The sequence below is a fragment of the Jaculus jaculus genome, chromosome 4 (genome assembly GCF_020740685.1).
Source record: "Jaculus jaculus isolate mJacJac1 chromosome 4, mJacJac1.mat.Y.cur, whole genome shotgun sequence".
Taxonomy (NCBI): domain Eukaryota; kingdom Metazoa; phylum Chordata; class Mammalia; order Rodentia; family Dipodidae; genus Jaculus; species Jaculus jaculus.
Window position 1 is genome coordinate 40138075 of NC_059105.1, and position 72089 is coordinate 40210163.

Here is a 72089-nt window from a genome sequence, read left to right on the forward strand (position 1 = left end):
GGCCAACATCCACTTTCTTCTGTCTGCTTATGCCCCCAGAGCTCAGTGGGCTTACAGCTTCACTCCCCACGGCAGCTTCGAATGACTGTTTTATTTTTAGCCAAGAAAAATTTGGAGGTTGTTTTTGTGTTGTGTCTTTTAAATGGTCTTTGCATATGTTATTTCTCTGCTGCAGGCCTGGGCAGGTCTCAAGCCCATCTCACAATGCCATCCTGTCTGAATTGCATTCATAGCACGAAAGCTCATCAGGCATGTGGCCAACTCAGGCTTCAGCATCATAATTACACCTAACTCTTTCATTTATTTGAAATGTTGCTTAGCACCTACTGCATACACGTGCTGTTCTAGGTACACTGAAGGATATCAGGAGGGATTAGATAGGATTCATACTGTGAAACAGCTTCCAGTCTGGTAGAGGGTGAGGTGTAGTGTATGCAGATAACAGTGGTATTACATAAAGTCATAAATGATGTAAAAGATGGACATGCAGAACAATTACTATGACTCAAAGAACACAAATAGACCAAAATAAGACAAGAGAGCAGCTGTCGAGCCAGGCTTGGTAGTCCCATGCAGTGTGACTCTTGCTCCCATGTAGCTCTGTTCCATTCATGCCATCACTGCCATGGTGTCTATTACCAGTGATCAGGTGACTAAATTGCTATCTCTGGTCTGGGCTCCATGAGAGTCACTCTTTTTCCCAACCTCCTGCCTCTGCTCAAAGCCCCCACTGTTCTCCCAGGCATGCGGATATGGAATCTTGATGCTTTTCACATTCCCTCTTGCTTTGGACTTCACATCTAGGAATTTCTCACTGTTTCCTGTATGCATTTATCTACGTATCCCATGGCCCCTATCAGCTCACACATGTATCTCTAACTTGGCTTTCCCATTTCCTGGAGGTTGGGCTGGATTCTTTTCTTTAAGTGCCCTTTTTATTCTGCCCCTCCCTGACTTCAAAACGTTTACAACCGTCTGCCATGTGCTATATCTCATTTCAGCTCCTTATTCAGACCTCAAGCTCATCGTGCTCAGTGGGGCATGATATTTCCTTAGCAATATTGGGGCCATTTCCTCTTTGTTCCATCTACAACCTTTTCTCTGCTGCCCATTGTCTGAAAAGCCTTTGCTTGTTATTACAATCTTCTGGTCATTTTTTCTCCAGTAGTTCTTGCTACACAATATTTTGTTGTCCTTTAAAACTTTCAAGTGAAAAGGGCTGAGAGGGTGTTTTGATGTGGGGGAAGACTGAAAGACAGCCAGCAGGGAGGGACACAGAGTGACCAGTGCATGCCCATAAGAGCCCCTGGACGGAGGCTGGCAGGAGTTAGTGTTCTTGCTTCCTGGTAGGGCAACTCAAGTAAGCCAGTTTCTTAAACCTACATAGATTATATGCAAGAGGGTGACATTGTATATGCAGTCAATGGACAGAAGCTTCCTGAAGATAGATTTCTGTTTAAAATGATTTTTTTTTAACATTTAAAGTTCTATAAGAGCAGAATGAATAACCTTATCTGTAAAATGTTAGGTATCTGAGAAGTAAAGATGGCATGATGAAGTGAGTGTTCCTGTTAGGAAAGGAGGAGTAGATGTGACCTTTATGATCCTTTTGAAGGGTACAATTCTGTGTTTCCCTGCCTGCTTATAAGAACTGCCTTTACCTGAGCATGAGAGCTCAATGAAGTGGAGCAGGGATGTGAGGCAGCTAATGTTTATTTAATAAGTGGTATAGGTGATGCCCTAAGGGATTTACATTTTTATTTAGTCATTACAGCAGCCTAGTGGAATAGGATTTTTACTATCATCCAAATTTTGAAAAAAAAAGTATTCAAGGTTAAGAGAGGCTAATAAATTTTCCCAAGACCACATACTTGATAATTAGATAAAATGGAATTCAAGCCAATGATAGAGAGAAAGGAGAATGGAGTTCATTTATTCTACCAACTGCCTCTGTGTGGGGCCTCTGAGGATGGCTACTTGTCCAGACCAAAGGCGTTATGTCAGATAGGCCAACGATGCAATATCACACTCCTAAAGATTTCTTTGTTTTTCCCTCCCTTTTGACCTCCTTTCTTCCTTCCTTTCCTCCCTCTTCCTTTTCTTCTTCTTCCTTCTCTTTTGCCTCCTTCCCTCTTCCTCATTCCTTCTTTTTTTCCTACCCTCTTTTGTTTCTTCGTTTTCTTTTTTTTTAAATTTATTTATTTATTAGAAACAGAGAGGGATAGTGTCTGAGAATGGATGCACCAGGGCTTCTAGCCACTGCAAACGAACTCCAGATTCATATGCTACCATGTGCATCTGGATTATGTGGGACCTGGAGAATTGAACCAGGGCCCTTAGGCTTCGCAGGAATGCATCTTAACCACTAAGCCATCTCTTCAGCCCTGGTTTTGGTTTTTTAAAGACATGGTCTCACTTACGTAGCCAAGACTGACCTTGCACTGTAGATCCTCTTGCTTCAGCCTCCTGAAAATTGGGATTATGAAGTTTTTACAAAATCGTGCTGTATTGGATGCGATTTTTTAATCTGATTGTCTAATGAACAGAGAATTTCAATAAATAGAAAAAAGGCCTGAGAATTAATGCAGACAGAATTTCATTGCCTCTGACCCGGTTGTTGCATGACTTTCAGAGTATAAGTGTTAACATAGCAACATGATTCTACAAGAAAGAATTTATAACCATAGGAAACATTCAGAGTCACTATCATAAAAGCATTTCTAACTAAACATAGAGGTGTCTAAAATAGCTTTAATTCTAAGTGAAATCCTAACTGGAGCTGCCTCAGATAAGTTACATCTGTCTTAAAGCACCAGCAACTCACTTCTCCAGATATTACTGTGGACTAGATAGTTCTAAAATTACTTTCAAGGAACTCTGGTTTGAGTATAGATATGTGGAGTACATTAAGCGATAGTATCAAGCGTCTGCTCTTGGAGTCGCTCAGCGTGTTTACAGCACTTGTCTTGAGGCATCCACTGGCATCTGCCTTCAATCATGGTGGCTGCTCTGGAGAGGTGTGCTTGGCCAGGTGACTTGATCTACCCTGATTGCTTTTCCATTTAGAAAATAGAGCATCCAGGACAGCCAGCCTCAGGGATATGGTGCTTTGATTGAAAACCTATTCATATAAACTGATGCATGCTTGAAAAATAACCCATGTGAGATTTGAAGCAATTTTGTATTTTAAAACCAGCCCTTATGATTCTTTGGCTGAGTCCCATTAGCTGATGGTTCTCATAGGAAACCCAAGCAAAAAAAGGAATTTTTTTATGGTCATGTGAGGATGAGAGATCATGTGGCAGGGCCGGGGAGTGGATTTTATTTTATTTTTTTGCCCTGTTATGGCGTTGGAGCAACAAAGAAGTGGCCAATGTAAAAAAAAATTTTCAAATAAAATGTTCTTTATGGTTTCCGTGTTTAAATTCCACATGCCATTTGGGATCCAGGCCCCATTGCATAATGAACATAAGCTTCCGTGGATGGATTTGAGCTCAGGATTGATTATGTGGTCAACTTTAACTGAACTAATGTTTTGGTCTGGCTTTTTACTGAGTGATTTTAGTCTTAACTCTTTTAGTTGGAGCTCCAAGAAAAACGTGTGCTAGTGTGTGTTAAAATAAACAGTTGATATTTTTAAATCATTTTCTGTGTGATAGCAAATACCAGACTGTTTTTATAAACTATTACTTTGGATCGCAACTTTTGAAATAGTCATGGAGTTTGGAAACTGGTCAATAAAGATCTGTGAAATTAAAACATGCCACATAGTTAGCAGACAGAAGAGCAGAAAAGTTTGAAATCCAGACAAGGGAGCAAAAGAATAATCTCAAGGACATCTTGGTTTCTTCATGAAGCTAGAGGCCGATTGCAGAAACTGAGGGACCAGTAGCCATCTTCTGTGTGCCACCCGCTACCTGTGTACCTCTGCTCTGGGCCCCTGGAGTCAGGCCTGTACTGAACACATTGGCCATTTCTCTTTGCTTTCTGACCATCCCTGGCTTGGGATGAGTGAGAAGTGCTAGAAGGAGACTCAAGGAGGTGTTTATTCTACTGGCTCCCTTCCTGTGGGATGGCTGAAAACTAATGACTGGCTTCAGCTATTCTCAGGCTGCCCTTCCCACTTAGACCACCCTGTCTTACCCCTTTCACTATCCTCACCTCAGCTTCCTGGGTAGTTTTAGCTTTTGAGCCATCAATGTAAAAAGGGAGGAAGGAAAGGAGAGTGGGAAGGAAGGAAAGAGAACGAAACCAGGAACCTGTGTTTTGTGGTGATGTGTTGAATTGTTGGCATACTAGAAGACATCTACCTGAGAGTTTCTGAGAGCAGAATCCAAGTCCAAGGCGGGTCCTGAGGAATCACCACAGCAGTTAAATGAACTGCTACCCTTGACTGCATTGAATAGCAGAGGTAAGTATTGGCTACATGGTAATTGTCCTTTTTGGAGATTAACTTGTTCTGGAGGTTGAGATCACTGGATTTCTCTCAGGCTCTGGTGCTTGTTCAATACACATTTGTCACACATCCTGGAGCTTTATTATATAGTAGGTGGCCCGATTGTTTTTTTTTTTTATCTGTTTGAGCATTGAAACAATAATTTTTCTTCTCTGGCTAAAGTGAGGTGTTGAGTGTTTGAAGTCAACAGAATAGAGGCTTACTTAATAATGCTGGATGCATGTATCTTTCTGGAGGGCCTGCTTTGAGGAAAGGATCTTTTTCTTTCCTGTTGATATTTACAATCTGTGAGGTATATTGGTTGTAGTCATTAAAACATGGACAAAGCCATGGGAGAAATTTCATTTAATAAGATATCTATTTGATGGTCAAATTGTAGTAATTACTTATTTAATAAAGGTGGTTTGGACAACCATCTCACAGGCCATTTATAGAATAGTTTAGACTACATAGCTTTTAAGGTATTCAACAAATAATTTAAGGTCTAATTATACTAGGTAAAGGGACCCAATGTTGATGAAAAGAGTCTAGATTCATGGTCTCAGAGGACATGTATGCTGTATAGCACATGCATGGTGGAGCAAATTTCATTGCACTTACATGAAATGGGCAGCAAATCACAGACACTTTATTTTATTTTATCCTGAAGTTCAACTACTCACACAGAGTTGACCAAATACAGATTTTTGTCATTATTCCTTAATGTGGGTGGCCTCAACATTTCCCTTCTTGCTTCCTGAGCTTTATAACTTTTCCTACTAAATACCTTCATCTTATACATGGTTGCTATATCCAAAGTGACTTTCCAGAGATCCAGCTCTTCAGTTTGCATGAACTACTGTTTATTCTTGCAGGGTTAGTGAATAGGATGTTTGCTCCTCCTTTTCTCCCGGTGAACGATTGATTTGTGAATACTACCTAATTACCATCCGGCAGCTAAGGATCTGGGGAAGACAATGAGTTTCCATGTTTTGAAAAATATAAGATGAGGCCCCAAGCAATTTCTGGTAGGAATCTTCCCATATAGCTTTCTTCTGTTATCTTTCTCTAACTAGTGAAGCTTTCTGTTTTTTCTTCAAAAGAATTTTATGAGCCAGATGTTCAACTTATATCAAAGTTTGTGACTTTGGAAGGGAGTCTGAGCACCTGGACAAGTGCTGGGAGGAGGGGAGTGTTTTAAGAACTGTAAGAAGCTGCCCAACTCTCACAGTCATTGTGGGCACATGCGGCACCCATGTGTGATGAGTCCTCATTGTCACATCAAACAAAGCAGAAAAAAGTCCTTTGTTTTTGTCACTAATGAGATATTTCTATACAGCTGGAGTCTTTTAAAAACTCTCAAAGAAACCACACTTTATGAAAAGTGCTATGTTATGTGAAATATCTGTGATTTAAAAAACCTCCAAGATGCCATCATCTTTAAGACACTGAGAATGCACTCATTCTAAAAGTCTTCTAACTCAGCAACAAATCACAGGCAAGATTAAATCCTACAGTTGTTCTGCACAGTTTATTCTCACTGTTCTGTAAATACAACTCACTAAGTATGCCAAAGGCTGGAAGCCAAGTTTTTTTGTCTCCTTTATGCTTTTCTTTTCCCTTTATGACCACATTCTTTGTAACTCTACTTATTAACAACTGAATTCAGGAAAATCTTAAGGAGGGATGGAGGAACTGTCAGAGCAGCTAAGGGCTCCGATTGGGCATGTACACTTTAACTGGATGCAAAGAGTAAACCTCCACCAGGAATTCAGGGCATCCGGGGCACTGGGGCAGATGAGTGGGGACAATGATCCTTCCTTACTGTCCTGTAACCTCTCTAGACTGACAGGAGCTTACCTGTCAGTACTGCCCATGTAGTGGATATGATAACTCCCACAGAAGCAAGTATGTTCCTCCAAGTCTTAGCGACTGACCCAAGTATTCGAGAACAAAGAAAAATGGGGTTGAAAACCTCCTAACTCTGCTTCCTGTTTCTGGGCTATGTTTGCACATGTACCTATCATAACTCAACATTTCTGGGTCATTTGCTTCTCCCACTGAGTAGACAAAAATGCCTGTCCATCTATGTCAAAGAAAAATGCCAAAAGACAAAGGAGGTCAACAGGTCATGTATGATTACAACATGAGCTTTAGACCTGACTTCTTGGGTCCAAATTCTCACTCTAGTCACCAGCCATGTTACTTGCATGTAGCAGGTTCATTGTTTTCTGCTTTGGTTTAGTCACCTGCAAAATGAAGAAAAATACTAGGACCAGCATCATACACTTACTATGAACTGTTTATGTGAGGAACTTAGAACAGTGTCTGATGCATATAGAAGCTGTTGTATGAATGTTAATAAGAAGCATAGTTTCAGCCGGGCGTGGTGGTGCATGCCTTTAATCCCAGCACTCAGGAGGCAGAGGTAGGAGAATCACTGTGAGTTCGAGGCCACCCTGAGACTATAGGTCAGTCTGGACCAGAGTGAGAGACCCTATCTTGAGAAAACAAAACAAAAAGCATAGCTTCATATTATTTAAATACTATTATTAATGGGGACATCCTAGATTCTAGTGTTCGCTGTTTTAACAGTTCTTTTGGTAGAATTCTGATATGCCTCATATACCCTCCTTCTGTTATATTCCCCTGGTCATGGGTCATGTCCCAGCCCTGGAAGAACACAAGAACACTGCTGTTCCTCTCCTCATGTCTAGTGCAGAATCTGGGGTACTAAACTCAGCTAAAGAAGGGCAGATAAGCATAACCACATGCTTCTTGATATCCATCTCAACAGGGCTCGTAACCCCTCCAGAAATTTTACTTTTATTCCTCATACTCCACAAGAAATCTTTCCAACCTTGCCAAGTCTCTTCTAGTCACCGGGCTCACATCTCCTTCCCTAGCTCTCAAATGATAATTTTGCTTTCATTTTTCAGGAAAAGTGCCATGAGACTGAAATCAGTTTATTCTGCCTCCAAATCAGTGAGTGTATGACACACCTCCCCTGGGAGGAAATACATGGACGTTTTTTATTCTCTTCCCTGTCCTTCCCAGGAACATACTTCATCTCTTATCTTCTTTTCTTCTATCTTCAGTATATCATTCCCCACTGGTCCCTTCTCCTGCCCATATCTAGGTAAGCATGGGTTTCTTTGCACATGAGCACACACACACACACACACACACACACACACACACACACACACTTTTCCTTAATTCCATGGCCCCTTTCAGTCACAGCCCAAGAAAAGTCACCCTTCCTGTTTAGAACCATACATCTTTTGTTTTTTATTGGAGTTTACTTTCTCAGGAAATGGCTCAATCTTTCACACAGTGCCCTAACCCGAACCGTGGAAACTTTCTAAGCTTATCTCCTTCATTGTACACATCTTATTTGTTGCCTTGGATCCTCCTTCGGTCCCCGAAATAACTTTTTATTTTTCTCAATTTTTATTAACATTTTCCATGATTATAAAAAATATCCCATGGTAATACCCTCCCCCTCCCCCCCCCCAACTTTCCCCTTTGAAATTCCATTCTCCATCATATCCCCTCCCCATTTCAATCAGTCTCTCTTTTATTTTGATGTCATGATCTTTTCCTCCTCTTATGATGGTCTTGTGTAGGTTGTGTCAGGAATCCACTCTCTTTTCTTTGCTCTATGCTGTTTGTTTTATTTCTCACCTAAATTACAGTCACTAATCTCATTTTTGGTCTTCTGTGTTCCATCTGTCCACCTTGAGTGATATTGAGTATTAAGACTTGATCATGGGACTCTTGATAGACATTCTGCATGAAGTTTCCATTGCCTTTGAAATTCATACAGACTCCTCTGCAGGCCCTCTGCTTGGAACTGTAGAAGCTCTGGTCCTGCTGGCTCCCTGGTCTCTTCACTTTTTAAGCTTTTAAAGTTTAATTTAATTGTATTATTGTTTAATTTTTATTTGTTATTGACAACTTGCATAATTGTAAACAATCTCCCATGGTAATTCCCTCCCTCCCCCTACTTTCCCCTTTGAAACTCCACTTTCCATCGTATCCCCTCCCCCTCTCAGTCAGACTCTCTTTTGTTTTGATGTCATCATCTTTTCCTCCTGTTATGATGGTCTTGTGTAGGTAGTGCTTCACTATGTCCCTCTGATGGCTACCTTGGGTTTTGCCAAGACACCATCTTGTTATGCCCATCGCTAGACCTTCCTGAAGGTTGTTCTTTCTGTGTTAGAAGCCTGGAATCCTCCCTTAGGCTCAGACATTTTTTTCTGGTACATATTTTTATTCTTCGGGTGTCTGACCACTAGACCAAGTTTTTTTTTTTTTTTTTAGTACAGGGGATATTTTCTCCCCTATACCTATAGCTAGAACAGGGCCTGACATATAGGGATTAATAAATTCCCTATATTTACTGAAAAGTGAATTAAAAAACTTACACATTTGGCTGCTTCTTTTTTTCCCATTGTCTCTGACATTTTTTCAGGTATTCCATCATATCACTAATCTTATGTCAAAATCCAGTTTAGTTACCCACTACTTCCCACACTTTTAATATTACTTTTCATTTTCCTAATCCGTGATTGCTGTGTTGGGGTGTTTCTGGACAAATGGGGTCAATAATTTCATACTGCCCAGCAAGAGTGCTCTGTTGTTTGTGGTTTGGTGCCCTACTGTGTGGTGAGAGGGGTGGCCTAGGAGATATGTTTCACAGTGGTGCATCCATAGAGGACAGATTGATGATGAAGACCCTGGCCCTAGCACTTCAGTTTCCAGCTCCCCAAAGCTGCCTCATCATCTGGGGTGATTGGTATTTCTGGCTCCTGCATGTCAGTAGTATAATCTTTTCCACGCTTCACTTTGAGGAAAGACATCTCCTTGTTTTACACCAGGTATGTACTTTAATCTGGAAAACCAGCCACATTTCTTTCATTGTAAGTACAACCCCTTTCACTCCATCCTAGAACACAAGGGATGTTTCTTTCTCCCATGGATGGTCAAGAAAGAAAATTAAGCCTTTCAAATACATATCACTGACACTCTTTCCTAATGTGTTAGTTACCTTTCTCATCACTCTGACAAAAATAACTGACAAAAGTGACTTAAGGAGGGTTTATTCCAGCTTACAGTTCAAGGTTACTGTCAATCATGCAGTGAAAGCATTGTGGCAGAAGCATGAAGCCAATGATCACATTATATCTGCAGTTAGGAAATAGAGACCAGTGACTACTGGTGCTTAGCTGGCTTTCTCCTTTTTATGCACCCAGGACTCCCAGCCTATGGGATGGCACCACCTCAATGAACCTCATCTAGAAAATTCCTCATAGATATGCTCAGAGATTTATTTTAGTAGTGATTCTAAATCCTGCAATGTGACAACCAAGATTAATCCTCACACCTAGTTAACTCTTTGTAGTAAAGCAATAACAAACTAAGATGTCAGTCTGCATTTTTCTTAGTACCTTACCATATTGTATATCTATTCCAGTGTCCTTGAATTATCTTCTTTACTAGACCAAGAGTTTCTCAAGGATGAGGCTTCTCCAATTCACCTTCTTATTCTGAATACTTGGCATAGATTCTACCATTTAATATTTGCTCAATAAATATTATTTCCATAAATGAATGAATTATAGGTTAGTATTCTGCATTTCTTATAAGTGGTCATTACTTAGGGGAACACAAATCCTGATGCAGTTATTTTCAAAGACTGCTTTTCAAAAATAGCACACTGTGGAAATCTAAGGCTCTTCAGAGACAAGAAGTTCAATTTGTTCCTTTCAATATAACCCTTCCCCCTTCAAACACTTATTAGTAATAACTACAGAAGCCACATTCAAGTAATCACTTCTATTTCCTTGAATCCAGGTCAGGTTTTTTTTTTTTTTTTTTTCAAAGCCATAATCTTCAATTAGCCACAGTGATTTCTGTCATTTAGGAATATCCTTGATGTAGTGAATACATGGTTCTTATCCTAGGGCTGAAATTCACTTGATAGTCTAGACATTCTTTGTTTGCTCTGGATGAAAGTTCACATTTCTTTGTAACACAAGTTACATGAACAGGTAAATGAAAACGAGTTTTGCACTGTGATTTCCCATTAATCATGATCATCAATTCATGAATTCCTGATCAGCCTGTTTGGTTTGGATCTGATCTTTCACCTCCATGTTTAGAAGTTGAATTACAGATAATTGCATGCATTATGCCACTTGTGACAGTATTTGAGCTGATTAGCTTGTAGAGAACTGATTAGATGAAGGCTATAGTACTGTAAAAGTGTGCATTATAATAGGCTATGTAGATGAGCTTGTAGAGATATTACATATGACACAAAACTAAAAGAACAGATTTTTATTCAAATTAGAGACTCTCTTAATTGTACTCCACCAGCATCACAGTGCATGACAGTCACTGAATGACTATGTAAATTTAGCCCCACATTTTTTTTTTTTTTATCAACTGCCCATAATGACTTTCCTGCTCTCTGCTAAAGAAAAAGAGAAAGCACAAATGGAAAGTTCTGACAGGTGGGATGAAATGTACAACAAAGAGCACAGCACAAAGGGCTCCTGTGCAGCTCCCCATAAGGTCTACACTGCAGAGTTCCATTCTACTTGTCTACTGACAAGCTTTGGGAGACACCGTTCATTTTGATAAAGGGCTCGCAGATACCCCAGACTGTCTGACTACATGCAAAGGGTCTTGTCTCATCTTCACACTACGCCTCTCAGACCCGGGTGCTTCCTGTCTTGGAAGCTTTAGGTTGTACGGGGATATTTTGAATGGCTTTGTCACTGCAGCTTACTGTGTGGTTTTCCTCTTGACTTGCTTATCATTGATAATTTAATCATCGCTGCTTCTGGCAGCCTCTGTGTGTAACCTGCTTGGTTTTTGTATGTTGCAATTACCTGATGTAATCTGGACTTTTGATTTTTCTTAGGGAGTGCAATAGCTACTCTGAAAAGTAATAAAATAAATAGGAATGTCCTCTACCCCACCTTCCATGGACAATCTGCTATTTAGCTGCATAATTTAAAAAATTCCATCTTTACCAAAGGAGAAAAAGCAGAATGTGGCAGCACAGTGGAGGTTTCTGGGGGCTTCTGAAATACCTCAGCCGACGCAGGACATTTGCAGGATGTTGCAGAAGAAACGCACATTTCTTGGAAAAGTATCGTGAAGAGAACTTGCAGCAAAACATTATCAAGTCTTACAGAAGGGCAACCACATAAACATATGAATCAGGTTGGCTTTTTTGTTTTGGGACATTTTGGATATTGATTTTTTAAGTTTTTTTTTTTTTCAAAGAACATATGTCTTCTAACTTGTATCTTTTTTATAGTAGGTAACTGAAAACATTCTAAATATGCACAGCTTAATAAAACATTTGGAAGACAGGTAAAAACAGTCATCATGTGACTTGATATTTTATTTGATTTTTTTTTTTTTGGAACTTAGCAGACTGAAAGTCATATGATTTCATTGAATTTGTTGGTTTGGTCCATAAGATAGTAGAATGCTTTGTTCTTTGCGATGTCTTCATGATATTAGCTTTTCCATCTATAAAATAACAATGGAGTTTACCTCATGTGTAAGGCAGAATAATGACCCCCAAAGATATCCATGTTGTGACATTCAGGACCTCCAGATTTTATATGACAAAAGGATTTGGCAGATGTGATTAAGGGCCTGAAATTAGGGCTATTATCTCGTATTATCTGAATAAGTCCACTCTAATCACATGTCTCCTTAAAAACAGGGAACTTTCCTCAAGAGTTAAGGAAGTGAGAGAAAAAAGAGAGGAGAGTCAAGGCATGACTAGGCTTTGAACCACCAGCTTTAAAGATGGAAGGGTGGAGTCACAAGTCAAAGAATATGGGTGGTCTCAAGAAGCTGATGGGTAGGAAAAAACCCCAGGTCTCAGTCCCACAACTGGTATGAATTGAATTCTACCCACAACACCAACAAGCAAGGAGTTGTATTCTCCCCTACAATTTCCAAAAGGAAGCCCTTGAAACCCACACTGGACTTCTTGCCTACAGAACAGTAAGATAATAAATTTAAATTTTTGTTATTCAATTGTAGACTTGTGCTTTCATCAGTCATAAGAAATGAAACATTTAGATCATCACCTCCAAGGCCCAGGGAACACTGTAGAAGAGGGGGCAGAAAGAATGTAAGAGCCAAAGGTGGTTCTGGAAGGAATGCTCTGGACATGCCACTGCTCTTATACTCATTAACTCACAGCAGCTGTGATTACCTGCACAAGACCTACATAAGATTAGGCCCAGCACCATTCCTTCATGGGTGGCAGAGGGATTCAGGAGGCCCCCATCTGTCCCTTAGAAATTATTGGCAGAGGCAGGGTGTGGCGGCACATGCCTTTAATCCCAGCACTTGGGAGGCAGAGGTAGGAGGATTGCCATGAGTTTAAGGCCACCCTGAGACTACATAGTGCATTTCAGGTCAGCCTGGACTAGAGTGAGACCCTACCTTGAGAAACAGAAAAAAAAAAAAAAAAGAAAGAAAAAAAAGAAGAAATTATTGGCTGTGGATGGTTGCTTGGGAAGGGTGTGAAATTTTCTTCAGCAGTATATCCTCCAGCAGGTAGTTCATGCTCTGGTAAATAACCCCCAACCATGCTTATGTAAGCAAGCCTAATTAAAATCAGTAGATCATACACACACAAAAGACATTAAAGTAGAATTAGGACTATTTGGGGAGAAAAAGGGGTTCGGCAGGAGGAGTAGGGTGACCAGAGAAGGGATTGGGAATGAATATGACCAGAATACGTAATATACATGTAAAAATTGTCAAAAGATAAATGTAAGTAAAAATAATGAATAAATAGGGGCTGTAGAGCTGACTCAGCAGTTAAGGAACTTGCCTACAAAGCCTAACAACCGTGGTTAGATTCTGCAGGACCCATGTAAAGCTAGATGTACAGGAGCACATGTATCTGGAGTTCGTTTGCAGTGGCTGGAGGCCCTGATGTGCCCATTTTCTCTCTCTCTCTGTCTCTCTTCTATCTCTTTCTGCTTACGAATAAAAATATTTTAAAAATAATGAATAAATTTTAAAAATGAAGACAATATGTGGTGGGCATTAGCATTAATGCGAAGGACTAGGGAAGTTTTGGTCTTTCTTTTTCTTCTGTACACTCTTTGCCAGAGGTGGTATAACTTCAGGTTAGCAACACCTAGCTTTCTGAAGAGAGTTCTTGATCACTTTAGTCTTTTTGAGCTTTGTGAAGTTGAATAAAATAAAAGAAGTTGTGGTAGTTTGAATATAAACTGTTCCCCAGGGGCACATGTGTTTGGACACTTAGTCCCCATTAAAGTTGTGCTATTCGGGAAGATTATGGAATCTTTAGGAGGCAGAGCTTTGAGAGAGTATGTCACTGAGAATGGGGGTGGCAGCTTGAGGGTCAGAACCAGGCCCCACTTGTTTGTTTGTTTTGTTTTCCTGTTTCCTTCTTGCTGATGTGATGATGTCACACAGGCTTCTTTCTCTGACCTGTCATGGTCACCATGAAGGACTCAATACTCTGGAACTGTAAACTGATTTAAAGCCTCTTCCTTTCATAAGTTGCTTCTGGTTGGGCATATTATCCTAGCAATAAAAACTGATGTGGGAGTGGCAAAAAGAAGGTTGTTACTGAAGGAGACACTAAATTCCTGATGGGCTAAAAAAGTTGTCAACTGGTTGTGTGAGAACGGTGTGGACAAGTGGAGAAGTCGTCTAGAAGGTGACAGGGACCAAACCTAATGGTTGAAAGGGACTAGAAGGGAGGGCAGAAGAAATAAGAGAGAACAGAGAAGAGAGAAGGGAGAATGAGGGGAGGAGGAAGGGAGGAAGAGAGAGAGAGAGAGAGAGAGAAGATTAAGAATTTATTTCTAGCCAGGCATAGTGGCTCATGCCTTTAATTCCAGCACTCAAGAGGCAGAGATAGGAGGATTGCCATGAGTTCGAGGCCAGTCTGAGAATACATAGTGAATTCCAGGTCAGCCTGAGCTAGAGTGAGACCCTACCTTGAGAAACCAAACCAAAAAAAAAAAGATAGCTCAGTTCATAACATGCTTGTCTTACAAGCATGAGAACCTGAGTTGAGTCCTCAACACCCATGTAAAACACTGCTGGGTATGTGTGGTGGCATGCATTTTTAATCTCATCATTGGGAAGGTGGAACCTTAGAACCTTCTGAATAGCCAATTTAGCCTAATTGGCTGGTTCCAGGCCAGTGAGAGACCCTGTCTCAAAATATGTATATGACACCTGAATAATGGCATCCCAAATTGTCTTACAACCTTCACATGAATGTACATGCACATACACACACACACACACAGGTAGCTGTACACACTCAAAATGCACACACATGTGTACATACACACAAAATTTCTGGGATTTTGAGTAACAGGGTCTCAGGAGATTAAGGATTTCTTTTTTGAGATAGGGTCTCACTCTAGCTCAGGTTGGTGGTCTCAGGGTGACCTCAAACTTATGGCGATCCTCCTACTTCTGCCTCCCTAGTGCTGGGATTAAAAGCATGTGCCACTATGCCCAGCTAGATTAAAATTATGTTTTTAATATTTTATTTATTTATTTATTTGACAGAGAAAGAGAGATTGTGTGTATGTGTGTGTGTGTGTGTGTGTGTGAGAGAGAGAGAGAGAGAGAGAGAGAGAGAGAAAGAGAGAGAGAGAGAGAGAGAGAGAATGGGCATTCTAGGGCCTCCAGTCACTGAAAATGAATTCGAGATGCATTTGCCCCCTTGCACATCTGGCTAAAGTAGGCCCTAGGGAATCGAACCTGGGTCCTTTGACTTTTCAGGCAAATGCATTAACCACTAAGCCATCCCTCCAGCGCTGGATTAAGGAATTTTAAGAGATGTTGGCAATTATTTCTTCATTCCAGGTACTATGTTTTCCTTAAAGATATAGGCAAAGCTTGAACTCATAGATTTTTCTTCAAAAATAAGTCTATAGCCAAATGTAGTGGTGTACACATTTAATCCCAGCACACAGGAAGCTGAAGTAGGATTACCATGAGTTTGAGGCCAGCCTGGGCTACCAAGTGAGTTCCAGATTATCCTGGGCTAGAGTAGGACCCTATCTAGAAAAATAATTCTATTCTGGATTGAGTTCAGAGTTTATGACACATACATCATAAGAACACAGGAAGTAACTGAATTGCAAAGGAATGAAATGTTCAGATAAAAGAATGTATATAAAGTCTAGACCAAATTAATACTTTTTAAAAACTTCTGTTGTATGTTATACGTTTAGGTAGGCAGGTGGATAGATCATTTATGGGTAGATGGACAGATAGATGATAGATAGATAGATAGATAGATAGATAGATAGATAGATAGATAGATAATAGATACAACTTAGACCACCTTATACCAAGGTTCTTTCTATGCTAGTAGCAAAATCTCTGTGAATGGGACATTTTATGTCATTGACTAAACTACGAACTTGAACTGATCTTTCCTCAGTATTAAACAGGATTATAGTTAGACCCGAGTTTAAATTGTAGCCCCCTTTGTCTAGTGTAGCTCTTTTTTCTGGGTTGGATAGGACATTCCATCTTGAAGCAGAATAGCTATGATGACATTTGACTCTCATGAAATTGGATGTAACATTAGCTCATGGATGGGTGGGTGGTTCATGATGCTCCCAGAGATCACGAGGCTCATAAAGATCATGATACTCTTGAGGTCCTAAAGAACCTTTCCCTTCTTAAGACCTTATAAGAGGTACCCAATTTACTGGAGGTGGGACTTTTCAGTGGCATAACTTTTTGGAGCTGTTCATGCTGGGGGTAACTTTCTGGTTGTGCAGCTGCCCAGAAGTCACCCATGCTCCTGTCATTAACCTAACCCAAGTCTATTTGGATGAAATCCTTTCTTTGATCTCTTGTAACTTTCTTTATCTGAGTCGAGTAAATGTTTTTTTTCTATCCATGAAAAAATCATTTAGCACTTGGCTGGCAAACAGAAGGTGATAGGAATCAAAGAAGAACAATGTTGGAGCATTCGCAAAGGAATCTCCTTGTGGCTCTATCGCTCTAGGTCGTGTAGGATTGTGTGCTCTCCTGCTCTGGACGCAGTTACATGGTCATTTTCATGGGTGATAAAGCATTCAATTAAGGCAGAGCTGTCTATACAGATGGAAAGACAGAATGCAACATCCATGAGGGAAATATCAGTGAGGCCATCTTCCTCTATATAGTATGGAATGGTATAATCTCTTGATTAATGGGGTCTGCCACATAGGTAAAGTGGCATGGCTGAAGGACTAGAAAATATATTGTCAACTCTTGAAAGTTATGTGGATGGGATGGGATTTTATGAGCGCTATGCTGGCAAAGACACAACTCAGGCTGAGCTGCCTTATCAGAGGGAATTTATCCATGTGCAATTGAGGAAGGAGGTTGTGGCAGGAGGAAAGGAGTTCCAGGCCAATATTAGTGACATATCAAGTTTGATGCAGGTCAGCCCTGCTTCGAAAACAACAAAACAATAACAGAAACAAATGATGGAATATTTTCATGGTGTATTAGAGCTTGATTTTACTATTTTTTCCCTCTTTAGCTGCTGAGTCTCAGGGGCAATGTAAGGGAGAAGATAAAATGGGGAAAGGATGTGGAAGATAGTGTTTTTCATGCTATCCTCTTATTTAGCAGGTAAACTGGATAAAAGGTAGGATGAAATGGAAGTAGTAGCTTACTGTCTCACTGCTGGGGCTAGGGAAACATAAGGAAAACAGAACATAAATTAATTCTGTGCTGAAGAACCTCAGCTGGAAAATATATACATATAATCTCCCATGGGAAGATAGAGAAAATGAGGTAGGAGAAGTTCTGATGGATCTGAATGACAGACCCCATGTCAATGGGGTTCTGAAAGTGCCAAAGCAAGGAAAATGCAGACAAGCCACCTATCTGGGTCACGTGAAAACAAATGTGGCAAGATTTGTGTCCCTAGGGAAAAGACTTGATAAAAAGCCAAATGCTGCACTTAGGAACTTCTGAAAGGCTTTCAAGCCTGAACATTTATTCACCAGATGTATGACGTAGAAGTGGAGGTGGTTCCCACACTGCCCCCTGCAGTTGAGGACAGACATCTCATGAATAGAGAACTTCTCCCCTAATGGACTCTTCCAGGTTGCCTATAGGTAAGGACTAGCAGAGCAACCAAAGGCCAAACACTGAATGCAGATTTTCTGGTGCCCTACTAGTTCACAGAACACTTGGACTTTGGCGGGTGCTGGAGCCAAGTACATATTAACTCACTGTAATCCCCCAAAGCCCCGGAGCAATGGGCAGCACTGATGGACATAGAGATAGTGTGGGGCAGGGGAAAACAGTAAGCTAGTCCTAGGTGTGGGCAGTTATCCCCCTGGTCATTGTGCACACCTCTCCCCTTTGAGAAAATGAAATGGGGTGGGGATACTGTTGTGATGTATGCTGCATACTTCCTTTGGAGAGTCTTACTTGAGGGTGCAAACTGTAATAGCAGCCATGTGTGATTGGCCAAAGACACACCTATAAAGTTGAGAGATTGTACATCCAGTTCAAGGCCCTCTCAGTGGCCAGGTGTGGTTGGTGAGGAGGCTGCACAGCTCACGGAAAATGATTGAGGATCATGGCGGTCTAGGTAAGATGGTGTCCACCATCCATGTCACTGTAAGCCCTTTTAACAGAAGAATGGATAAAGTGATGGGGTCTGAAATCTGGGTGGTACATGCCTAGTATTGATAAGTGGAGGCAGGAGGATCAGGAGTTCAAGGTAAGTTTCAGTTACATAATGAGTTTGAAGGCATCCCTGCTTCCAAAAAATTAACAGCGAACCCTCACAAAACAAGTGATGGGATCTCTTCATGCTATATTGGATCTTGCTGGTGAGTGAGTGTGTGTGTGTGTGTGTGTGCATTATCTTAGCTAGGTGAGCACCAAAATCAATTCACATATACTTGGGATAGCAAGCAGTGTACTTTCAGAGAGCTTCCCCAAGTTAGTATTTGTCATGGAATGGTGGTCTTGGACCTTGCTTTGTCATTTTGCCTATGCTCTGTTAAGAGGTTTCGTTACAAGAATGTATAATGGTAATTCCTGAGCGTCTCATAGACTTGTAGAAAGGTATCTGGAGAACAATAAAGACAGCCACTGGCCTTGTGAGGTGGCACACGCCTTTAATCCCAGCATTCAGGATGCAGAGGTAGGAGGATCACCATGAGTGATAGCTACATAGTGAATTCTGGGTCAGCCTGGACTAGAAAGAAACCCTACTCCTACACCAAAACAAACAAACAAAAAACAAACAAAACCAAAAAACAAAATCCAGCAGTTGGTGGATTTAAACATGAAACTCTTGCATGGGTGGAGGGAGGCACTCCCCCAAACCATAATGTTGGTGGATAAACGTTTCAGTGTGTTGGATACCCACCAGAATTAGATGGTAAAGCCCTATTGCTGGCAACACCACAGGCCACAGTTGCAGACATCTGAGAGATCAAGCTGGAAAACTGAGTTGGAAGCCAGCTCTCTGCTAGCTAGCTGTCATAGTGCTGAAAAGTGCTATACCAGCTGCTGGGGTTAGAAGTCACCAACAGGGCTGAAGAGATGGCTTAGTGGTCAAGGTGCTTGCCTGTGAAGCCTAAGGACCAATGTTCAATCCTCTAGATCCCACATAAGTCAGATGCACAAAGGTGAGGCAAGTGCAAGGTTGCACATGCCCACTTAGTGGTGCAAGCATCTTGTGTTTGATTGCAGTGGCTGAAGCCCTGGTGCACCAATTGTCTTTCTTTTTTTCTCTCTCACTTTCTCTAAAATAATAAAAATAAATAAATAAAAGAAAGTCACCAACGGTATGAACAAGGAGTGGATCTTGCAAGCTACAAAACCAACCAGCCAGGCAAGATGTATCACAGTGCAATAGTGGCATATGGATTACAGGGGTAATCAACTGCTCTCTGATGGGTTGTGAAGCCCTCTCTATGAGAGGGAATTCATGCCTAGTACTGAGAACCAAGTCATAAGCCTATGGATTGGTCATAGACTCTAGAAGGAAGCTTCTGCTGTTCTTTGGCTATTAGGGAGACCTAATATCCATCAAAATTACAAGAAGAGAAAGCCAAATGCCTAGCCTGGGATGAGTCATCTCTATCACATTTTCCAGGGCCTAAGAAACACTACAGAGGTAGTGGTGGATGAAATATGAGTGCAGCTCTATCTGCTGTCCAAAGAACCATCTCCAGAGAAATGATGGTAGACACTAAGGAGACTCAAAACTCATCAAAGCAGAAAATAAGTGGCTACTGAGATCTCAACACTAAAGGAGAATTGCAACATGCCCTCCAAGGCTCAGGGAACATTGTGGAAGAGGAGGTGGAAGCAATGTAAAACTACAGGGTGGGAGGGCATACTGTGAGGCATTGTCCTCCCCACAGGAATGCAGGGGTGCATTCATGATCCCATTGTGATTACCAATAACTTCATTGAGGAGGGTCCTCAGTGGAATGTGGGTTGGGGAAAGAGGAGAAAAGAGAACAACATGATAGGCTTATGACCAGTTTACAATGTGTTCACATATTAAAGTTCCCAATAAAATTATTAAGCAGGATGTGGTGGTGCATGCCTTTAATCCCAGCTCTTGGGGGGCAGGGGGGCAGAGGTAGGAGGACTGACATGAGTTTGAGGCCACTCTGAGACTACATAGTGAATTCCAGATCAGCCTGGCCTACAGTGAGATCCTAACTCAAAACCTGAAATACATACATAAATACATATAAATGAAAGAAAAAACATCCCAGTGCTATGAGTGCCCATTTCCCCGTGAATTGTTGGCCGGAGAATCTACTAAGTGACCCACTCCCAACATACAGGATATTGCCATTGGTGTTGGTGGTATGCTAGAACTATATGCCATGCAGTATTTTTATTAATTTTCCTTTATTTATTTGAGAATAACATAGAGAGAAAGAGACAGGGAGAGAAAGAGAGAATGGGCGCGCCACGGTCTCCAGCCACTGCGAACAAACTCCAAACACGTGCGCCCCCTTGTGCATCTGGCTAACGTGGGTCCTGGGGAAGTGAGCCTCGAACTGGGGTCCTTAGGCTTCACAGGCAAGCGCTTAACCGCTAAGCCATCTCTCCAGCCCATGCCATGCAATATTGCACTCGTATTGCCTGACATACTCATTGCAAAACACAGAAAAATAAATTTGAGACTGAACCGGAAGCTTCCTCTTTGCTGGCTAGCATTTGAAGTTCTGAAAGGAGCTGTGGCAGCTGCTAAGGGTGAGGGAGAATTGCCATTAACGTCCTTGTCTGCTATGGACCCTGCATGCTGTACTATCAGCATACCAGGCAAGATGGGCATAGTGGTGCAATTGTGGCACTGCTACTGTGGGTGCTACCAATGATTTTCTGATTGGTTTTAAGCCCTACTCCATAAGAGGGTCCCTGTATTTGGCACTGTAAGCCAAGTCAAAAACCTGTGGTTGGAGAGTGAGTCATAGGTGGCACTAACTAGGACGCTACTGCTGTCATCTTGTTCAATGGATATGATGTACCCGTCAGATTGTCTTCTAAATGTTTGTATGTTTATAACCAGGGATCCCAGTTGCCATTGATTGTAGTGGAAAGAAACTTCTGCCACTTCAGAGTTATATCTGGTTGAGCTGTTGGGAATAAGTGCAATTGTTCTGGTCTGTATTATTGCTGTCCCGTGGCAGCTCAGTGCTCAACTCTAAATGGAAGAAAATACTCATATATCTATATTATTTCTCCAAGACTCATGAGATACCATGGATGAGGGGACAAAAAGAATGCAAAAGCTGGAGGAAAAGGTAGAGTGTGGTGTAGTTGTTTCTTCTAAGTTGGGCATGGCATTTTGAACAACCTACTCAGAATACTCATGAAACAGGGCCTATGCACATTCCTTTGTGGAGGAATGGTGAGGTTCACAAGGATTCTAAGGTTCCCACGAGACCCATTTTTCCCCCCAGACTAGACAAGGGATAAACAATTGACTGAAAGCAGGACTCTCCAGTGGCACAGCTTTTTCTGACCTGTCCATGCTGAGGATAAGAATTCCCAATAGTTGTAATATGGCCTTCCCCACCCCCTCCCCCCGCTATGGGTATAACTTGATCATACAAGATTCATTTTGGAGTAGAGATTACTTTGGCCTAGTAACCATAGCAACTGACTGCGCAGAACAATACAGTGATAGCTAGGTCTGTGATAATGGTAACTGAGCTATGGACACCTCCAAGTAGAAGGAAGGGAAGACCGCAAGACCCTTTTATGGCATCCTAACCATTACTCCTCCTGCTGCCCTCCGGCTGCAAGTCTTCTTGAGAGATGCTAGAGCAAGAAGGTGTGCTGAAAGTGAGGCTCCGTGATTCAGCTTCTGTGAGGTTGTATCTGTGGTGCGGTGGGACTTTGCAGTAATGCAAATGCTTTGGGGTCACTCACATGCCTGTGAGTCATCCCTCAGTCATGTTCTGTAGGTAAGCCTCAGAAACTCACTAGTTCGCTAAGATGGACTTTGCTGAAATTATTGCTTTGGTCTGTTTTTGATGCTCTATCCAGGGTAAATTGATGTTTGTGTGCAGCTCCCCAGTAAGAGTTAATATATAGAGACCATCAGAGCCACCCAGTCTCCTATAGGGAAATCCAAGAAGAAATTCATTAGCTCACCAAGCTAGTTGGACAGAATCCTTTTTGTTGTTGTTTGCTTGTTTTATCAGTATATCTCCAGTAAATAAGCTGTTTCTTTACGTTTCCCTAGGAAAATTCACAGAACACTTTCTCATTAACAATGGATTCTTATTGGTGAAGTTACTAAATCTTTCTTCGCTACTGTTTCCTCACTTGTAAGCTGGAGTTAATAAAACTTGTTTCTTTTAAATATTTTTTTGTTTAGTTTTTATTTATTTATTTGAGAGTGACAGAGAGAGAAAGAGGGAGAGAGAGAGAGAGAATGGGCACGCCAGGGCCTCCAGCTACTGCAAATGAACTCCAGATGCATGCACCCCCTTGTGCATCTGCTAACGTGGGTCCTGGGGAATCGAGCCTCGAACCGGGGTCCTTAGGCTTCCCAGGCAAGTGCTTAACCACTAAGCTACCTCTCCAGCCCAAAACTTGTTTCTCAAAAAAATATTTATTTATTTATTTGAGAGAGAAAGAGAGAGGAAGAAAGAGGCAAATAGAGTGATGGATATGTAGATAGTGTGGGGCAGGGGAAGAAGATTAAGTTTGTCTTAGGGGAGAACGAACCCTGAGGTTGTCCTCTGACTACCACATGTGTGTTGTGTGTGTGTTTTGCTCCAGAACCTTTGTGATGCTGGGATAAAACACCTGACTAAAAGCAGCTAATGAGATGACTGGTTCACAGTCTTGAAGGGAAGCCTCATGATGGCAAGGAAAGGATGGCAGAGAAGAGGCTGGGACATCAGTTTTTGCCACAGCAGCTGGCAGAAAGCAGCAAGAGAATGAGCTATGCTCTGGCAAGGGGGAGCTGGTTATAGCACCCTTAAGCCCATCCCTAGAAACACATCTCTTCCAGCAAGGCTCCACCTCCCAAATTGCCACCGGCTGGGGGCTAAGTGTTGAAAACACACAAGTATGAGGGATATAAGATTCAAACTACCACATCATGGCATGTGCACACACACACACACACACACACACACACACACACACACACTCACATACAAACATAAACATAAATCCATTCTTTAAAAGTGACTTTTGTAGTCCTTGGTACATGGTGGGTGTTTAGAAATGGTGGCTACTGTTATGATTAGGGGAAATAGAGGATATTATAGTTATAGTTTAAGCCACACTATGAAAGAAGACAAGTGGATGACAGTTGTTAAGATATAATAGCAATTTTCTTTGGAATTGTTGACATAAGTAAATGTACAAGCCCTTGTTTTTACATTTTCCAGTAACATCAATTAATTGTGGTTTCATTTCAGTTCTCAGCTCTAGGAACTGTGCAAGTGAAAAATACTTAGAATCAAATGCAGAGTAAATGAAGGCAATATAGACTCTAAGTGTTTGCTCCTCAGCATGTTACAACCATAACTAACATAACTTGCTTGTAATCAAAGTTTTTCTTTAGTTTTCCCTCTATTTATGAAAATTAAGATAAAAGTCTGGGCTGCAATGCAGACCTTGATCAAAACTGGAACATACTAAGAATTAGTATTTATTAGTTTTCCCCTTTTTAAATATTTTATAAAATACCCAAGACATGTCTATTGCATGAAGTGTCCACTACCATAGAAGGACTTCCCCCATCTGTTCCTCCTCCTTTTAGGGCCCAGGAGGTTTGTCTATCATAGTCTGTCTCAGGAGGCTCAATTTGTGTTGAATAGTTCTTGGGCAGACACTGGTCTACTTTTATCTCAGAGTATCTACTTCATCCATCGTGGAGATATATGTCTTAGGAAACTATTCCCCTGGGGAGATGCAAACACATGTCTTCACCCCAAATAGGGCAACGATGGCAGACCAAAGTATAATTACACCAATGCCAGTTCAGTGAACCAATGAGCTTATGGGAGGGTCATTTACAGAGCATAAAGAGGGGTTACTCACAGGAACATGGGTCCCAAAAGCAGCCATTATGATAGAGATTCCTGCATCAAAATTACTCCTCGGATGCTCCTCCCTCAGCTCGGTGATGAGGGCTTCCTTACAGAGCATGGAGACTCCAGAGACGCCACCTCAGTGGAGCTCATTGTTCCTAGCTCTTTTCCTCTCTCTATACTCTCTCTCTCCCTGAGGTCATGAGGTCTTGTGCATTATTGCTTACAGCCCGTGCAGGTGGTGCCGGAAACTCAGGTGGGGGTCTAATGACCCTCCTCACACCTTCACTTGTGAGTTGACCCAGCAGCTTTTAATAAAGCTGGAAATAGTTGTTTACACCTTTTAATGCAGATGAAAGTTGCAATATGATATTAGTTATAGCCATGGTAATATTTTGCAAAAAGTTTTGAATTTTTTGTTTATATTTTTTGTTTGTTTATTTATTTATGAGAGAGACAATATGAATGGGTACATCAGGGCCTCTTGCCGCTGCAAGTGAATTCCAGATGCATGTGTCACTGTGGCTTTACATGGGCAGTAGGGAATTGAATCTGTGTTGGCGTGCTTTATAAGCAAGTGCCTTTAATCTCCGAGCCATCTCCCCAGCCCCCAGAACAATTCTAAAACCTCAATGGTTTGTGATAAAAGTTATTATTCTCATTTTCACAAAATTTCAGGTAGGTACACTTGTAGCCTAGGTAGTTCTGATTTAGGCCACAAAAGTACTGAGTCAGTTTCAAGCCATGTGGTCGTTCCAGATCTCTTCCCTGTGTATCTCATCTTCCTTCAACTGGTGACTATCCAAGAAATGTTCACATGATGAACAATTAGTGCATAAACCAAATCACACAGACATATATCAAGTCCCTGCTCACCAACATTTCATCTCCCATGTGCAAGCCACCTCGTGGTCAGGGCTAACATCGACGGGTGGGGTAGAACACCCCACCACCTTCAGGGGAGTACGGCAAAGTCACACTGCAAATGGGATGCATGGATCCCGATGAACCACATGGACTGCTGACTTTTTTTTTTTCTTACTAAATCCCAGATAATAATTTTGTATATTTTGATTTATGCTTTAAAAAATGATGTGTATGTTTGTGTGTGCAAGCACGTATGTGTATGTTGTGTAGATGGGTATAGTACATGTTTTGGAGCAAGCATGCCACGCCGCATGTATGAAGGTATGAGGATAGCCTCAGGGAGTTTGTCCTCTGCATCCACTTTGCTCGAGACAGGGTCTTCCTGGTTGTTGTTGTTGTTGTTATTATTATTATTGTTATTATTATTATTATTGCCACTTTGTGTGCACCAAAGCTGCCCAGGGCCCTTCAGGTTCTCCTGACCCCACCTCCCCTCGCCTTAGGAGCGTTGGGGCTGCAGATATGTGTACCACTTTGTGCCTGGCTTTATGTGGGTGCTGCAGAATTGAATTTGGGCCAGCAGGTGTGCAAGCAAACACCTTTAACTGCTGAGACATCTCCCTAGCCCTAATCTTATACTTTTATTAACCAAGAACATGAAGAATTAGATCAAATACTCCGATCTACCAGTGATGGTTTATCAGTTGACTTCTGATTTGTATATTGAATTTCATGACTGATACATTTGCTCTTTGAGTGTGTTAAAACCTCCATGCCTTCAATTCAATTATGATATAGACACCTGAGACCTTCTGGCCTTTATAATTTAAATTTTATTTATTTATTTATTTATTTGTGTGTGTGTGTGTGTGTGTGTGTGTGTGTATGTGTTTGTGACATCTCTTGCCACTGACAACTCACACCAAATGTGCATGCCACTTTTTGCATCTGGCTTTTATGAGGGTGCTGGGAAATTGGACCTGAGCCAGCATGACTTCAACCACTGAGCAATCTCCCCAGACCATAAACCTTTATAAAAAATATGTAACTTAGTATAGTCATAGAATTGTGTAGTCATTAGCAACCTAGTTTCAGAACAATTCCATCACTTACAAAATGAAACCTATGCTTGCCAGTAGTCACTCCACATTGTCTCTCTACTTTGGTCTCTGGGAACCCCTAATCTCTTTCTGTATGACCTTATCTATTCTGGTAATTTCACAAAAATGGACTCACACAATACTTGGCTTCCAGGGGTCATTGATGTAGCATGACCTGTACTCATTTTGTGGTTAAATAATGGATATGGACCATTTTGTTTATTGTTTTATCATTTAATGAGCTTGGGGTTGTTTACAACTTTTGGCTACTTTGAAAAATGTTGCAGATATATATCTGTGTACCTATTTTGTGCGTACATGTGTTTTCATTTCTCTTGGGTATATGCACAGTGGAATCACTACATCTATAACTCTATGGGTACCATCTCAAGGAATTGCCAAACTCTTTTCAAAATGTTGGCAACTTTTTATGTTCTTGTTGACAATGTATGCCTGGTCTAGTTTCCCCATATCTTTTTTTTTTTTTTCATGGTACGGTCTCACTCTAGCCCAGGCTGACTTGGAACTCGTTATGTAGTCTCAGGCTGGCCTCAAGCTCATGGCGATCCTCCTACCTCTGCCTCTCAATGATGGGATTAAAGGTGTGCACCACCATGCCTGGCCAGTTTCCCCATATCTTTATCAGCATCTGCTATTCTTTGTACTTTATATTGTAGGCATCCTACTCAGGAAAATGTGGTGGTGACTCATTATGATTTCATCCTACCTTCCCCTCATGACTAAAGATGTTGAGATTATAAGTGTGACTATTTACTTTAGAGAAATGCCTTTTCTTTTTGCCTATGTATAATTGCTATTTGTATTTTTATTGATGAATTAAGAGTTACATATTGGATTCTTATTAAGTAAAATATTTGAAAATATTTTCAGCTCAGCATGCCAGTGCATACCTACACTCCTAACACCCAGGAAACTGGTAGAGGAGGCTCATGAGTCTAATGCCAGTCTGCATACATAGGGAGTTCCTGGCGTTCTGCGCTACATAACGAGTTTGGGGCTGATCACGCGGACCTCTTACATATGAAATGGAAGCCTGTTTCAAACACACACACAAACCATTATATGCAATTTTTCTTAATAGTCTATTATTGTATTGTTACATTTTGATGAAAACAAATTCATGTTTTTTATTTTGTTATGTATGCATTTATTGTCTTATCTTTTGTTGTTGCTGCAGTTGTCGAGACAAGATATCTAGCCCAGGCCGGCCTTGAACTCATTATATAGCCAATATAAGCTTGAACTCTTAATTTTCCCGCCTCCGCCTCCCACATGCTGGGATTATAGGAATGAGCCACCAGGCCTGGTTTCTGTGGTACTGGAGAATCAAATCCAGAGCCTCATGTATGCTAGGTAAAGACTTACCCATTGAGCTACATCCCAGCTTTTTGTTGTCATATCTTAGCAACTGTTGTTGATCTAAAGTCATGAACATTTCATGTTTTTCTAAGAATTATCTATTTTTAATGGTTTTAGAATTTACATTTAGCCTTATAATGTGTTTAAGCTAATATTTATTTAAGGAATAAACTGGATTACTTTGCATATGAATAACCAGTTTTCAAATTACTATTTATTAAGATTATTATTTGCCTCATTGAATTATCTTGGCACACTTACTAAAAATCACTTGATTAAAAATAAAATGATTTATTTCTGAATTTTTGGTTCTATTCTATTGCTTGTCTTTATTACAGTGATATGCTACTGATAAATATACATTATGTTAAGTTTTGAAATAAAGAAGTATAAATCTTCTAACGCTTTTTTCTGCCATGGTAGTTTTGGCACCTTAGGGCCCCTTTTATTTCCCCATTATATTATTATTCTGTTGACATGCTTATTTTGGTTAAAAAAAAAAAAAAAAGGAATTTCAAAATAAAGACAAAACCCCAGCTGGACTTTTTTTTTTTTTTTTTTTTTTTTTTTGTTTTTAAAGGTAGGGTCTCACTCTAGCCCAAGCTGACCTGGAATTCACTATGGAGTCTCAGGGTGGCCTCGAACTCATAGCAGTCCTCCTACCTCTGCCTCCCGAGTGCTGGGATTAAAGGCATGCGCCACCACGCCCGGCTCCAGCTGTACTTTTAATAGGAATCATGTAAAATCTAAAGATTAGTTTCAAAAATTTTGACATTTAATGGATATTATGTTTTCTAATCCATGAACATGGGGTGTATCTTCATATAGTTGGGTCTTATTTTGTAATTTTAGGGAAAAAAAACCTTATACTATTTTTATTATATTTATTTCTAAATATTTTATTCCTTTTTGATGCTATTATAAATAGAATTGTTTTCTAAAATAATTTTTTTTTCAAGGAAGGGTCTTAATCTAGCTCAGGCTGGCCTGGAATTCACTGTGTAGTCTCAGGGTGGCCATGAACTCACAGTGATCCTCCTATCTCAGCCTCTCAAGTGCTGGGATTAAAAGTGGGTGCCATGATGCAATGTGGGGGGTGGGGGAATGTGCATACCAGAGCCTCTAGTGGCTGCAAACTCCAGATGCATGTGCCACTTTGTGCATCTGGCTTTATGTGGGTACTGGGGAGTTGAACTGGGGTTGTTAGGTTTTATGGGCAAGCACCATAACCACTGAGCAATCTCTCCAGCCCTAAAATTCATTTTGGCTTGTTCTGTGCTACTGTAGGAAATATAATTAGTATTAACCCTGCACCTTGTTGAACTCATTTATTAGCTTCTACAATTTTTGTGTGAACACTAGGATCTTCTACATGCAAGATTGTATGTGAGCAGAGGTTTCTTCACATCTTCCTTGCTAGTTTAAATACTTTTTTTTAAAAATTTTTATTTATTTATTTATTTGAGAGTGACAGAGAGAAAGAGGCAGATAGAGAGTGAGAGAGAGAATGGGCGCGCCAGGGCCTCCAGCCACTGCAAACGAACTCCAGACGCGTGCGCCCCCTTGTGCATCTGGCTAACGTGGGTCCTGGGGAATCAAGCCTCGAACCGGGGTCCTTAGCCTTCACAGGCAAGCGCTTAACTGCTACACCATCTCTCCAGCCCGCTAGTTTAGATACTTTTAATTTCAATTTTTTCTTTCTATTTTTGATTAATTATCCTCACTAAGACCTCTAGTACAATGGGCAAAAGAATCAGGAAGAGTAGACAGTCATCTTGCTTCATGTTTTCTTTTTAAATTTTTTTTTTTGTTGTTTATTTATTTGAGAGCTACAGAGTCAGAAAGAGGCAGATAGAGAAAGAGAATGGGCATGCCAGGGCCTTCAGCCACTGTAAACAAACTTCAGACGTGTGCGCCCCCTTGTGCATCTGGCTAACATAGGTCCTAGGGAATTGAGCCTTGAACCAGGGTCCTCTGGCTTCACAGACAAGCACTTAAGTCATTTCTGCAGCCCAATGTTTTATTTTTATTTTAAAAAATTTTTTTATTTTATTTATTAGAGAGAAAGAGAGAGGCAGATAGTGAAAGAATGGGTGAACCATGGCCCTCAGCCATTGCATATGAACTCTGGAGGCATGCACCACCATGTATGTGCATCTGGCTTACATTGGTACAGGGGAATCAAACCCAGGTCCTCAGGCTTCACAGGCAAGGCCTTAACTGATCAGCCATCTCTCCATCCCATTGATTTGTGTTTTAAACTCTATATGAGGTTAGGTTTGCTTTTATAGAGACCCTTTGTCACATTATAGAAACTCCCATCTTTTAGTTTGTGAATGTTTGGATTATAAAGGGGTGTTTGTGTCTCTTTAAGGCTACCTTGCATATCTCTACTCTGATGAAGGAGAAATCAATGTGAGGGGATAGAAATACTTTTCCTTTAATCCACACTTGGGGTAGCTTTCATGCCCTACATAGTTTTAATATTTATTATATACACTATTCTGAAGTACTATGAGCCTCTTTTTAACTTTAGAAACTATTCAGGTTAAGAAGAATGTACACAGAGTGAAATTTTCAGTAACTCCAGGGCCAGCATGTTATTGCAAGATGTTAATAATTCTTTCCATCAAAAGTTCTTGACCTGAAATATTTGCTACAATAATTCTCTTAGTTTAATTAACTTCTTTCAAATCTAATACCAACTGAAGAAATTAAAAATGAATTGATTGGTCCAAATAGTTACATCTTTTCTCCTCTGTAAATAAAATAAGAAAAATTAAATCTCGGGCCTGGGGAGATGGCTCAGAGGCTAAAGCACTTGCTGTGCAAACTTGCATACCTGAGTTCAGAGCCTGAGAACCCATGTAAAAAGCCAAACATTAGAATGAGATGGTGTGATCCTAGTGTGCTTCTATGGTAAGAAGAGAGGTGGAGACAAGAGAATTCCTGGAAGTTTGCTGGCCAACTAGCCCAGCTCCCACAGCAGTGAAGAAGAGACCATGCCTCAAGCAAAGTCGAAGGCAAGGACTGTCATTCACAAGTATGTTATAGCATACATGTAGACAGACAGACAGATGATACACACACACACACACACACACACACACACACACACACACACACACCACACAACACCAAAAAGAAAGAAAGGCAAGAAGGAAGGAAGTTAAGACAGGAGAAAATTCTTAATAAGGTAATTTCTAAAAGAAAAAAAAAAGCATACATTATGCACTTTATGTTTTGCCAGAGTCTGTATTGTTATTATGGGGTGAACAAGCAATATTCTTGTAAATGCTTCACCTTACCATCTTTTGTCTTCTAGATTGGTGTTTGTTTTCTAGTTTGCTTGTATTTCTTTTTATTTTCTTTCCCTCTGTCTTTCTCCCTTTCTTTCCTTCTTTTCTTTTTTGTCTATTTTTGGTCCAAGTGTTTTATTGGTAGAATTTGTCTTCCAACCCCTAATATGATACCTAGTAACAGAAAATGGGTCCTCTGTAATTGAGAAAATACACAAAAATAGTTAGAAAGGAAGGTCTTATTTAAGTGGATTTTAGCTTTATAGGTCACAAACTCTTTAAAAGTCTGGTGAATGTTGTGTATCCTCTCTCTAGACAGGCACATATGCACAGGTAAATATTTTTTTTTTTAAAAATCACAGATACCATTTTAAAAAATCTAATGCTTCTGAGCTTGGGTATACTTAATTATGATCTGGGGGGAAACATCCAGTTTTCATATTTTGCCCATCATTTTTCTGTCCAGCATGGCTTCTTCACTCTATCACACTGCACATCCCCAGTGCAGCAAAGGCCTCAGCCTTCAGCAGACAAGGTCTAGAAATGATTCTGCCTCCCCAGCAGCAGACAAACAGTTAATGCTCTGGCAGGCTGGAGACGGAGGAAGCAATACAGACAGAGAAACAATATTTCATTTTGCCTAGAATCTCTTTTTTATTGAATTCCTTGCCCCTTTGTTCCCTCCTCTCCAGCTAAGAGCGTCTCGTATTGTCTCGAGGATGGGAAAACACCAGTTGAAGGAAGGAGGAGGCTGATTTCTCAGCGAGGATCTTCAACGCCAATGACATGACAGATGGACTTGGAGGTTCACACAATCACTTTTTCCTTAATCATGCTGGCTACCACATGGTGCATAGACACAATTGGAAATGAAGGCTCATCTGGGAGGAGTGTTTTCAAAGTACCTTACCTATACATAAGCTATGGGAAATGCTGATGGTTTGGAGCAGCCTTGCATTCTAGCTGCAGAGCCCTGCTCTGAAATGCTACAGTGCTCCCTCCCTCTCTCCCTCCCTTCCTCTCTTTCTCTCCCCCATAGACATACTTCTAGTCAAGCAATTGTCTTCTAAAGAGCCTTTCTCAAAGAAAACACATCTTTATCTGAAATGCAACAAAGAGGAGACTCATGCTATCCATCAATCTCCAGAACCTGGCATTCAGCTCAGAGATAGGCTCCTCTCTCTTTTAATTTTTAAATCACCTTATCAATCAAAACCCTGTATTGTTCCTGGTCTCATTCGAGCTGTTCTGAGTTGATCCTATCTGCTTGTCTTTTGCTTGCTTCTTGTATTTTCTCCTATTGTCTGTGTCTTATAGAAATCATTCAGAGGCTTCTGAGACACATGCTTAAAATAAGGTGCTCATTTTTCTTACTTCATATATATATACAACTTTCCTTAGAAACCATTCGTGTCAGCTCGGTGAGGCTCAGCCTTTCAATCTCCAACTTTGGGTCATGGTGACACCAGGGCAAGGGGCTGGCAGTGAAGCCCAGCAGAGGAAGGGCGTTGACGTGGGAGCTTTAACAAACCAATCTTGGAGACTGCTCCTGTAGCCCTGCTGCTTCAGAGAGAGTCTGGGGAAATAAAACTTTATGGTGGCTTTGCCTTCATCCATCCTGGAAGAAATTAAATGGAAGAATACTTAACTGTTAGTAAAACATCTCAGCTCTACTTCCCATCCCAAGCAATCTGCTTCCCAGGCTGTTTGTTTCAGTTATCCAGGGCTGAGCTGTGGAGTTCAGGTGACCATTTATACTGAAGGGAAAAAAAGATGCTGGTGTATCATTGCTCTCTTTTGTGACATTAGACTGTAAATGCTGTGCTCCAGCAGGACAGGACATTCTTTTGAACAGGAAACATTAGAGTCACTTTCTTCCTAACACTTTTGAGGGCAGGCAAAGAGGGGAAGTCTTGGTGCTCTCTTTTTTTTTTATTTGAAACTGTTCAAATTGAGGTGATAGTTTGATGACCTTTACTGAGTTTAATTGTCCTAATGGAGAAAGAGGACATCACCACAGTGGTAAGATACTTGCCACATTTAGGAAAGCAAGAGAAAGGACGGGTGGCAGAAGTAGAGGTTAGCCTCAGTCTGGGAGAGTCTGATCTCTCCTGCACACAGAGGACCACTCTGGTGATGTGAGCATATCAAATTCCCTTCCATAGAGCAGTCATATAGAAAGCATAGCGTTGATTATTTAAATACTGCACTTAGCAAAAAAGGAATGAATGTCTTTCTACTACCATATGCATTATTGCATCTCATTTTTTATTATAGAATATGGAAAAAATTGTATCTATTATACTTACAAGGCTATCTAAATTTACTTCCAGTCATTAAATATCTGTTGAGATTCTAATAAGTCATTATAGACAGATGCTAAGAAAGATGTAATGGTTAAAAAGTATAATTCTTACTTTTAAGGAGCTTAACATCTCACACGTAATTTTAATATTTGGGATAAAGTAATTATTATGAGTCCCATATTAGATGTTCAAATTAGGAACTGGAAAATCGAAATGCAAACTTGAATTGACAAAGTGCTGAGAATAAGTGACTGTTGAGTGCTCAGTGCTAAGTGAGACATCTCAGTTACATGCTTTGAGCTCAAGCAATATTGTGGAAAAGGGGCAGAAGGGTTGTGAGAGCCAGAGGGTAGGGAGGGGCACTTTGGGAAATGAAGTGACCATTGCATAAGTGGCCTTATCGCAGCTATTGTGACCTCCACAACACTGAGCTCACAACATTTTCACAAGAATGCTGGAGGAGGGCCAAAAAAATAAAAAAGTCATTTAAGTAGAAGAAGGACACGTTGTAAAGCAGGGATTCAGTGGAAGAGACAAGGAGGAGTAGGAAAAGATGGCACTGGGAAGGGACTGTGATCAAATTAAGGTCTGTCCACAAATAAAATTGTCCATAAGTTTTTTAAAAGTGAATTTGAAGATGAGTAACTATGTAAATGTGTACATTTAGAAATATAACCTTAGATGTATCACATTCCAGTCTACTTCTAACCAAGAAGAATGCTTGCTTCCTGGGAAATGGTGTTTCTGTGGTGCTATCTTGTTTTTTCTCTGTTCACTGCCCCAAATCCCAACTGTGGAAAGGATGAATAATAAACAGATGATTACAGAAAACTTTCAGATTCGTGATGATTAGGCTGTCAGAACTTCTCATCAAGCCTGGTCTTCTTGTCCCTTGGGCTGTACAGTATCTATCCTCAAGCCCAAATTAGACATTTAGATCTTGGTGTACTTGAATATGCATGTGCAATTAATAGATGAAAAGAACTGAAGTGTTACACCATAGTGTTCACACCAGAATGAATAATTTCTTACATTGTGTAGCTGGCTTGCTCACTGCATATGCACCACAGGTAACCACTTTCCTTCCCAAAGTATCCACCACCCATAGACTCTCCTCACCACTCCACCATCCATCCATTCTCCTCCCCATCCCACCATCCATTCATGCTTTGTCCTCAGTGTGACTATGTGTATCTCACTAACAATTCCGATCTCATACCCTTAGCTCATGGCTTACAGAAAGGACTTTGAGGTGTTTTTCAATTATGTTGTCTTATTCTTTCCAAGTTTAAACCTACTTGTTTCTGTAATTTAACATTAAGAGCTGTATTGTGTTCTCAGGGCAAGCCCAACCTGGGTGAAAAATCCAAGCAAGTCAAATCAGATTTCCCCAGGATCCCCTGGCTCTTGGGTCTGGTATCATTACCATTGTGCTGGCAGGATGTGTTGACTACTTTTAAAACCATCCATGAGGCAGCTAGTTAAGTGCTTGGCATTGTCCTGTACATTTCTCTGCACTTTGTCCCACTTAACACTTATTTCACTCTAGGAATGTAGATATGGTGAAGTCTTCATTACTGTGGCAAGAATATGTGGGAGAAACACTAGAAAGGAAGATTGATTGTGGTTCATGGTTCAGTGTGCAGTCAGTGGGCTCCTTTGCTTTTAGGACTATAGCAAGGCAGAGAGATGGTTGAAGGACATGGCTAGAGGAAAGATGCTCATTACATAGCAGTCAGGAAGGAGGAAAGTAATAAAGAAGGGAAGGAGAGAGAGAGAGAGAGAGAGAGTTGGAACAGGTGGAAAATGAAAACATGCCTTCAGGGACCCACTTTCTTCCATGAAGCTCCACTTCCTGGTTTCTGTCATCTCCAATAATACCATGATGTGATGAAAGTATGAATGGATGAATCCATTGATTAGGTTAGAGCCTTCATGATCCCATCACTTTCCTAAAGCCTTACCTCCAGACATTTCAATGGGGACATGAGGTTTTTGGGAAGACACTTTATGTCCCAACCATATCAGTGTGTTCCACTTTACAGATGGAACAAGGAGAGTGAACGTCAGGGGGCTGGAAGTCACAAGCACATTGACACTTAAATCCTAGTCTTCAGTGTTATGACCTTTTTAATGTAACATATCTTTCCCCACTATTAGTAAACTGAGAGGGAAGTTGAAGTCAATAACATGCTATATTTTAAGCTACAATAGGAAGTAAGATAGAGTTACACTTTCCCTCTCAAATTTTCCAGTGTTTAAAAAAACACCTCATTTTTTTCGGCCTGAGTATTATAACATTTCAGTATTTCCCATTAAAAACAAGAAATTACCACATATCCAAGCAAATGAAAGAACACTATAATTGCTCATGTTTCAGAAATGTCATTGGATATGTTAGCAAAAAGGCTTGTTATTCTACATGCCATAAATATTATTGCTTGAGTGGATACAACGCACACTGTAAATTCTTAATCAGTGTTTTCAAGCACTTAGGCAGGGCATGATTGTAACTTCATGAAGCATTTTGGTTATTCCCTCCACAATTAACCCACCATGTGTTTCTCTATGAACATATCAGGAAGTTCTTGAGTAGAGTCCCTGGTTTCTCTGTGTTCTTTCACATGATGTGCATTCATGTCCCAAGTTTTGTATTTTTAGGAAGTGTCTTTCTACAAGAGATGTATCTAGTCTCCCCGCTGGGCTCCTTCTTCCTGTTCCACGTAACAGGGATTGTCATAATGTGATCCATATTTTTTTTGCAATGGATGTATTTAATACTTCTGGAATGTATGAAACAAAACTCTTAAGAGGTTGCGAACACGGAAGGGTCCTTCACTTTTCCCCTTCCTGCTCTCAAGTGGGTGAGGCAGCCACTCTCAATGAATGGCTTGATCTGCCTTCTCACTATCCCTATGGGAGAAAGTATGTGAAAGCCCAACTTAGCCACTGGATCAGTCATGTTCTCAATTGATTTTAGGTGTAATAAAAGTAACATGTTAATCCTTCTGTTCGTACTCTTGGGTCTCAGCTCTCAGTTGACCAGAAGAAGGAAACTTCATTTGTCATTTTCCAAGTCTAATAGTAAGCAATTTGCCAACCCTCACACATGCTTATGCCAGCCATCAATAACTGGAGGCCCTGCAGAACCAAAAACACAACTTAAGGTTTTCATCACTTATTTGATAGCATTAAACCTCATGGGGAAATCATGCTGGGGGAAGAAGATAATGATATCTCATCTGCGATTTACTCTCTCATCCACTCATTTACATCATGATCTGTGGACTGAGCATTGCATAAAGGCATGAAAGATGGTCATGATGTACTGTTTGCCTTGGGCAGTTTGCAGAATGGTACAGGATATAGGCAGATAAATAGTCTGAACAATATAGCACTGTGGTCAGGACAAAATATAGTGTACAGTGACCACATGAGCCATACCAGGAATCACGAACTCAGGCCCATGTGTTGTGTGAGGTGTTGGGATGAGTGGGTAAGTTCAGACTGGATCAGGAGGAAGCATGAACTGAGGTTGGGAAATAATTGGGCAAAAAGCCAAGGTAAGGAGGGGAAGGGTATTCTGGGCAAGAGTCAAGGATTGACTCAAAGAAATGGTAAGAATGGAGTAACCTAGAAGTTAAAGACCCCCTTCCCTCCCCCTGAGACCTTTGAAGTGGAAATGCAGGTGGACATATTCCTTTGTGTCAAGTCATGGTCCATCTCCTGCCTGTATTGTGTCCTGGAGGATGGGATGTGCCTATTGGTGAGGATACAGGTACCCAACACATGCATTGAGAGGTGGCAGATGGATGACTCCCAAGGGAAAGAGGTGCAGCCTCTGATAGATCAGATGCAGAATGGGGGAAACAGTTCATGTTCATAATCAAGCAGATTATTTTCCTGAGGTGCAAAGATCTGGGCGGTAGCCAGCACTCTTGTAGGAAATTGCTAGGTATGAATCCTAGCTTTTGTACCGACTAGCTGAAAAGTTCCAGGCAAATTTCAGATACCTCTTAGCATGGAAAATGGAGTTAGTAAAGGTTTATTCCCCCCCCCCGCACCCAGGGCTACTCTGAGTCAATTTATGTAAGCAGAGTACTAGCCACATAACAGGCATTTAGTTAGTGAAAGCTGTCATCATTTCATATATTTGATGCTATATTTCTTTCTCAGGGGGTGTCTTTCTCACCCTGTGACCTTTCATTCGTCTGTGAGCAGAGGGAAAAGTACATTTCAGTTCCTTCTACTGTGTAACAACCACTGTGTTTAGTGACTTACAACAACAAAAGTGTATTATTTCTTATGATTCTGTGAATTGACTGGGTGGCTTTTAGGGTCTCTCACATGACTTAAAGTCTCATGGCAGGAACCACAACATCCGTGGGTGCTTCAAATAACATGTCTGGTTCCTGGGTAAAGATGGCTAGAAGGAAGCACTTGGAAGATACCCTGCGATAAGAAGCAATTTTGGGACTTCTCCCTTTCCACTTAGCTTCTCTGTGTGGTTTGTCTTCCAGCCAGGTTTCTTAGTGGATCAAATTATCCGAAATTACAAAAGTGGAAGATAAAGGCTTTCTAAAGACTTGGGCTCAGAATTCACACGGCATCTTTTCTGCCACAGTCTGTTGATAAGGCATCTAGATTCAATGTGTGAGACCAAACCAAGGATGAAAGACTCATCAGGGACTCCTTTGCGGACTAGTTACTTCAAAGAAACTTCAATATTTGTATAGTACAGGGCTACAATCCCTTATTCATAAGTTTTGGAGTCAGGTATTTTTTTTCATAATTTAGAGGTTTTTTTTGCAGATATCAGAGAGTTAATTTATGTATACATTATACAATATATCACACACATAGCACAGCTTGGAACAATAGCCCATTCTTAGCACATTTATATTCCTATAACAGGACATGTGATTTAAGTGGAATACCTACAGATTATAAATAATCTTGTGTAACGTCCTACCAAGTTTTGGTGTTTTCAGAGTTTCAGATTGTAATTTGTGAATAGAACCATATCAATCTACATTCTGAATCAAAATAACCTTTTAAGCATTAAGATAAATTTCTCCAGCCTTGTACATATGCCTAGTATCATTTCAGGTCCTCTGGGAAGCAGGCTTTAAAACAAAGTTGGAAGTATGGATAATTTGGGGCAAGGGATGCCTGTGAAAGATGAAGGTGAGAGGAGACAGGAGCCGGCCAGAGAAGCCTATGCAGTGGGCCTGATGCTCATGGAAGATGAGGAAGGAAGGAAGATGGGTAGAAGATCCTTCACTGTAGGGCAACTATGAGAAAGCTTGAAGCACACTGGAGTTTTAATCAAGAGCAAAGGGGTCTGGAGAAATCACCAGGCCCTAGAATCCTTGCGTGCTCAGCCATCGGCTGGGAGCTGCCGGGGAGGCCTGGGTCCACTCTGCTAACTTGCACACTTTGTGCAGGCTTCCTATCTAATTATTTAAATGTTACTTTTAGATTATATTTACTCCTTCCATTACCCTCACTTATCCCTCTCTCTCTCCTAAATCCCTTCTTCTTCCCAACTAATCCCCTTCCTACTTTCATGTCTTTTTTTTTCTGCTGACCACTGTGTTTAATTAGGGTTGTTTGCATGAGCCTGGGTCAAGGGTTATTAACTGAAATATGGACAACCTACCAATGGCCAAAACACTGAAGAATGACTCTTTCCCCAGGATCTGTTAACTGTCAATAGCTTCTTCAGGAGGGGTTGGGCCGCTACCATCAATATCTGAATGCCAACTGGCCAACTTCGTGCAGGAAAACATAGCTCCTGTTGTGTTTGTGAGTGCAACGACCATGTTGCATCCAAGAAGGAATGCTCCACAGTGCTTCTCCTCATCCTCCGGCTCTTACGTTCTTTCCTAGTCCTCTTCTACAATATTCTCTGAGTCATGGGGGGGGATAGAAAAGCTCTATTTAAGCCTGAGCAAACAATAGTTGCTTATTCTCAGCACTTTGACCAGATATACATCCCCACATTAACTGCTGCTCACCACAGAAAGAAGCTTCTCTGACATAAGCTGAACGCGCCATTAATCTATGGGTATAAGCTGGAATATTTAGAAGGGGGTATGACATCATATCCATTTAACACAGCAATAGTAGTAGTTAACCACCCTCCCCACCCCCCCCAGAGCATATGAACTCCCCAGTCATGGGTTTTTGACCAGCTTTACAGTACCAGGCATATCCCTTTGAGGAGCAGGCCTCAAATCCAATCAGAAAGTGGTTGGTTATCCCTGTAACTGACATGCCACTATTCTACCAGTGGGCACATCTTACCTAGCAGGATGGTTGTGCCACATGTGGGATCACATCTGAGTAAGACTGTTAACGAGCTTTCTCTTCCAGCTGCCTAGATGTCACCTTTCAGCACAGTGAAAGCTAGTCAGCAGGGAGGGAGCTTTTATCTCATCTTGGTTTATCTATAAGCTGCCATAGAGGCAGTGATGTCTTTCAGAAATAGGGACTTTCCAAGTTTTGCCGAGTAGTTTTAAGGGCCTCTGTGGTATTCCTGACCAACAACTCTTAGGATGGTATCTCACAATTGGCATTGGGCTTTTTTGCTTACTAACCTATGAATTCATAGAACAGCTTTATCTATCCATGTAGATACCTTTGTTCAAAGGCTTTCTTCTCTTGGTTATATTTTAATTAGCTTACAACACGATAGGTTTCTGTTTGACTTTTAAATTTGTACTTAGTTTTGGTTAGTCTCTCCATATCCCCTCCTTTCTACCACACCCCTGCTCTATCCTTGTTGAAATCTTTCCTCCCCACTATTCCCTACTCAAATTTCATACCACATGTGCTCTCCTATCTCCTCCCCTTTAAAAACTCTCCTTTTCCTCCATCCATGGCCTCTACAGACACTGTGAGTGAGGTAATGCCAGCCCCCAAAGACCAACACCACATTTTCTTTCCCATATGCAGAGCCTAGGTTGGAATTTTTAGATTTGTATGTTTAAACAGGTTTCCTCTGGAAGGGGCAGTGGACCCATGGGCCTCCATGGCTGCCCCTATCTGTGTTCTTAGGCTGACACAGGGTTAGTTCCTCTGGTTACATTGTTTGGAGCGCAGCAGGTGCTGGATGCTGTGAAGGCTACAGAGGAGACGTCAGAAGCAATTCGCAGAGGCGATGGTTTCCTGTCCAAGACTGAGCCTGTCAATACATCACCTTCAATAGTGGAAGAACACATGAACTTTGGCACCACCCAGAGTAACTAATGGCAGGTAATGGTTGCTGCATGGTTGCTGTGTGAGGGGAGTCAGGTTTATCAGTGGTGCAGCCATTCCACAGTAAATAACCTTCCACTCATGATCATGCAAGCAGCCCTAAGTTAACTCATTGGGGCCTTGAATAAAAGGTGTGAAGGTAAGAAGGAGATTAATGGGGAAGAAGAGTATTAATGGGAAAGGGAAGAGAGATATGACAAAAATGGAAAAAAATTAAGTAATTTATTTTAGACTGGGTGAGAAAGAGAGAGAGAGAGAGACAGAGAATTGGCACACACCAGGGCCTCAGCCACTACAATCAAACTCCAGATACTTGACATACTTAGTGGGCATGTGCAACCTTACGTTTGCCTCACCTTTGTGCATCTGGCTTATGTAGGATCTGGAGACTTGAACATGGGTCCTTAGGCTTTGAAGGCAAGGGCCTTAATGGCTAAGCCATCTCTCCAGCCCACCAAAGATCTGGCCAGCTCTTCTAAACACGTGAGCTGATAACCACCCTCTATGAACAGTCAGCCACACAGACTGGGCAAACTTGCTGAAGACTGGTTGTGCTTTTGTCATTTATAATGCAATAATCCAATAAAACTTATAGCAAAATTAATCTGACACACACAGTGGTATACACAATAGTTATTATGCCCCATGGTAATTAAGCATCAGTGAGTATAGCTCCCATAAATGCTTATAATTAGATTTGGAATTCTTCCATGGGTGGAGAAAAATGGATAGAGAGTCTTGGAAATGTTCAATTTATTAGACTTTCTCTCAAAAAGAAACTTCCCTCAGCTAGCTGTTCTGATGTCCATTCTGTGACAAGGCTGTGTGTACATCAATGTGATGATTATTTTTTCTCCTTCCGGCTGCTTCTTTAGGATTATAAGATAAGAAGGAAGGGAGTGAATTTCTCTACAAGACTCCTTTGCAGCTGAGGAAAAAAAAAATTCAACTATCACAGTAGAATTTTGAAGATGAGCAAGGAAAAAAAAATATTTTGAATATGGAAGAAAGAGACTAAAGCAAGTATTCTTTTTTGAATAGGTGAGTCACATTTCCAGTTTTTATTTTTGGTTAATCTTCCATACAGCTTAGTCTATGCCAGTGCTAATTGGGTTTGATAGTTTGAACCACTTGAACCATACACATGTCCACACAGTGCAATAACCAAGTTATCTTTTAAAATTCTCTTTTATTTAATTAGTCATTTTCCTCATTGCTGTGCCAAGGTAGCTGATAAAAGCCAGTTAAGTAAGGAAAATTTTATTTGACTCATAATTTAGAGGTATAGCCCATCATGCTGGGGGAGCCATGGTAGCAGAAACATGGGATAACTGTCCACATTGCATCTGCAGTCAGGAAGGAGAGAGAGAGAGAAAGAGAGAGAGAGAAAGAGAGAGAGAGAGAGCCGAATGCTGGCACTCAGCTTATCTGCTCTTTTTTATTCAGTCTAGGCCATCAGCCCATGGGATGGAGCTGCCCACATTCAGTGTGGGTCTTCCCTGCTCTGCTAAACTTTTCTGGAAACACCATCATAGACATATCCAGAATGTATTTTGATGGTGATTCTAAATCCCATCAAGTTGACAATGTAGAACAACCATCCATCTAAGAGAGATTCACTGATTGTTCCCCTGCTCTGTAGAAAGCTTAGCCTGGGGCTGGAGATAAGAGGAAGCCAAGGCTGGTCCTTGTTCTCAGGCAGCTCACAGCCTTGTAAGGTTGTAAACTTGGTAACTGCATAGCCATATGAAGTGTCATCACTGAAGTTAATGCTGTAGAGGCACAGGGCACAGATGGCAGGGCCTATGCCAAGAAGGTGACCTGAGATAACTCCTGTGTTCTGTGTCAGCATCGTCATTATGGAAAAGGAATGAAGAAGCTTCCAGGCTGATAGGGACATGGAGACATGGAGGCTGCTCAAGAGAAGACAGAAGCTACTGTAGGGAAGTTGAGGTAGATGAAGCCAATCAGCAACCATGCTGGGAAATCTCTGGACTCTCTGAAAGAGCTCAGGCTACCTTCTGAATCCAAGAAGGAGCATCACGGAGTGGGTCCCAGGCCAGTGACCCTGGCTGAGTTCCCTGGGTTGGGCTCAAGTGCTCAAATCTAAGAACAACCTTTTCTGTGGGATCTTCATAAAAGTCCAGCTGCTCCTGGCTCTTCACCAGCCCCTCTCCACCTGTTCCTCACCCAGACTCCTGTAGCCAGCTGGAGGGGGTGGAAGACTCATATAAATGGACCTCCATGCACGTTCTCACTCTCTACCCCACCAGTTCCCAGGCAAGAGCTTCTAGCAGCTGCCATGACTTCCCAAGGGAGCCAGGCAGTTGTCTTTTTTGGCATGTGGGGAGGAATCTGGTGGCAGTTTGCCATGCCTTTCTGTCAGGCTTATACATTGCACTGACTTACCCAGAGAAACTCAAGTAGCCTTGAGATCTGATTTAGAGGACCTTTGAGCTCAGAGAGATGTCCTTGTTTAGCAAGAGAACCCCACTTCCCACCTCTACCCCCTCATGCTTGAGGCCCTTTTTAGGTTAGTCAAAACCTTCCACTGTCAGAGATAAAAAGCTAAACCCATAGGAGCCTGAGGGAGCCATTCTACAATATAAATGAGGTTTCAGTCTCATTGAATAATTTCCTTTCCTTTAATGTGTGGAGGGAAGAATTTGAATTTTGAAAGCCCAGATCAGTGAAGTCAAAGGGAAAAGAAAATTGCCAATATATGGTAGCCACTGTGCTAAGTGAGTCATAGATTGTAAAAACTAATTCTTTCCACAAAGCCCAATGACATAGGTATTATTAGTTTCTTTAAAAGAAGAAATTTATGCTCAGAGAAGTTCAATAAGTTATCTGAAATGAGGTTCAGAATTCCAGATCTGTCTAACTGGATAGTCTTAGAGGAGACATGGATAAGCTGGGCTCATGCATGTCTGGCTTCCTATCATTGCTTTGCACAGCCAGTGGAAGAAGGGCTGACCCATGGTCTGGGCAGAGAGAGGGACACTGGTGCCTTGGCCAAAGAAGCTTATGTAATGTCTGAGTACCCAACTTAGGAGTTAGTGACATGTGCATTCAGCTTGGAATGACATAGGTACATAAAACTGGAGGATCTGTCTTATAAATTATTGTATCCAACCCTCATTTTACTAATAGACCAACTGAGGCCAAGAGAACAGAAGCAGTTTGCCAGGGTTAGCTCATCTGCGCAAGAGCTGGGATAAGCCCACATCAGTCTGTGCTGCCTCTTTAATGCACGTTCTACCGCATGGCGCTGTGAGGCTCTTGTACCACCAGGCCTGGCTGGAAGGCCTGTGGGAGAGATGAGTGGAACTCAGGTGCCTGCCAAGGTCAAAAGAGCCTAAGAAGCAGGAGCAAGACCCAGGGCATACCTGTTTTTCTTGAATTTTAGTTCTATCTATGAAATGTACAAATAAATGCCATCCCAAGACATTAATTACTATTTTTTGAAAACTCTTTAAAACTAAAAAAAAAATCAGTAATTTTAATCTCCAACCAAAGTCAATTAATAGTATTTTTGTTGATATTGGTAATATTGTGAGAACCTTATCACTCAGTGAGGCATTAGGAGAGAGCTGTTTGATATGCACTAAGACAAAACAGTTTGTCAATAAGCTTGGTATTCATATGCTATGTACAGTCATGGAGCAGGTAAAGTTATCTTCCTTGTTGCCAAGAGCCTCATGTTGTTTCTTTCTATCTCTGGGGACATTTTTCAGAACAAGACATAAAACTCGCTCATTCCAAAGTGTAAACAGCTAACGATGCTTAAAGTAATATTTCTCCTAGGAGTATTTTCATTTTAACATTTTAAGTCACATAAATTAATCTTTATTAGAGAAACAGCAGGCTTTATTTCTGGGTAGAAGAGCACTTTCTAAGAATAATCAAACACTCTTGGTTTTTTTGTTTTTTTTTTTTCAGTTAGAGGAACCTTTTTTGTTTTTGAAAATGGACCAACAAGAAGTCTTTCAATAGGTGAATGGTTAAGCTGTGGTATATCCAGACAATTGAATAGAATTCAGCATTAAAAATAGATTAACTATCAAACCATTAAAAAAAACACAAAAAACAAAAAACGGTGGACATTGTCCTACTGACATGAATTGACTAGTTCATTCATGCATGATCCCACAAGACTGCCACATGGAGAATGGAGGAGGATGAAAAGAATGAGACAAACCAAAGGGAGGAGTACCTTGAAAGAGGAGGATCCTCAGGGAGAGGGGACAAAACAGCATAATGGGACAGGAACATGATGATCAAATTACTGTATGTTCATCTGTTAAAGTTCTCAATAAATTTAGAAAAAAACATGGAGAAACTTTGATTGTTACCAAGTGAAAAAAGAGGCTACATACCATTTGGTTACAGAAACTGCCTAAGTATGGAGAAAGAAAAAAGATCTGTTGTTTCCAAGGGTTAAGGGGAGTTGAGAGAAGGGATGGTGAGGTGGAGCACAGAGGATTTCTAGGGCAGTCAAAAATTCTGTGTGAGACTAACAGTGGATATGTGTTATTATAAATTTACTCAAACTCATAGAGTATACAGCACCAAGCATGAAACCTCATGTAAACTATGAACTTGGGATGATTATGAGGGTCAAGGTAGGTTTATCAACTATAGCCAATTAATCATTCTGATAGAAGATATTGATAATGGGGAGGCTACCATGTGAGAAGGCAGAGGATATATGGGAAATATTTGTTCTTTTAGCTCAGCTATACCATGAGCCTAAAACTTCTCTAACACATTGCTTTTTGTTAATAGCCACCAAGTAGTTAATGTAAATAAAATTCTCTATGTGGAGAATAATATATATTGAATGTTCGCTAATCACTAGTCACTTAAATAAACACACACCATTTGAAGTTAATTTCATACTCTATAGCCTCATGTTAGTTCTGAATATAAAGGACTTCATAGATGCCAAGTAAGTTGCCAGGGAAGCTTTCAGAACAGCCACTTCACAGCTGAGAAACCTGAGGCTTAAAGAGAGATAGAACTATGCACATTCTCGGGTTCTTTCCCCTCTATTTCCTTCTCTAAGTACAGCTCACGTAGAAAAGTCCCCACTACTTAAAAATTTGTTTTGTTTTGAGAGTCTGCTTTCTATACGATGTTTAGCAACAGGCTAAGTCATTACATCTGAAATGACCATAAACAAGTCCAACTTGGCTCATGTTACAAAACAAAATTGATAAGAGCAGTGTTCTGTTGGGACTCATTTGTGGACATATGTGACTATTTTGCTTCTTAAGTGGACATGGAAACCATGATAATTATGATCTTTTGAAAAATTCATGGTTGAAAGAGATCCAACTTAATTATGAGATTGCCTTGTGAGGTTGTATATACAATTTATCAAGGAAGGGAGAGAACAGAAGGTCATAGAATTCACATGCATACAGCATGTGGATCAAGGTCTCTCTCTCTCTCTCTCTCTCTCTCTCTCTCACACACACACACACACACACACACACATTTCCACACATCTGGCTTGATTTAGAATCACGAAATTCTAAGTTAAGGTACAAACCATTTTTATTTGTGTACTGTCTAGAGAAATGCTATAGAATGTCATAGAAACAAAGCTTCAAGTACAACCATAGGTCAATTCCATTAAGAGCTAAATGAGAAAGGTACCCAAATCCTATGAATGTAGGTAAAATACAGGGTCTGAATCCTGATCCAACCCCCACATCTTCCCAGTTTATTTGGGATAAGTGCCTGGGGTGGGAAGATCATACACACTTTGGCCATATACTCTCTATGATAATGGCAACAACTGTTAGAAATAATTGTCCAGAAAGAAATGAAAAACTATTATTTTATCATGGCTATGGGATAGATCCTTGATTTTGCTTTAACCTTGCTGAACTACATATACAGTTTTTTTTTTTTTAATGAGTACACAGCATGCTGCAGTTACCTAGGAGTTTCTGGGACAAAACACCCAAACAGAAACAGCTGGAAGAAGAAAAGGGTTTACTTTAGCTTACAGTTTCAAGGGGAAGATTTATTATGGCAGGAAAAGCATGGCACAAGCAGGAAGCTGGGTCATATCATCACCTATGAGCTGAGAGGAAGCAGCAAGTGAGAGCTAGTTAGCATTGGCCAGCTGGGCTAATAAACCTCAAGGTCTGCCACCCACCCATGACACACTTCCTCCTGCAAAGCTGTAGCTGGGGATCAAGTATAAGGCTTAATCACAAACACTTGAAGCTATGGGGAATATTTAACAGTCAATCTACCAGAGGGTGGGTAGACACTTCAACAATGCTTCAACTTAGTCACTTTGGAACATAGTAGTCACTTGGTAATATTTATAGTCTGACATAGTAGTGCATGTCTGTAGTACTAGCAATCAGGAAGCTGAGGCAGGACAATCATGAGTTTGAGGTAAGACAGAACTGAATAGCAAGATCTTGTCTCATAACAAAAACAAACCTTTTGAAGTCTTCCATTGAACAAGAAATAACTCATCCAACAAATACACATTGAATTCCATTGTGTGCCAGAGACTGTTTATTCTAGGATCATGGGATACAGGCAGAAAACAAAGTTGGAAATTTTTTTCTCAAATGGAGATTATATTATACCAAATAGCATATGAATAAATGCATTGATTAGTACATAATATGTTGAACGGTGACAAGGGCTCTGGCAGGCTGCTTAATGCCCCTCTAAAAATATACACATCCTAATCCCTGAGACCTACAAATATGTTACTTTCTATTAGAAAAGAGATTTTTTTCCAGGTGTAACTGAATTAAAGATTTTGAGGTAGTAAGATTACCTGGATTACCCATGTGGACCCAGTGTAATCAGCAGGGTCCTTAAACAAAACTATACACATAGGGATGGATGAGAGAAGTAGAAAGCAAAAAGACACAGGTCTACTTCCCAAGGAATCCAGGTCGGCAAGAGAAACTGGGAAAGGCTAGAAAATGATCTCTCACCTCAAATCTTCAAAAAGTATGCAGCCTTGTCAACACTATTTTGCTCAGCAAAATATTTTAAACACCTCTTTCCAGAAGTATAAGAAGGTAAATTTGTGTTGTTTTGAATCACAAAAAAAAATTGTTGTAATCTGTTATAAACACAATAGGAAACTGATACAAGTACTATGAGGAAATTAAAGAAATGGAGAGAAAATCTTGATGTGGAGGATACAAAGCAAATGGAATGATTGCAATTTACCCTAAAATAAGCAGGGATAGTGTGCCGGATTGTATTTTTAAAAAAATGGCTACCAGAATATCTCCCATCTGCTTTTCTTATAATATAGCTGTGATACTACCCTCATTAGATGGCGTGTGGGGCCTAATGTTTCTCCTTTTGGACCTGGGAGAGTTGATGCCTATGGTGTGAGCAGTACTTCTGAGGCTAGATCATAAGAGGCAATCCCACGTCCACCTGCTGCTCTTTGGTATACGTGTTCTTGGAACGCAGCTGCCGTGCTGCAAGGAAGCCCCAGCAGCCAGCTACATGGGAAGGCTGCATTTGCATGTCCTGGGAGGAGGCCTCAGCTTTCAGGCCATATCAGTGGTTTTCAATGTCAGATACTCTGCCACCTCAACCATCCTCACTGGCCTTTTCTGAATTGCTAACATACATAGATCTTGAGTATCATGGTTATTGTTTTAACCATTGAATGTCTAAGCCATTTGTTATGTTACAAAAGGAACGGGAACAGAGGGCCACATTGGGAAAAGGGCATTGAAGCAAAACCCAGAGATAAGGCAATGGTGGCACCATCTAATGGAGAGCAGTTTAAGGAAGGGGAGATAACTGCAAAAGTCTGGTGAGAAAACCATGTGTGCCCAGCACAGACCAGAGCAGCCACAGTTAGTGTAGTTAGTGTAGAATAAGTAAAGGAGGGAAGAGGGAAAATAGTCCAGGGGGGTGCAGATGTGTAGGTATTTATAAACCATTGGGAGGATTTGGACCATTTTTTTCTGAGCGAAACAGGGAGATACTAGGAAGTTCTAAGTGGGATAGCATATGATCTGATTATTCAAAAATAAAAATCAATTCACCTTTTGTGTCTAGAATAAACTGTAGTAGGGCAAAGATGGAAACATGGAGGGCATTTTCTAATTAAAGAGAGAGTTTTGGACTAGGATGACAGAGGATCCAAGGAAGAAAATCTATTTGGGACATAACAAATCTGAGATGCCCATGAAACATTGAAGAGCTGGCAGGGTTGGAAATATAGGTATTGGCTGGAGACATATATTTCAATGTGCTTGGCCTTCAGAGTGTCATGGTCATGACTGAATTAAGAGAAATTTAAGTCAGGGAGATGTCAGGAACTGGCCACACAGATTGAAACCAAGCAACTGGAAAGACAGGAAGAAGACCAGCAAGGTGTGATTTGGATGAGTGTTTCAAGGCAGAGGAGGTGAGTAGCTCTGTGAAGTGATGGGCTCTGAGAAGAGGCTGTCAGCATTGGCAACGGGGAGTGAGAGCTGAGCTTCACAGGCTCAAAGACAGTCGAGTGGTTGTGGTGGTGGGGACAAATGATGCTTGGGTGGGTTTTATGTGGGGTTCTTTTGAAGACTTTAAGATGCTTTCCTGTCAGAATACAAGGCAACTGGCCTGGAAACCACCCTGAGGTGGCTGACACATTTGCCATAGGATGTTCATGCATCAGTTCTGATCTTTACACAGTCTATCTAAGGGTTCAGAGTTTCCAGGGATAGACCATGGTGAAAATCATAATGCACACCCAGTGACAATGCTCACCCCTTGTTTATTAAAAATTAGAGCCCGGGGGTGGTGGCACACGCCTTTAATCCCAGCACTAGGGAGGCAGAGGTAGGAGGACTGCCGTGAGTTCAAGGCCACCCTGAGACTACATAGTGAATTCCAGATCAGCCTGAGCTAGAGTGACACCCTACCTCGAACAACAAAAAGCAAAATAAAACAAAAATTAATTAGCTTCCTTTCAAAGTGAAGGCAGTTCACGGTTTAGCTGCCTACTTAGGGATAGCCTCTGGAATGAACAAATGAATGTACATGTGAATCTTGATTTACTGAGCAGCTGACCTATTCTTTGTCTGTGAAATGGGGCTAAGAATAGTGTTGCCACACAGGATAGTATAAGAATTGAGTTATGCATGGTAAGCTTTTGTTTTATTTTGTTTTATTTTTGTAGTACAGGAGACTGAATGCTAGGATTTTCAGGTGTTATACAAGTGTTCTGGGACTAAGGCCCATCCCAAGATCAAGTGTTAACTCTTGTTCTTCTCAATTACATATTATCTGGAAAGAAGAGAAGGTGTTTGTATTGGGACAGGCAAATTAGGGCTATGTAAGTAAGTACTCAATAAGCATCAATGAGCTCCATGGTGGGCATACTCATTCTCTTTCTCTCTCTCTAGCTGGTTTTACTATAATGGACATTGTAGCTAGTTCTAGGATTTTAGAGTCTCTGGTATCTCTGGGCATTGTTTGTTATACTCTATCTAAACCAGTAACAATGGTGCGGCCACGTTTAACTTTTGTGTTTGACTCTTAGGATTAGAACACACAAAGAAAAGCCGGGTGTGGTGGCACACACCTTTAATCCCAGCACTCAGGAGGCAGAGGTAGGAGGATTGCCACGAGTTCAAGACTTTCCTGAGACTACATAGTGAATTTTGGGACAGGCTGGGCTAAAGCAAGACCCTACCTCAAACAAACAAACAAACCCAGCACACAAAACATAAAGAAGAATGTTGTAAATGGTAACTTATTGTGCATTTGTCTTATGACTTTGATGTTGATGCTTTGAAGTCCTACTCTCAGGCTTTGTCCACAACTGACTGTCCTTCCTACAACATATCATATACAAATACATCCTATTTGATATCATGAGCTGCTTAGTAGAAATTTATACATTATCAGATTCCAATGGAGCCAATGAAAAGGGTTTGAGAAGTTTAGAAAGGAGCACCTAGAACTGCAAACTCCTACAAAGATCAGAGATCTGAGTGATCTTCAAATTTAATGTGCCTAATGCATCCATTTGGTATAATCCTGCTCTACATGAAAGTATGCATTCCCCTAATGAAATGATGAAGGGAATGATGACTGCAGCAGATAGAAAATCCTTTTCTCAACTTCCACATGTGGAAACAACTGTCCAAATAAGGTAATGCTTGGCAATGCTACACCGGCCTTATTCTTCACTTGAGAGCAAAGTCAGAGTAAACTGAAGTCATCTTCATCTACAAGTTTTGCTGCTCACATTTCTAAATTGTGATTTGCCTGCAGTGTATTTTGATTCTAGGCTGGAGTCTGCCTGCCAGCCCTCAAATCCAGCTCCTGAGACTGAAGTCAACCATGAGATCATCTCAGGAACTTGAATGAATCCTTTGAGTTCCTTCCTGAGTTTCCTCAGGTAGGTCTGGTGATGACAGAAAAACAAAATGGACGTGAATGAGGACTCTAGAGCACATCACAGGAAATGTGTGGCGGTGGCTCAAATGTAGTATCAGCCACGGCCTCCGTGTTTGTAATTAAGCATGTGCTCAGAGCCTTTGGGAGGTGGAGACTTGCTGTACCACTTGGGGTGGACCTTGAGGTTATTAGCCAAACTCCAAGTCCAGGACTGAGAGTATTTCTACCCAGATATGTGACAAGATGTGAGCCAGATTCCTGCTGGTGCCATGCTTTCTCTGCAACGATGAAATTTCCCCTGGAAACTGTAAGCCTAAAATCAACCCATTCTTTCCAAAAGCTGCTTCTGGTGGGGAGTTTTGTCCCAGCAACAAGAAGATAACTGGGAGTTGGAGAGTTGGGTCAGTGGTAAAAGGTGCTTGTTTGCAGAGCTTGATGATCTGGATTAGAGTCTATAATATCCCCATAAAGCCAGACACACAAAGTAGTTCATCATATGGAATTTGTTTGCAGTGGCAAGAAGCCTTGGTATGCCTATTCTCTCTCTTTTTTCCCGTCTCTTTCTCTCCTTTTCCATCTCTGCTTATAAACAAATAAAACATATAAAAAATTAAAACAGAAGGTGAATGCTACAGGTGTACACCCAATACTCCAGTCCTTGCTCCTTGTGGGAGGAGCCTTCCCAAGTTCTCTAGGTGCTTCTTACTCTAGGTGTAAATAATGACCCCGGAGCCTCAGTGGTACCTGGAGTCCTGTTAGAAACCCAGGCCTGCTGCATCCAAATCTGCATTTAGCAACCTCCCCAGGTGATCTGTGTGCATTTGAGAGTTTGCAAAGCAGTCTGTAAGATACTTTCTTCAGTTCCGGTGGAAGGGAGCTTCCAAACTGCTTGTTCAGCTGGGTCATTGTGAGCCTGTATTTGCAAAACTCATACCGGAGCCATGTAGGTGACTGGCAGCTTTGAGGACAGCTGTACAATGAGCCTCATACCATTATGCATAAATGTTCCTCCTTACTCATTAAAAAGGTTCAAAAGATGCTGTCCTGTAGGTATTCCACATAATGACCTTCCAGATTTCTTGGCTCCAATTGTCTTCTAAGAGGCTCTGGTGCCTGCGCATATTAAATTAAACCTCTTCTCTGCAAAACTGTCAGTTCTTTGCTGCTGACTTTTAAGCAATGCCCCATACATTGGGTTATTGGAGAAAATATATCAGGCATAAGTAATGTGAACAAACTACAGACAGGTACTTAAGGAAATAAGTTTAAAGCACCTTTGAGAAACTGGCCTAGTTATTAACTGTGGTGTAGCTTCTGAGTCATTGCAATTCTGTCTTTGTATATGTTCTGACAGTGTGGCGCAGAGAGACAGGTCCTGCCTAGAGACTCTGTTCACAAGCAGCTGTTGCCTTACCTGTGGGTCATGCATAGTGCAGCATTGTTTGCCTTGTCTTCCAGGTGGATTCTGAGAATGTGTTAAGTAGAACTTCAATGAATCCAAACTCCATCCAATGTATAAATTAAACTTACAACTTTTCAAAGCGAGTTCATGCCAAATTACCCTCCTCTGCTTATTAGAGATGCTTACTAAGGAGGCAATGGAAATGGCGCATTTTTTTTAAGCAAGGTTCTCATAAATCAGGTGTTCCCACACTTTTTGAAGTGACAATAGAAAGCCAATTGGAAAACATAATAGCAAAAGATACTGTTCCCAAACTGTCAGCAGACTTTAGAGTGAGTAAAATGTTTGACAGGAGAGATTGTGTGTGAACATTATTCATTGCACCAAGAGCCATTCAAAGGCACCTTTGGAGCAAAGATTAATGAAAGAGAATTCTCAGGAAGTAACATAATACAGAATCTCTTCCTTCCCCCAGCATTGGGAGACCCAGCCTTAGCTTGGGACAAGACTGATGACTCTGAAGGTGTGATGAAAGATGAGCCAGCCTGCAGTGCTGTTACAGTGTGAGGGTGTCACTGCGGACATGTAGCTCGACGTTTCTTAATCCTATCAGACATCCCCTGGGTGTTTAGGAGACCACACTGACTGCACGGGAGAATGAAAAGCCAGATGTCCCGTGTTACGCTATGTAGGAAACAACACCTTCACTCTAATGATGGCCAGTTTGATTGAGTTTGTTACTTTCCTGGTGTCACCCTCAGTCCATCAAAGTTCCACACTCTGGACCCACCCTCTTGGCAATCTGGTTAATATACTTTGCCCATCAGAATTGACCAAGGATTCTTTGAAGAGTCGGCATAGCTATTGTTTAAGAAAAAATGGGGAAGATTGATGCCATTGGCCAATCTATACTTAAAAGCATTTTGGAGTTTTCTTTGAAATACAGAACTTTGAATTTTTATCTGAATTCTATGGCTGAGGCTACATAACCCTAGGCATTCTGGGGGCACACCTCCTTGGAAATCTGGGATGATGCTCCAAGAAAGAAAAATAACTCCAAATACTAATAACTGAGTGGTACCCAACTGCTAGCTTAATGTGTATAATTTTCTAAACAACAATGAGCACAACTTTCAGCTCTGTCAGAACTTAGGCAGATAATTAACATGGTCTACTCTACAGAAGGTGTCCTGAGTACTACATTAAACTATTCACACTTTGAAGTTTGTGGTTTTCAACCTCTTCGAGCATTAGGACTCTAAAATAATAAAAATAATAAATAAAATAAAATAAAATAAAATTTTAAAAGAAAGTTTTCATTTGTAAATAATTCTAAATGTTTGGGAAATTTACAAGAATAAGAAGTAAATGGGGCTGGATAGATGGATTAATAGTTAAGGCTCTTGCCTGTGAAGCCTAAGGACCCAGGTTTGATTCCCTAGTATATAGTAAGCCAAATGCACAAGGTGACACATGCATCTGGAGTTCTTTTGCAGCAGCTGGAGACCCTGTGGCCCCCATTCTCTCTCTCTCTCTCTGCATTTTTCTCTCAAGTAAATAAATAAAATATTAAAGGAAGAAAAATAATAAGAAAATTAAGAACTATACTCAATGCCCAAATTCACTTACTATGAACATTTCACCTCCTTTACCAATTATGCTATTCCTGTGTCTTTCACAATAAATATTTTGAAATATTTATTTATTTGAACAGAAAGAGAGAGAGAGAACATGAGCAAGCATGAATGAGAAAGCATGAATGTGCCAAGGCCTCCTGCCACTGTAAATGAACTCCAGATGCATGTGCCACTGTGTGCACCTGGCTTTAAGTGGGTACTGGGGAACCAAGCCTGGGCCAATAGGGTTTGCACAATAAGCGTCCTTGATCACTGAGCCATTTCTTCAGGCCCCATAATAAATGTGTTTTTAAAATTTATTTATTTGCTTATTTGTGTGCGTGTGTGTACAGGTGTGTGTGTGTGTGCGTGTGTATGGGTGTGTGTGTGCTTACAGGTGTGTGCGTGTGTGTTTGTGTGCAGGTGGGCCAGGGCCTGCTTCTTGCTGCTGCTACAAATGAGTGTCTGACACTTGCTTCACTTTCTGCACCTTGTTTACGTGGGTGACTTTGGAGTTGGACTCAGCTCAGCAGACTTTGCAAGCAAGTGCCTTTAACCACTGAACCATCTTCCCAGACCTCACAACAAATAAATATTTCATAAGAAATTTAAAATTATGTGCTACATATCATAGCCTCAATCCTTAAATATGTTATTATCTGTTTCCTAAGAATAGGAGATATTTTCTTACAATTATTAATTCCAATAAGTTTAACAATGATGTAATACTTTTGTCTAGTCTGTATACATGTTTAGTTAATGTAAGAAGACTCTCTACATAGCACATTTCCAGTTTCTAATAGAAGACATTGACTAGGGATTACATTGAGTTGTATTTTATTCAAGAATTCTTTTTTTCTTAAATCTATTTGAAAGATAGAATAGATAGGCCTCTTACCACTGCAAGCTCCAGACACATATGCCATTTTGTGAATCTGGCTTTACTTGAATACTGGGGAATTGAACTCAAGGCTGCAGGCTTTGTAAGCAAGTGCCTTTAATTGCTGAGCTGTCTTCCCAGCCCTCATACTTCTTATTTATTTAAATTTTTTTAAATTTGGCTTTTTGAGGTAGGGTCTCACTATAGCTCAGCTGGACCTGGAATTTACTATGTAGTCTCAGGGTGGCCTTAAATTCACAGTCATCCTCCTACCTCTGCCTCCTGAGATTAAAGGCACGTACTGCCACGCATGGCCTCATGCTTCTTTTAATTTGGAACATTTTACAGCTTTTCTTTGTGTTGTATGGCATTAGCATTTTTGAAGACTGCAGTTCCCTCCTCCACTTTTAATAGAATGATCCTCATTTTCAGTTTGTCTGCTTAGATGCATGATAAGATTGCAACTGTGTGATGTTGGCTGCATAGATGTTGTTGTGTCAGGAGTTCTTTCAATGGCAAAAGATAATTTGTCAACTCCCACATGATCTGAATTTTCATTTTCTCTCTTTGATCCAAGGCAGTGCTATGAAGCAGGGCCACTGCCTGGTTGTCAGTCTCAGGGGAGGACTCTAAACACCTCACACACTGTACCTTGAACTGTGCCAATTTTGTCACTTGCAAGAGTCCAGGGAGACAATAAGCAAAGCCACTTTATTTCTGATAGGCAGTGAGGGACAGTGCAAGCCTAGGATTCAGAGTGGGATAGTTCCTGGGGACTCAGGAAAGCTGTGCAGGGTAGATGCATTTGTCTGCGTGCACACTTGAGTCACAGCCAAGAGATCTGGCTATGAGCTGCGTAGGCTGGGTTTCAGACCCTGAGGACTCACTTGGAATAATGCCACGTCAGATATCCAGTTTAGGCAGGACAAATAAGGGTCCAGACTCTTCCAACAAGTCCTCTGTATCCCAGGATGATGAGTTCTTAGTGCATTCTCAGTTGCTCTTGTGAACCATCTACAAGACAGAGGAAAGAACTGGGTTGGTCAAAGGCCTCTGTGATGGTTCCTATCTATTGTCAGCTTGATTGATTATAGAATCACATAGGAGACAAATCTCTGTGGATGTCTGTGGGGGAGTTTCTAGATTAAACTAAATGATGTGGGAAGACTCACCCTAACTGAGGATGACACCCATGGGCTGGGGGTCCTCGACAGAACAAAATAAAGAAAGCTAACTGTGTACCAGCATTCACCGTTAATGCAATATGACCAGGTACCTGCTGCCCTGCCGTTATCTCTTCCCCATCACGACAGACTGCATTCCCTGGAACTGTGAACCAAAATAAACCTTCCCTCCTTTAAGCTACTTCTTGTTAAGTATTGGGCCACAGCAATGCAAAAAGTAATCAATATAACCATTTAGAGAACTTTCCTAAGTCTAGGGCTATACACCCTGAGTGTGCCTAACTTCACCTGATCTCAGAAACTAAGCAGAGTAGGGGAGGGCCTGGCTAGTGCTTAGATGGAAGAATTGTCCTGAAAGCTCTTAGTGTTCACATAGATTTGAGAATAGCTTGAAAATTCCATGAGAGTGACCCACTGGATGTTGGATTTTCTTATTTTAACTTTTGTTCTTTTATACCATTACTCATAAAGTAATGATCCATTATTATGTTATTCCTATTCCTCATATGCACCTTTGCAGAGGGCAGATCAGGATGCTCATTTGAAGAGTGCCTTTGCATATTTTGCAAACCTAAAATTGACAAAATTGTCCTCAAAGTCTGCCTTAAGAGGACCCAGTAGCATTTACTTCAAGCATAAACTTACCTCTATAAAATAACTTAAGGCTTTCCTTTTATTGAATAATTAGGAGGTAAGTGTTTCAGTGAAAATTCTCTTTTCTCTTTGGTTTTCAGAAAGTTCAGGGCCACGTTTAATCTTAATTATTCTAATTCAAACAGAATATATGTAATCTTTCTAAAGTGGTTCTGAATTTTTAAAATTCTCTATTATATTTCCCCACTGTAGAAATACTTCAATATCACAGGACTTATGGCTTGGAAAACAGAATGTGGGCTTCTCACTGGGCACCTTTGGCTGTGACACAGTTGGAGCTGGGCCCTGATCAGGCCCCTCTTAATCTCTAATGCCTTTTCCATCCAGTGAGTCTTCAATCGTAGGCCGGTCCAGGTGTTGGTCCGTGCAGAGCTCTAAGCAGCCCTGCCCCCAAGCCAGATGGATGCAACATTCGCTGTCAGGAGGCCAGATGTCCTTCTCTTGACATCCACTTTCCTATAGGTGGCTATCCTCTTTACACAGGAAGGAAAGGGGACTCTTGGACAACTTGTTTGTTCATGTCACACCTTTAATTGCCTCTTGGTGCCCTCCTTGATTCACACCAACTCATTGCACATGCTTATGGGTTTGTACAATACTCTTTTTAAAAAATAATTATTTATGAGAGAGAGAGAAAGAGAGAGAATGGGTGTGCCAGGGTTTCCAGCCACTGCTAACAAACTTCAGATGCATGTGCCACCTAGTGCATCTGGTTATGTGAGTACTGGGGAATTGAACCTGGGTCCTTAGGCTTCACAGGCAAGCTCCTTAACAGCTAAGCTATCTCTCCAGCTCAGTATAATATTCTTAGTGAATATTTCCCACACCTGAAGCCTCTGTTGATTACAGGAATCAAATCAGTCACATGTTACATAAAACTTTCTCCTTATTTGTACAGTAGGATAGTTTGCTGAGGTATGAGTTTGGGTTTTGCTCTTGCTTCTAAAAACAAACAGCAAGAATGAGTGCTGTTTGTGTTTTATTCTATCTATGTCCCTCTCTCTCTCCTTCCTAGAAGGCTTGAGGTCATTGTACTACTTTGTCTTACATATTTGAAGAATTGGAAGCAGAAAGTACTTGAAACAACCTTCTATTTCTCTCTCTCTTTCTGACTTTCCTAAAAGTCTTGAGAATACTAAGCAAGTGTTCCCTATGACAGCAAGCAAACAGTGTCATAGAGTGTAGAATATTCCATAATGCCAAACAGGTTTAGTTTCTTATGTGCCCTGGGGAAGTGGCAAGTACTTTAAGAGAAATGCCCTCTTGGGCCAAAAGCCCCAGACTATGTGGAATTTTGCACTCAAACAGAACATCAAAGGAATAAATTCTTGGATTACTTTTTAAACTTTAAGTTCTATTGATATCATATGGTAATTTTTCTTCTGTGTAGTTTTATAAATGTCAACCCATGCATAGATCCATGCTACCTAGATGCAAAACCATCCATCACCCACCAAAATTCCCCATTTTCCCTTTACAGTCATAGCCCATCACACTTATTTTTTTGAGAATGCCAAATAAATGGAATCATCTAGTATCTATCTTTTTGAGCCTGGCTCTCTTAGTCTGCATGTCTTTGAGATGCATCTGTGTCATCTTGTATAATGACAGCTCATTCCTTTTCACAGTGGGGATGTATTCCACGGAATGGGCATACCCTGGTCTGGTCAGCCCTTCACTGTGGAAGGTTACTTAGGTTGCTTCCAGGTTTTGACTGGCACAAGCATAACCACTATGAACACTCATGTGTTTTTTTGTTTTGTTTTGTTTTAAGAATTTAGTTTCTTTTAAACATATTTTTTATTTATTTGCAAGCAGAGAGACAGAAAGAAGAGAGACAGACTGAGACAATGGGTGCATCAGGATCTCCAGCCACTGCAAACAAACTCCAGGTGCATGTGCCACATTGTGCATCTGGCTTTATGTGGATACTGGGGAGTCGAACCTGAATCATTAGCCTTTGCATGTGTGAGCTTTAACCACTGAGCAATCTACCCAGCACAAGTATAAGGATTTTTTTTTGTGTGTGAGGGTAGGGTAATAAGATTTTATTTATCTGTAGAATAAATATGTGGAAGTGGGACTTTTGGGTCATAAGGTAAGAGCATGTTTAGCATTATACAAAACTACAACCTAGCCAGGTGTGGTAGTGCACGCCTTTAATCCCAGCATTTGGGAGTCAGAGGTAGGAGGATCACTATGAGTTCAAGGCCACTTTGAGACTACATAGTGAATGCCAGGTCAGCCTGGGCTACAGTGAGACCCTATCTCGAAAAACAAAACAAAACAAAACAAAACAAAACAAAACAAAATAAAACAAAACAAAACAAAACAAAACAAAACAAAAAAACATAAAAAACCAAAACCAAAACCAAGAAAACAAAACAAAACAAAAAAACAACCTAGCAAAATGTGATAGTTCACTGCCATTTGTTTCTCCTATTTCTCAACATGCTATCCTCAGTGCTGTTTTAATGATAGTCATTATACTGGTATAAAGCCACTGACTTTAAAGACTTATGAGGGCTCTCATAGTGGACCTACCACTAGTGGCTACTGTGGAGCAGAGAGAGGGCTGTCTTTCTAGGCTTTCTTTCCAGAGATTTTGTTGTCATGACTCTGAGGAGGGGAGTGAAGAAAAGGCCCCATAATGATCAAGAATGAAAATCTTGGGCTGGAGAGATGACTAAGCACTTAGGGTGCTTGCATGTAAAGCCTAATAACTCTGGTTTGATTCCCATGTACCTACATAAAACCAGATGCACAAATTGGTGCATGCATCTGGAATCAATTTGCAGAGGCAAGAGGACCTAGTACACCCATACTCTAACTTTTTCTTTCTGATCACAAATACATAAATAAAAATATTTTTTAAAAGAATGATAAATAAATTTTTTAAATGGCTAGAGAGGTGGCTCATTGGTTAAGGTTTGCCAGCAAAGCTGAAGGGCCCAGGTTCAATTCCACAGTACCCAACTAAATACATACAAGAATGCACAAGATGACCTATGTGTCTGAAGTTTGTTAGCAGTGGCTATAGGCCCTGGTGCATCCATTCTTTCTTTCTCTATCTGTCTCTCTTCCTTTCTCAAATAAATAAAATATTTTTTAAATGCAATTCTTTATAATGGGTCAGTATAAAGGGTTTGTGAATAAGTTTTAAAATAATGTAACATGATCGTACCTGCAAATCTAGTTTTGGTGGAAAGTCATGTGTTTCCCACGTGTCCTAGAGACACATTGTGGTGGTTTGAATAGAATAGATGGCCCCCAATATGTTCAGTTGTTTGTTTGTAGTTTGCATCTGTAGCACCTGGCTGGAGGCAGTATCACTGGGTGGATCTTAAGGTGTGGTGGTGGGTTTCAGATTTCGGTCTAAAGATATGCAAATTGTGCCTAGCTGGAGTTCCTGAAGTGTGCTGTGGTTTTTGACCTTCAGGCTTGTACTTCTGTCTCTCTGCTTGGTCCTGTGAAGGCAGGCCAACTTCTTCTGCCATTATGGAACTTCCCCTGGATCTGTAAGCTTCAATAAATCCCTTCCTCCATAACTGTGCCTGGTCTGGAAATTTATCTCAGCGAACCTGAACCTGTCTGCTACACACATCCAATCCACATGTTCCTAATCTAGTACCCCTTGCGCATGCACATCATGTGTGCTAGGCTGCCAGGATCACATGCTGCTATCCTCATTCCAAGAACTGTGAATGCGAATCTGTTCCAAGCTGAGTAAAGGAATTCAGCTATAAAACAGACCCAGGCATGAACTTGCCAGCTCAGGGTGAAGCAAAGAAGGCTATTCACACAGCTGACTGACACAGACCATCACGTCCCAAAGGTGCCGAAGCTGGAAGATGCTAGAATTCGAGGATTTTAACAAGTAAATCAAATGTCTCTCTTCTGTGCCCTAACTGGAGTTGCTTCCTAAAACATCAGTTTCAAGATTTTTTTTTTCTGCACTTTCTCTTTTATGGCTTCATGACTCTCCAGGGTGGAACATGTGAGTCACACCTCTTGCTTCCTAATCCAGAAGTCTCTTATCGTGTGATTTAGAGCTTGTCTGGCTTTCCTGGGAGATTCCTGTCAGAGAGCTTTTTAAATCCCTGGAAGCTAGCCTGCTGAGTGATAGACCTGTCTTCATTATTTATGAAGCCTCTGGATCACACCTGAGCGTATGCTAATGAGCTGGCTCCTGATAGGCTGAGGTAGCTTCAGAATAAGGACTGGTCCCTAGGGGGCTGAACCTTGAAATAGGTGGGAGGAGATGGGGGCTAAGTTAGCTCTAGTGGCAATGACTTCAGCAATTCTGTCTATGTGATGCAGGTCCAATAAGAACTGTGGACCCTCAAGCCCAGTGGAGCGTCCTGGCTGGTGAACACACTGATGTCCTCATCCAGTGACACTGTGGGAGTTATGAGGAAGAGAGGACATGAACACACCATGTTCCTGGTCCTTCCTGGCCTCTCCCTTTGTGACTCTTGATTTCCCTCATCCAATGTCTTTTATAATAAAACTGTACTTGTAAATGCAGCAATTTTCTGAGTTCTTTCGGTCATATACTAAGTTACCGAGCCCAAGGAAGGTTATGAGAAGCCCTCGGACTTGTAGCTGGCTGACCAGGCACAAAGGTGAGTGGAGGCTCTGCTTGTGGTTGGCAGTCTTGTGAAAGACGGAGCTGGTAATCTGTGGGGTGTGAACTAACTCTTGTGTGCTCACTGCCAGTGATGGAGGGTTTCAGAGTGGAGGGGGAGTGCCTTTTTCAGCCTGGGTTGGTTTAACTCGGGTGGCTAAGGTGCTGGATGATTCAAAAGCCACAGAAGACCTGTACCTCGAGTCAATGGCTCTCCAGTTCGCAGTCATTGTCTCACGTCAAAGAGGATCTGGACAGGAGAGGAGCAAATGACAGTACATTTTTAAGGTTACAGAATAACTTTCAAGCAGAGGGAGCAACAGAGAGACAGAGGGGGGGGTGGGAGCCAACAAGCTGCCTGGTTGACTGGCCTTTATGTGACTCATGGCAGGAGCTGGGTAGAGAGCACTGAACTTGCTTGTTCTTTGCATACAAGGCAGGAAGAATAAGTGAGGGGTTCACCTGCCCTGTAAGTGGCCCACTGGGCTCAATCTAGGGAGCTGACCAGGCATCACTCCCAGGGACATGCTCCTGCGTCAACATCACCGCACCTTTTTCTATTCCCTGTCCCAACTGGCTGTGTTGCTGAAAGCTGTTGACTGGGTCCTTTTCCTTTTTTGTTCTGTGCTATGAAACTGCAGCTCACAAGGGGTCACATGACTGGTTTGTAGTTCTCCTGAACTACACGGGACCCATGAGCAGGTTTCTTGCTCTGGTCCTACCTCTTTCGGGCTTTGTAGGCGATGGTCTGCTGCCTGGCAGTCAGCAAGACTTACTACTCACTGAGTGAGGACTGGGCCAGATGGAGCTTGTTGAGCTGTTCTACTGTGAAAAAGCACCGGCTACATGGAGTGTCCCACAGGTACATGCCAATGGGACAAGGCCGCACCTCTGGCTTCTTCCCACTCCCTCCCGGTGGCATCACGTTTCAGAGAGAGCAGCTTCCCTTCCTCAGCTTTCTTCTCCTCTACACCTGAACAGAATGCACCAAGCATTTTCTTTTCTCTTATTCTTTTGGTGCCAAATGCTGGTATCTGCACATGAACCATAGTGTTACTCTGCAGCAAGAGCATGAATGGGCCCCGTGAAGTGAATCTCTCTGCCTCAAGATGTCCTTTGGATCCACCCACAGTCACCGTTGGAAAATCCCCTGGCTGTAGCTATATCAAGGGTGAGTTCACTAACGGCATTTCCTCTCCCCCACCCCTTCATCGGGTGGCCCTCTGCTCTTTGCCTGTTGTTCCAGGCAGTGTGACACAAACACTCATGTTCCTCAGGAGAAGGAAGACGTGATCAATGAAAACCTGCTCTAATAAGTCACGTGCACCCTGAGCCCGCTGTCAGCCTTAAAGGTCACATATTTCCGCACTACGAAAAACACAGAGCGCCACTGAGGAAGCCTCGTGCATAAGCAAAGCTTCTCCTCCTGGCATTCAAAGTAATTTAAATGGCTGGGAACTTATCTCTGTGACAAAGGCTGCACCTTTTTATGTATGTTAAACCTAAGGAAAGAGCTTAAAACCCTCCCTGGCATTTGCCTTGCAGAGCTCTTGGAGGGGTAATGGGCCGTGACGTGCTTGGAGCTCCCTAGAAGGAGGAGTGTGGTGCCAGGGTAAGGGTATTATTGTCACCATTAGGAATAGTGATCTGGCGGGGGTGGGGAAATTAAATGCTAAAGATAAAAATCACTGAAATCTAGAAGGGAAAATGTAAAACCCGGGCCCTTGAAAGTTCCATACTTCAATTAAATTAAATGACCACATAATGCTACATTCTAATCCTGTGTGCATAAATTAACATAAAAACAAAATGACACAAAACTGCTAGCGTCAGCAGGAAATTGAGGGGCCATTAGTCATTACCCTCTGGAAAGCCCCTCTCATTATTATTCAGTGCCTACCAACTTGACAACTGCAGAATGCTTAGCAGTCATCTGTGGGTAAATGTGCTTCCTCAAAGTGGGCTCTTCCCTAGTCTCTCCCTCTAGCCATTGGCCCTGATTCTCCTCTTAATATGGGGCTTCAACTGGGCATTGGCGTGCCTGTCCCAGCTGCAGAGTCTCCCTTGTAATTAGCAGAAGCTTGACTGTTAACAAGGCCAGTCCTGTTTGGTTGTCCTGCTACCTGGTTCCCAGTGCATAGTGACAGAGTTAACCCTGTGGTTACTGGTGTCAGGCATATGCAGGAGTTATTTCTGCTCTGCCTACAAACTTTCCTAGACAGGACTCTGAAGCACACCACTGTGACAGTCCCTGGAGTCCTGTGACATGTGTGAACAAATGTACTTTGGACTTGGGTTGGACTATGCCCTCTCATTAGCCTCCTAAAAAGAAAACCTTGCTCTTTCATTCATTTCATTTCACCCATATTCATATTGGGAGAAAACAAACAATGAATGAAGCCTTTTCTGGGCATCTGGATGGTGCGCATCCTGGAGTCAAGTAGCATATTGATTTTCAAACCAGTGTGTAGCAGGAGTTGTAACTTGAACCAGTGTTTTGTCCATTAAAGAAGTCCAGGGGAAACATGGACATAGACTTGATTAAGCAACACTGTTTTCAGGAGGTGACATCCTCAGAAGGACGAGCAGGCTTGAGACCTCATGCACAGAGCCTTGACCAGAGAAAGCAGATGGTTCTGAGTATGCCCCAGAGCTATCTCTTTTCAGAGTCCCAGGGTACATCTGAGCTTTATGCCAGTGCCTTTGTTTCTAAGCAGTACTGTTTGGAGACCTTCCAAGGAATGCAATGCCACATGGAGAGAGACATCCCTGTGCACTTGGGTGACTTTGTGGTTTTTTTGAAGCACTGCATGATGACTTGGAGGCAGAGCCTACTGGGCCAAGTCTGTCTATGCATACATGAAGGGGTCCTAGAGGCTCACAGAAATGTGCATGAAGAACATATCAAGAGACTAAGGAGTTGTGTGAGCGGGTGTTGAGTCAGTAAACCCAAATTATTTTGCATCCATAGGCAGGTGGGACTTGAGAAACCTAGACTTCACAGAGGTGTAATTCACAGGCTCAGTCTTCCCTATGGATTCTTCAGTGAGTAATTATCGAGCACCTCTATGCCTGGCACTCTGCAAGACCCTACTTTTATAGGTTTCCAAGTCTAGCTTGATAAATGGATTACCAATAATAAGTCTGATGATGATGGAATGTGGACTATGATGACAATTGCCTTTTATTAGCCACTTATGTGTATACACTGTGGTAATACATGCTCTTTAGCATGTATTATTACCAATATTCCCAACATAAGAAATTCCAAGGCACAGGCACAACATATGGCTAGGTGTCACAGACAAAATGTAAATCAAGATTTGTATGTCTCTACATTTAGTAGAAAAAAATAGTGCAATTGAAGAAGGATGAGAGAAAATGAATACAACTCTCTTTTAATTTAATTTTTCATACACAGATTGCATTTCGATAATATGCACCACATATTATACTTCCTTATCCCCTTCAGTCTCACTGCAGTCTTTCTTATCATGTCTGCCATTAGCTCATCAGGGAGTGGAGTGGCCCCTCAAGCCCCTGTTCACCACAGTCTGTACCTATCACGGGAAGGTGACCCCAGCTGCTGTGAGTTCATGAGTGCAATGGCCTTGTCATATCTGGGTGACAGAGCCCCACAGTGCTCCTAACCAACCTCCAGCTCTCACGTTCTTTCTGTCTCATCTTCTCTGATGTTCTCTATTCCTGGAGGGGATGAGGTATGTGTTCTTTGGAGGGCCAAACACTCGTCATTTATTTTCCTCACTTGACTTCTCTGCACTAGCCACCTCACACTGCCAAGGCAAGAAGCTTTCCGAGTGGGGCTGAGAGCAGAGCTGATCTACAGGGATAAAGACAAATATTTAGGAGGCCATTGTTCAACGTATCTGCTTGGCAGTACCAGTAGTAGGTTCTTTCCGAGACCGATAGTCTCCCCAGCCATGGGCTTTTGATTTGGTTTTCAGAACCAGGCATGAGTTCCTTCTTGCAGAGTGGGCCTCAAATCTAATCAGGCAACTGTTGGTTACCATTGTAATAATTATGCCACCACTGCACCAGAAGACCCATCCTGCCTGGTGGATTTGTGTTGTTGAGTCGAGGACTGGCCAATGGGTGACGTCACTGATGACTGTTCTCTGCAAGTAGTCTGCATAGAACCTTCTGGCACTATGAAAATCAGCCAGCAGGAAGGCAGCTTCTGCCTTGACTCCTACTTGATTTCTCTCTCTCCTGCAACTGAGTAGTGTATGTTCAACAATAGGTCTTATATTTCAGTTCTGGTAGGCAACCACAAGCCATGGCAATAACATGCATTATTTGGGGCCCTTGGAGGCTGCCTAACTAACAACTCACAAGGTGGTATCCCATGACTGGCACTGATATCATTATTTGATAGGCCATGGCTAGTAGAAAAAGCATTATCTACTTGAGAAGGGTACCTGCAGTTATTCCATTATTATTATTATTAATTTTCATATTTTTTAGGTTTACTAAGTTGTGGGGGTTTGAATGCAAACTGTTCCCTACAGCCTTATGTGATTATATGCTAACAGAGGAGACTGAGTATGTGTGTACACCATATGACAGTCCCATAATCATACAATATATGATAACAGGGAATATATGTATACTATATATAACAGTCCTTTGCCGTGTTTTCATTCTATCCTATTCTGATCCTTGCAGATCCTAATGTCTGAATATTGAGCTTTAACCTAGTGACCTAAAAGTGGAAATGATCAGAATATTTCTACAGCTTCAGCTTGTTCTCTTGGGGGTCAAATAAAAGCTCTTGACACCCAGTCACAGCCAGCACAACACACGCAGTGTATCCAGTACACATTCATTGCATTGTATTTTTCAACAAAAGGTAAATGTATTTATTATTTACAGAATGCCCTTTATCAAGAAAGAAATTATTTGTCTGAATAAAAGTTATCCAAGTTCTGAAGTGTCTGGCTATTTGAGTGCGCGCGCGCGCATGTGTGTGTGTGTGTGTGTGTGTGTGTTTGCCAAGACAGAAGCTTTATTGGGGATGGATCTGGTCAGGTACAGAATGGATTTCTTCTTTTCCTGTTTTTATATTTTTTTAGTTATGTACACAGTGTGTATACAACCATGTTGGTACCATGGTTAGCCTCCTCTCTGTTCTCCCTGCTCCGAAGGGATGCTCTTGGGGAATGTGGGTTGTGCATTACATGTGTTTTTAAGATAACTATAATTAACATGAAAAACTTTTTGGAAAGAGGGAAGGACTAAAGAGAATCTGAAAGTTAAAATGTTAGACATTAATTAAGGTTCAGCCTTAAAAGAAGACATACAACTTTGACAAGATAATATAATAGGAAAATGACTCAACTCATGCACTACCTTTTGGGAGCACATTTACTTTATCCTGTGAAGCACACCTGTGCAAGAAGAATAACACCAACCCAACCTTGTCAGAGGAAAATAAATGTTCTTTTTCCTAACAGGCATCGCTGCATTATCTCCACCAGCATAAGATCAACATAGCTGATACCCTGGAAGTTAGATGGATAGATCCACTTTAGATTTGCAAATTGTGAGGAAAATATGCCATCCCCTAAACAAACTGCTCAGTAAAACCTAATCCCAAAGAAAGACAAGACATTTCCTAACATTTGTTTATTGCTACAATGACATAGTAGATATGAACTATGTCTCCAAATTATTTCTCTTCAAGGAACAAAATCTATCCCTCTAATGCTGTTATCACAATGCTCTAGATAGATACATGCAATTTCATGTCATGTTGTCTAGGCAAAGCAGCTGGATTTTATTCTCTTTTTTCCCCAGGTGAAACTAGTATCATTATGGTATGACTGTAGCCCACAAACAGTTCTGTTTTTCTTTTCAGTTCTGAATCTCAGATTCCCAGACTCTTTTCCCTCAAATGTCAATGTCATTCAAATGCATTTCATCTGGACAACATACACAGGAGCAGTTCTATCATGACATCACCCAGTGACCAACTCCTCTCTCCAACAAGTAAATGAATAAACAGACAGTCAGGGTTACAAAACTTACAAGATTTTCTGGCATGAAATTGAAGATATTTGATGTAAGTGTCTAATTCAAGGATGCTGAGCAGAGCACTGGGGCAGTGAAAGACAGCCATGTATTTTTATTGTGTTCCCCACTCTGCCATGCTATTAATTCATGCTTGATTATGCATCATTCTTACAATTCTGTTTCTCAGCACAACTACAGTCCCCAACAAAAGCTCAGCAAGAGATTCACTCCTCTCCCCTCAGTCTACATCCTCTGTGCCTATTAATTTTAATGTAACTTACATGCCAGTAAAAAAATTCATAAATTCAAAAGATAACTACTATCATTTCTAGAGCTTTTCCATTTAAAAAATAATTTTATACAAAGTATGATTATCTGGGCAGAAGAAAAACATAATTCTTTCCCACAACTTCCTTCCTAAGTAGATAAGCAAGAATGTGTTATATTATAATTTCAATAAATTTAAAGCACATTTTCTTTTATAGATTAATTTACCTTCCACATCATGATTTATAAAGTGAAATTATCAACTCACTTTGCCACTTCCTTTCTTGTCTTGGTTAGTTTGGACTGCTATAACAATGTACTAGACACTGGGTGGCTTACCAAAAAGAGAACCCTAACTCTCATAGTCTCTCTAGAGGCCAAAGTCCAAGACTGGGACACTAACATAGTTGTGTTTGGCTGAGATCTTTCTTCTGGAGTACAGATTGCTCACCTCTTATAATCTCGTGTGATGGAAAATCACAAACTAGTTCATAGGCCTCTTACAAGGATACAAATACCATTAACTAGGACTCAACTCTCACGGACCAATAAAATGCCATCACATTCAGCAACATTTGAATCAAAGGGTGATGGTGGCAAGGAGCCCACATAACCCTTCTAGGGAGTCTATGGCTCTATGATTCCCAGCGCTTACAAGGATGAACAACTCCGTACATTCAAGCAAGTATCTTTAACCACTGAACCATCTGCCCAGCTCCTGGCACCATACATTCGATCTGTAACGTGAACACAATGCGGGGAAGCGGTGTCTGCCTCATCCACCGCGAGCTACCAAGTAAAGCCTCTGGGAAGGTTCTGCACCGGTCTCCCCTCAGCTCCATTCTCTGCTCTGCTGCGTGTGCGCACTTGTAGTGCCGGAAGGGCCAGAGGTGGGTTCAGAGAAGTTCAAAGAGGGGGTTCTCCCCTTCTTTCTGTCTGTCCAGGGCAGCGTCCTCTTGGCTGCTGCATCTCCATCATGGTTCTGGTGCCCTGGATAGGCCGCACTCTAATTCCAGCTTCCCAGGGCTTCCCGCCTCTGAATTCAAACAAGGCCACCTCCCCCTACTGTACCAAAGGTTAGTTTCTGTTGCTGTTTCCAGCCTAGCTGAACCCTTTCCTGCTGGTTCTTTAGACTGTCTCCTATATGAACAATTCCTATTGGTTAAATAAATTCTATTCTCTTTTTCCAGTGAGATCTTCAAAGGACACGTGTTGCATGAGTGCACATAGTAGGACTGATTGCTCTTACGCATTGCTAGCCGGGTGACCCCAGAGCTCCAAACTGGCCTGCACCCTGCTGCCCACTGTAGACCCTTAGCTGTTCCAGGAGGCTCTCACACTGGCAGCATCAGCATGACCTGGGACATTGTCACATCTTCTGAGTAGGAAACCCTGGGGTACTCAAGTGTTTAAAGCCTCCAGTAGCTTTGACGCAAGTTGAATTTGAGAATCATTGCTCTATATAGGGCACAGGACTCTCCCATGGTGGGAACTCAGAGCCTTTCAGTGCCTTTGCAGGAGGCCTAAATGGTCCCTAATGAGACCATCCCAACTTCTGAGCTTCACCAATTAATAAGACAAGTAAAGCATTGCACCATATTGATGAAACTCATTAAGTAAGAATTCTTTACTAACTCCAATTAATTCTTCCCAATTATCAGCTGAACTTTAGTGGAATAGCTTTTCATTTTAACCTAAAATTACCCTTTGCAGACAAGCTAATTTACCAAGGTTGATGATATTTGAAGTTCAAGAACCTTCACTTTGATTAATATGTATTTCCACGTTCAAAATCCATGATTAAAAGGAGAAAGGTCTGGGTGTGGTGGCACAGTCCTTTAATCCCTGCACTGGGAGGCAGAGGTAAGAGGATTGCTGTGAGTTCGAGGTCACCTTGAGACTACATAGTAAATTCTAGATCATCCTGGGCTAGAGTAAGGCCCTACCTCAAAAAAAAAGTTGAGTTGGTGTACTTCTGTAATCTCTTATTTCCAGCACTTGGGAAGCTGAAGCAGGAGGACCTTGACTCTTTGGTGAATTTCAGGTCAGTATGGGCTATATAGAAAGACCCTGTCTCAAAGTACAAGTGTGAGGTTTATTTCCATGCTAACATAGTGAATAAATAGTAAACATAAAGGTGGCTTCGAAGTTCTCTAGAACTTCGAATACGCATGAAGAGATTTTAATATCAATGACACTTAGTTCCTTACAGCATGCCAGACATATTGCTTTCTCTCATAGTTATTACTACACTTTTTTCTCACACATGTGTTTCTCACAACAAAACCACGAGATGTCTAGTTATATCCTCATTTTATTGGTAAAGAAATTGAGTTATAAAAGTTAAATAGTAACTGGAAGGAAGCAGAACTTAGAAGACAGTGAAAAAATTCTCTGCACCATAACACTTTTATGTTTATTTATTTATTGGGGACCCTGTATATGCTCCATTCTCTGATGGACACCGTCTCTTATCCTTCCCTTATGAAGTTCATATCAAGTGGAATGCTGACAAAAAAATGTCAGCAAAGAAATAAATGCAGGGCTGGAGAGATGGCTTAGCAGTTAAGGCATTTGCCTGCAAAGCCAAAGGTCCCAGGTTCAATTCTCCAGGACCCACATTAGCCAGATGCACAAGGGGGCACACGTGTTAGGAGTTTGTTTGCGGTGGCTGGAGGCCCTGGCTTGCTCTCACTCGCTTGCTCTCTCTCCCTCTTTCTCTGTCCAATAAATAAATAAATAAAAATAAAATATTTTTTAAAAAGAAGTAAATACAATTATTGTGGGTGGCAGTAACTGCTATGGAGAAAGCAAGTCAGTGCTGAGACGGAGCCTCTGGGAAGAGGAGCCTAGCCCAACTAGGTGGACAGGAAGGCCTCCAGAAGGAGGAGGCATGCAGGCTAAAGGGTGAGCTGTAGACAGCCCTGGAAAGCAAAGGGAAGATGCACAGGCAGAGAGAGAAAGGTATGTATGTATGCAAGATGCTGTTAGGAGAGGAAGAGTTTGTGGCTTTAAAGAAACTAAAGAAACTTTTTTATTTTTATTTTTTTAAACAGAAAGCCAGTGGTGCTGGAAGAAGAGAAGGTGAGAATGACACAGAGGAGACCAAGGAAAGATGCAGGAAACAAGAAAATATAGCCTTGTGATTAATCAAGGAGTCTGAGCTCTTTTCCAATTGCAATGAATACATTGAAAATGTTTTCTTATCCATGATAAGGAAAACATTATATAAATATGTGTGTGTCTGTATGTGTATATATATATATATATATATATATATATATATATATATATGAGTATTTTTAGTCACAGAAAAGGGTGAAGATATCTTATTTGCAAAGAAAAGGTTGTAAGTAGAGATAATAATGAGCAAATTAAGCTAGTCTTGGAGAGACAAATAGCATATGTGTTCTCTAATTTGTGGTTCCTAGATTTGATGGAGATGCATAAATCATGTATGTATATGTGACATGAAATAGAAGCACAACTGTCTAGGGAAACAAAAGCAATGGGGGATGACTATTGGGACAGATGAAAGCAGGATGTACAAGAAGGATATGCTTAACATTAATCATACAATATTTACTTGCATGAAAAATGCCCTTATGTAACACAGTACAAGGTATAGTGAATATACACAATGAAAAAAATTAAAATCATTAAGAGTAGGCCTGAAGAAATGGCTTAGAGATTAAGGCAATTGTCTGCAAAGCCTAAGGACCCAGGCTTGATTCCCCAGTACCCAAGTATGCATCTGTAGTTTGTCTGCAGTGGCTCCATCTCTCTCTCAAATAAAAAGATAAAATATTTTTTAAAACATTAAAAGTAATTTGTGAATAATAACAGATAACAATAATCCTGAAAATTATCAATTCTAAAGTACTGTGTGGAAGAGTTAGAGTTTGGAATAGAAGAAAAGAAGGGTTTAGAAGTTTTAGTGTGAAAACAATAAAAGCATAACAACTCCATTATTTCCTGCACTCTTTGGATTTTTCTAAGAAGACATGTACATTTCAATGTATGTTCACATATGATGTTAATTCCACTGAAAAAGATCCAATAAATTTGAGTCAAATTAAAGTTTATCAATGAAATAATCAAAATTAATATAGCACTCATGGTGCATTGGCAGATGAAGTCCACTTCAGACCAAAGTGCATTTAAGAAGCAGCCTGCACTGTGGTGACACATTATCAACTACGGGTATTGGATTTTCTGATGCTAATGTAAGTTGCATTCTTTAGTTGTTATCTAACTGTGGCTAAAAACTAAACAATACTAAGAAGAGAAACAGGGGAGCCTTAAATAAATGAAGATATAGTCTAAGATTAGGGCTTGGATGATACTGTGAAGATGTCAGTTGTCTCCAAAAAGGCTCAGTGCAAATCCTGTCTGCCTTGTGTGTGCACGTATATATGTGTGGAAATTGGCAAGTAGATGCAAAGAACTAGAAAAGATCAGACAATTTGAATGAAAAAAAAAAACATTGGGAGATCTTTACTTTCAAAGTTAAAGACTTACTCTAAATCTGTAATAAATTAAGGCATGGTGATGTTGGTGCAAGGAGAGGCATATGGACCAATGGAACAAAGGGTTGGAAATAAACCCTCACTTGATTGATGACATAGGCAACTTAGTGAATAAATAGTTATATAAACAGTCAGTGCTGGTGAAAATGGATATCCACATGGGAAAAGTGAAGAGTGAACTTTGGCACACTTTATACCCTGTACTAAGATTCAAGGTGAATCAGGTCATGAGAGGG

At 41.1% G+C, this 72089-nt stretch overlaps 1 long non-coding RNA gene across 1 annotated transcript; it reads left to right on the plus strand.

Moving 5' to 3' along the window:
• The first annotated feature begins 4300 nt into the window (after positions 1-4300).
• LOC123460201 lies at positions 4301-40185 on the plus strand. Its single transcript, XR_006636853.1, has 3 exons — positions 4301-4411; positions 31378-31490; positions 40054-40185. It is a non-coding gene; the product is annotated as an uncharacterized LOC123460201 (long non-coding RNA).
• The last annotated feature ends 31904 nt before the right edge of the window (positions 40186-72089 follow it).